General features: G+C 38.7%; 2 protein-coding genes and 1 long non-coding RNA gene across 5 annotated transcripts; 1 reads left to right on the top strand and 2 right to left on the bottom strand.

Annotated features, from left to right (window-relative positions):
• Window positions 1–20267: 20267 nt before the first annotated feature.
• Window positions 20268–37049, bottom strand: GGH (gamma-glutamyl hydrolase). 3 transcript variants are annotated; one of them, XM_062568207.1, is made up of 9 exons: window positions 36866–37049; window positions 35837–35951; window positions 33582–33632; window positions 30240–30324; window positions 26979–27117; window positions 26046–26152; window positions 25852–25942; window positions 24553–24690; window positions 20268–22360 (listed from the first exon to the last, which is right to left on the bottom strand). In XM_062568207.1, the coding sequence occupies exons 1-9, from the start codon at window positions 36999–37001 to the stop codon at window positions 22239–22241; spliced, it is 984 nt and encodes a 327-aa protein (XP_062424191.1). In that variant the 5' UTR covers window positions 37002–37049; the 3' UTR covers window positions 20268–22238. The 3 variants fall into 3 exon arrangements, with proteins under 3 accessions (XP_062424191.1, XP_062424192.1, XP_062424193.1); XM_062568209.1 differs by having other exon boundaries at window positions 22272–22360; window positions 24553–24704; XM_062568208.1 differs by lacking the exon at window positions 24553–24690.
• A 110-nt stretch (window positions 37050–37159) lies between these two features.
• LOC134136398 (uncharacterized) lies at window positions 37160–40103 on the top strand. Its single transcript, XR_009957495.1, has 2 exons — window positions 37160–37579; window positions 39799–40103. It is a non-coding gene; the product is annotated as an uncharacterized LOC134136398 (long non-coding RNA).
• Window positions 39596–56107, bottom strand: TTPA (alpha tocopherol transfer protein). The gene is made up of 5 exons (XM_062568206.1): window positions 55913–56107; window positions 47385–47538; window positions 45904–46097; window positions 43110–43220; window positions 39596–41049 (listed from the first exon to the last, which is right to left on the bottom strand). Exons 1-5 carry the CDS (start codon window positions 56105–56107, stop codon window positions 40873–40875), a joined length of 831 nt encoding a protein of 276 aa, XP_062424190.1. The 3' UTR covers window positions 39596–40872.
• Window positions 56108–62703: the final 6596 nt, after the last annotated feature.

Here is a 62703-nt window from a genome sequence, read left to right as displayed (position 1 = left end):
ATTTTGACGTCAAAATATGTGCCAGGAATCAAATACTAACCATGTAAAAGAGATCATTTTCAATGCTACATGTAAAATTTACAATGTCCACTCCTTGCATTGTTTAAGCTACTGTATGCAGTAGGAGTTGATCTATGACTCTTCTCAGCCAGATGTTCCAGCACTAAAATACTCATCTGATTATTCCAATTCATATATGGCTCCTTCTCCCTCTTTAATCTCTTTTGCCCTGAGCCCACCAATAGTAGTTTTCTATGATCTGAAGGGACGTAATATGGCAATTCTCTGTGGATGCCAATATCTAGGAACCCTAAAATCCAGAGCTCTTTAGATGTCTGTGATTTACACATTTTTAAACTCTTTTCCTCCCTTTTCCCAGGAAGAAGCCACACATGAATGTAAAGTATGGGCACCAACTGCAGCCTTAGAAGCCTCTGGGGATTTTTTTTTTAATTTTGCTCTTAATTTAAAAGTAAACAAGAAAACCTAGAAATGTGTATAAAACTTTGTAAAGTTGTTTGTAAATACTTCTAGACAAAAACATGTATGTAACTCTGTGGTATTTTCTGTCACCACTAGTATAAAGTGATACACAAAAGCTATTTTCTTTGGGGAACTAGTAGTCTTTTTAACATAACTCCTTCTTTCTCTCTTTTTAATTAGTATTTAAAATACTGTGCACAGCCATACACTGAGAAGGCCCACATGCCTCAGCATTCAGCAGGAATTTCATTACGGCTTTGGGCCTGTTTCCATCTTCATTTCTTCTCTGTGGGCTTGTTTGGTGGGACTGTCATGAAGGATATTTCTTCTGATATATATATCTCACCTCCCTACTGGAAGCTGAACAGAGAAGTCCCTTCATAAATCTTCATAAATATCCTAAGCAGTCTTCAGTTGGTAATGGTTCAGGTCCATCAACATTCAGAACATGAATTTGTTGTTTTCTATTGAAGCATGCCTCGCTTGTATTTTCAAATTTGTGCAGATTTGACCTAGATGAAGGCTTGTCATGATTCTTTCCCCTTTAAAGTTTATTGTATGAAATTGTTAACATAATGAAGGCAGAATCTGTCATTTTTAGGAAATAATGAAGAGCCTTGTGCTGCTTCCACCTGTTTCTTAGTTAGTTGAACCAAAGACCTCATTGTCTGGAGAAAAGACAGTCTGACCATAGATTAACCTTCCTTGAAGTCATAGATTAACCTCCCAGGAAGCAAGTGTTAAAACAAAGTCAACAGAACTGACAATTGAATGAAACTTGTTTTTGAAGGAAACTATTCCTAGGATTAGATATACCTCAGACAGTATGTATTTTTTGTGGGAAGGCAGACTGTGCAAGCAAGAGGGATGCTTTATGTGAAGATAATGTCCTTATGTATTCACTCATACACTATTTTCTGCCACATTCTAGAATACTACAAAATAACTACTTTCTCCCATCTTGAACTCCTCCCCTTAACACTAAAAAGTAGATAGTTTGCCACAAAACTAATATGAATAATACCATTTTTGAGGCATCGTGAAGATCACAGTGCTTTATATCTGTAATATTTGAACAAGGTGATAACATTCCTAGCTACTTTTACTTGCCCTTAGCACGAATGATTATTTTGTTTCTTTACATGATGCTTACACAACGATGATGTCTATCTAGCCATTGCCTGCAGCCTTCTGTGTGAACGATTGCTCCAGAATTTCAGAGTCCAGAATATCTGACTGCTGCTCAGAGTCTAACAGTTTGCAGAAGCTGACCTGTCTCAGCTCTCCCAATTACAGGCAGAATCCAGGATGTGAGCATTTAGCACAGATTCCTATGATCGATACAATTTTATTTTGACCTTTCCATATCAGTATTAATTTCCTGGCTTTAATTATTATAGCTGGCAGATTAAAAGCCGGGGGCCTTGAACCCTGGTACTGCACTCAGGATCAGAGATGAGGAAAAGGAAGGGGTGCTACATCCCTTTCAGTTGCACAGATTCTCCTCTGGAACGGAATATACTATGTTCTGGCAGAGCTTTGAAAGCATATATTTAATTTTCTGCAAAGACAGACACATCTGCTGAACCATGTTTTACAAATTTGTCTGAATGTATCTATTTCCTGCCTTTCTGAGGAACCTTCAGATTTTCAGCTTACTAACAGAGAACTGTGTATATACTGCAAAAATTCTGTAAAGACAGAATCTGACATCTCTTCCTTGTGAAATATTGATCAGTTTTTAGCTGGGAAACACAAACTACTACCCTAAATAAGCTTAAAATCCCGGAATCCTTACCAATACAGCAAGGCTGCCATCTGTCTCACTTAATGAACAGAACGCTCCTGATTGAGAGGAATTTGTCTTCATTAGAGCAAGCTAGAATGCACACTGCAGTACTGAGGAAAACTGTCATTCTTTTCTAAATTGAGACATAAAAAGTAGTACCAATCAATCTGTATATGCTGGAAAAGAAATCTTAAGAATAATAAATGGATTTGAATGTTAATTGCTGTGTCCTCCAATGCAGTAGAATATATTGGCTAACATTCTTATGAGAAGCCTTGAGCAATAATTTCTTTATTTTTGCAACACATCCTTTCAATAATGTGTTAGGTGAGTCACAGATCAGCCAGTAACACAGGAATTAACTGTGAGCTTTCTAAATAAACTCAGATAGTTTTGTTAAGATTAACTGTAACCTGCAGTTTCGGGAAATGACTAGGTTTATACTGCAAAACAGATTTTGCTGACGATCCTAAAATCTCAGAGCAGGTTATCAGTTGGTGTAAACTGTCCTCGACAGTATTAATAACTCATACTGTAACAATTTATAGGAGCTGAAGATCTCTCCTTCAGACTTTAAATCTTTTTCCCTTCCCCAAGTTTCTACTTTATTCAAGTTTTACAGAGAATCAGATTTGCAACAGTATTTTGACTGATAGCAAAACTGGAAATGTGGCAGTGGAAATATGTCAATACACATTCACTAAGGACTGTGCCATGTACCACTAGTTCCATAAAAGAGCAGGTGACATTTTCAGGACCAGAGAAAAAGAGATTGATAAGTGTTTATGAACATGTTTTCGTACAATGACATAGAATGATCATATATTAAAATTTCTGATGTTACGGGAGGTATTATTAGTTGGGCAAATGCCCCCTACTCTCTCTTATCCAGAGAGACTTTTGACACAAAAAATTGAAATAATTGAATGCTTTGAAATTCAACTATGAGCCTGAAGAACTCAAAAAAGTAGAACAGCTCATAGCCTGGATTTAGCAAAGGGTCTTTTTAATGCTAGGATACCACATTCACTACTATAAATAATTTTCAACAGAGCTATATAAGTTAAAACCATGGGAATTTTGCCTGCTAGTTTTTATCTAACACCTGCCTTCTTTCAGTGGTGCAGTAGACACTATTAAGAAGATGGCATTTACTATATATTAATAAGAGTATAAAAGTTTGAAGATAGGGAAATAGGAACTGATTAACATGTGGCATGTCTAACTTTTTCTGTCTAAAACCTGTGAGCGCAAAATTGGGTCACTCCAAAGGATATACTCCTGCCCCAAGAACGGGAGAATTTACCCAAAACAAATATTGGCTCTTGTCTCCTTCAAACACCTTTTTATGAACTGTTTCTTTTATGCAGCTCTCATGCAGTGATTTACTCCATGTTTCGATCCCGGGTTTCACCTCTCCATCCATTTGTCCACAGCTCAGACCTAGTGAAACCTTAGGCACCTGTGTTGGTGCCTAAGTGAAATCTTAGCTCTGCGCTGGCAGATGCTGCCTTTTTTTTTTTAATGGCAACTGCTATATGCTTCTCTGCACCAGGCTATCTGCCTGTCTTTCATGTAAGGATTATCTCATTAGAAAAGCCAGCTAGCAATCTATCAAGTTCCTTTAACAGACTTTGACAGTGGCAAACAAAAATTGACATCCCAAACTAATTGGCCTGTCTCCTTCTAGAATCGGCCTCATCTAGTCTAATTATAACAAATGACAACCTGGAAGCTGTTTCAAACACTGGAAAAGTTTTCTTTCAAGGTGGTAAAATGTTCCTTCCACATAGAGCTCCCATGTCTGCAGGCCATTTCTTACAAACAAATTCAGCTCCTTACCCACTATGCTAAATATTTTGTCAGAAATTTGTTTTTTATTCCAAATTGTCATTATTTAGCTATTTGAGACCCAATCTCTCAAACTCAGGTCAAGGGGGTGAAGATACAGCCCAGGTTCAGACCCTGACTCATCCTCTTCTTGATTCCCCTCATTCTTGTATATTGTATTTATGTCTCCCCTGCCAAAAGCCTCTGCCCCCGATCCAGCCACTCATCAGCCCTAGGCCAAGAAGCTCGTCCTGCTCAGAGCTCCTGGAGAGGGACCTGGCCACTTCAATGCTCACAGCAATGCTCAGTCCCTTATTCCTAAAGTACAGGCATTTCTTTTTGGTTGCATTTCAGTTTAAAGCACCTGCAGTAGTGGTTGGACCATGTCACTACCTGTCAAAATAGCGCTTTATGGCTAGGTTACACCCTCAGGTTGTATCAAGATTACTGCTGTAGGATTTGCTCCTTAGAGGTATGCTTGCACTGCATTCTGGGGGTGTGTTCACAGCGTGCCAGAGCATCCCTGATCACCTGGGGCTGCCAGTGCCCTTCACTGTAAGGGGACACAAGGCAACCTAGATACCTTTTTGGCAGCCAAGGACACAGATCTAGCCTGCACTGCTTGTTATTTGAGAACTGTGTGTAAGATGTGCTTTTTTTTTCCCTGAGTTGAGTGGCAACTGCTGATAAACAATATTTTTCATTTTTTGCCATATTTTCCATTTCCTTCATATAGGTCATAATTTGAGTGTTTGTCTTTGATTTTAAACAAATTAAACATCTGGATTTAATTTGTGCCTCCATTTGAGACCCTGCTGGTCAGTCCCACTACACAGTCCTTCTGTGCATGACAGCTCTGTGGAATAACTGCTATTGCATGGTCTGTTGCCTTTCAAAACCAGCAACAGACCTGGAAGATCATCTCACTAATCAACAGTCATGCATAAATACTACTGGGAAAGCAAAAAAGATTCTCCTTGTTTTGCTTATTCCCCTAGGATCTAATGCCACATCTTTAAGCCTTCTGTCCTAGTTCCCTATTTATCTCACACCAGCCATATGCAGTCGTGCTTTCAGAACACACTGATGTAAGTCGATGCCAAGCAGATTCACTGAAGCTGAATTATAAATTGGCTGAATGTGATTCCAAGAGTAATCTAATTTCTTTTTTTTTTCCACAAGATTGCATACCTGCCCAATTAGTAGAGTATCATGCACAAGGAAGGGTTACAGCATTTCCTAGTGTGTGACATATTTGGAATGAAAAGTGTGTTACACGTGAGCAAACAAATCAGCTCCCCAAGTTGGCCCATACTATTCAATAAAATGTCACTAGAGTGTGCTTACCTAGCTTTATCTATTTAGCCACAACCAGAATGGAAAGCAGGTATCCATGCACCAGGACAAATGAAAGTCAACAACTTGTTTAAACGGCCTTGCTCTGATATTAATAACTAACACTACAATATGTTGTTTTTCTCAAAAAGTAAGGCTGCCTGGCTTCTAGGTTGCAGCCAGATCTTCAGCTGTGTGATAACTGATATTTCCCAAAGTGGAGGCTTAAGGCCTGCAACACCACTCTGACACACATATATTCACATTTGTGTTTCAGTTTATAAGAGCCTCTAATATAAATAAGTCTGCAGTTTAGAGTAATGGCTGGATCTAGAGCGCTGTAGGAAGTGTTCCTTGGAGTGCTTTTGAGATCAAAGTGACTCCTCTGGAGACTATTGCCTGCTCCTCATAGAAGCACCCCCATGACCTGACCTGGTGTCAGCAACTGCTGCTGTCCTGCAGGAAGCCCCCAGGACCCCAGCGCTGAGAGCTCAGAGAGGAGCAGAGCGCTCCCCGCAGCCCTGGTAGGGCCCAGCTCGTCTGTACCTACCTGCGCTGGTAATGCCAGGCAGACCTGCGACATCAAGCAAGGCTTCCCAGGGTGCCGTCCTAGAACAACCGAAATCCTTGACCTTCAGAGCAGAGAGGATTTGCCAGCAGCCTAATCTCAGCCTGTTGGTGCACCTGCGCCTGGCCATGGACCTCGCTGCTGCAACGTTCCAGCCCGACCCTGGAGCTGGTCAAAAGTCCTTGAGTGCTAGATTTTATTTGGGATTAGAGAAGCTTCGGTCTTCTTTACTCAAGCAAATAGGAAAAGCTGCTTGAGAAATAAGTTTCTGATGCCTTTCTGAAGATTAAGTATTAAATTCATCTCTAATAAAGACGTACCTATCTGAATTAACACTCCAACTGGCTAGAATGAACTGTGTTTTGGGGAAAGTATTAGACTTACATATTAGATGTGTTAATTACATTCTAGTCTAGTCTAATAGATACAGTTACAAATCTGTCCAGTTAGTAAAAAAATTAAACTTGTAGCTGTTCATATCCCATGGAATAGTTGATTCTATTACAGATTACAAGAACCCAAAAGCAAAATCAAGCCTTAAGATGTTGGCCCTATAAAGGAAAAGGGATTCAGGGAAAGAGATAAATCAGACTCACAAAAAGCAGCATATTAAAAGCAAAACCAGATAGTGAAAGTCAAACTGCAAAAGAAAAAGGGGAAGTAATTGCAATCGTTTATAACATCAGGTAGCACAGTGCTCAGAATGATTGTTTGCTAGAATGAAAAGCACTAAAACATACATACACAAAGATACGTATCTTCATCTCTGCTTTTGTCACATGTTCAGTTTCTAAAACCTTGAACTGTAAAATCTAATAGCTGATCTTTCAGTGTTAATAAAATGTGCAAAAGAATAGTAAAAGGAAGGTTTGATTGCTGTTCTGCTAGGCACGTTATGCCACCTTATGGTTCGTGACAGAAATGCCACACTTGAGCGCTGTTTCAAAAATGTTGCAGAGGAGGAAAAAGAGTAGCATAGCTCGTTTATTTGCACACATTATTGAAATGTCACAAATCAGATTGGGATCAATCAATGTAGAGTGCTAAGATCAAATCTTTGAACTTGTGTTGCCAATTTAAGTAAGAAACACATCAAAGCATATCCCTTTTAAAAGATGAACTTGCTTAGTTTTACTGCAAATAAATAAATTATGCTAATGAAGCATATAATCCAAATCTGAAATGATACTGTCCCATAAACAGCTCCTTCTGTGGAGTGACATTCCCATGTTTACCTTGCTTTGGTAGGTTACCATTAACTGGGAGTACACAGTATTATCAGTTCCAAGAATTATTATTTCTTCGCTTCTTTCATTTCAGTAACAAGAAACACCTATAGTTGGATAACTAAGATGAAATTCATATGCTAGGAGTGTATAATGAGTATCTAATTATCAGTCTTGAATTTTAAGGTGACCTAAAGGTTAGTTAAGGTTAAAAGGTTAAAAAAAAATGCAAAAGCTCATGAGAATATGAATTGCACTGTGCATGCTGGATTACACTAATTAATCTTTTGGTACCACATTCTTCCATGAAATGAGGATAGTGCTAGCTGTGAAGCACTTGCCCACAGAAACAGGTTTTAACTCATATATTTGTCATCTTTTTTTTAGTGTAGTGGCTAATGCAAAATATCATGTTTGCACGGCATACTAGTAGTTTCCTGTACACCTTCTAAGGCTCAATTTCCGCTGACTCTAGATGAGAATAATCATGTGTGCAGTTGTACTGACAAATCTGTTGGTGAAGGAATGAGACTGTCCCTTCTTCAGGAGGCAACCTGTGCTCTCCACCTACCCACTACAGACCTGCTTCGCCCTTCTCTGCCATCCACCCAGGTCTAGTCTGGTAGGAAGGGGCAAGGAGTCTGCCCTCTGCTATGTTCATGCCTAAGGTTAGGGCACAGCAGCTGTTCAGGATGTATGGACTGGCAAACCAAGGCAGGATGGGACCTTGAGTTTGAACCCACAACCTCACAACGCCCTTTGGGCTCTGATTCCTACAGCCTGGATGGAGAGGACATGTGGAAATACTCTGTGCATGGAGGCATTTTTAGATCCTGGCTACAGCTGAAGTCAGTGTAGGTGGAAAGCCTATAAGCCATAAGGTCTACCATGCCTTCTCCTGAGCACTTTATTCTGTTATAAATGTGGACATCATGGGAAAGAGTAGAATAAAGCGGGAGATGGGATGTAAGGAAAGGAGCTCCTAGCATGGGTCCATTTACAAAGAAAAGAAGTAGGGGAAGCAAGGCTAAAACTATGTAGTAAATCATTCCATCTAACTGAAGAGTTATAAGAGCTCCATTTCTTTTAAATGAAGACCAAGGCAAAGACAAAAAAGGGGAATGATATAGAATTGGATACAAATAAAGGAAAATAATACAAAAGACATGGATTTTAAAAGATATGTCAAAAAGAGTATTTCAAACTTAAGAAGGAATAGTCTTCAGTGGGAAGAAGTAATTTGGAAAAATCAGAGATGAACATCATGGGCTATGTGAGGAGCAAAAGACAACAGAAGAGAAAGAGCTAGACAGAGAGCAGAGACAGTGGGATTCTTGCATGACACTTAGGTTTCTGATGCCTTTTTTCAAGGTATGTTATGAGAGTCTAGAGTTTAACAGGGAGGTTGCTCACTTTTCTTCTATAAAACAGAGAAAGATATTTTTCCTCTTAATAAATGTTAGAGTATAAAGGGATTGTTCCAGTTTCTTTTCATAAATTTAATGGGTGTTCTTTATAGATAAATCAAAGGACTTGACCTATCAGAAGCTATACCTTTGAGGAAGTTGTGTTAGGGTGAGTAATTTTTTTTAATTATTATTCAGATGTATAAACTGAATTATTATTCAGATAGATAAACTAATTAAACATGGTTAAGTTCTAGAACTAAAAATAAATAGTTGTCTTTTACAGTGCTGTTTTTTATTTTCCCCCTACGTCTCTTTCTCCCTCAGGTAAAAAACGAGAGAAGTTGTCTTTAAAAAAAAAAAAAAGAAAAAGAAAGAAAAAGAAAGCTCCATGGAATAGGTGGAGATGTGAATAGAAGTACATCATTTTTCACCTGTAGATGAAAGTGCTACTGAACACTGCAGGCGGTTTAGAAACACAGTCTGAAATCTCACATGGTCTCCAAATACTGTTTCCACTTTGGCCATCAGTTAGAAAGTAACTGAGCAATGTACTGAATGTGCCTGCTGGTGTGAGTGCTACATAAGCTCCCCTTGCCCTCTCCAATACTCTGTGCTATGTTAGTTTGCTATTGTTGTTTCTGCAAAATCGAACATATCCATACAGAGATTATTAAACAATTTGCTAAAGTAAAGCTCCATTAAAATAGAGAGTTATAGTAAAAATGTGTAGTATAAGGGCTATTATAGAATTAGACTGACGGAGATCCTTTGCGTAGGGTTAAAATACGGCTACTTTTCATGAATGCATTTGTTCTCCTCATGGAACTGCACATACAGCATGTGCCTACTTGGGCAACCCTGCAGACAACTATAGGAAGTTCTCTGTCCTTGAAACGTACCTCAGGAATGGTAATAAAGATCATTACTGGAGTGACAGGCAGCCTATCACTTCTGTATACTCAATAAGCTTGTCATGGGTTGCCCTGAATTAAATCTCTACCCAGTTCTGAAAGACACCATCGTAAACTGAAGTGCTTATTTGCTCATAGACCAGACACTATACATGCAGTCCTCTTGGTTTAATGTCTGCATTCTGCACATTAAGTGTATAAGGTAGGACCATAATGATTTGCCATTTTATCCATTTCTTCTTTCCATGCTCTACTGCATAGGAGATTAAAGGGTCATTAGTAGCAAAGAGACATAAAATAAAATAAGATATACTGAATCTAGTCTTTCTCCTGCTAACACTTCTTACTTAGCTTGTAGTGGGGCTGTAAGGCTCTGTGCAGTGCACATCAGTCTGTGTTGTGAAATACTGGAACTCAAAGGAAAGAGGCAGTTGTACTTCTTTTGTATGAAGAAAATATGAGTTCTTAAAACGTATCTGAACCTGCCAAGACACTTGTTTCCACAGCTGCTCTTCTGCATCCAGCAGCTTCTACAGCTGCTCACTCACCTCTTCAAATGTGTCTAGCTGAGTCCAAACTACACAACCGCACTGAGTTTTGACTACTCCTGTCAGGTGAATGGGAAATGTTGGTGAAGAGTAACCACGCCTGTAGAGATTGACCTGAAAATTGTTTGCACGCTTCACAACTGAAAAAATGCATGTTTCAATCTCACTTTTTCCCAGAGGGAGATTAAATCTTCGCTATGTGGCACCAATGACTTCTCCTTAGTGCTGGCTGTGTGACTGATGGCTGAACAGTACCATGCTCATGTGCTTGGGTGAGTAGAGCCAACTACCACCTTCAAACACATTTATGCTGTGTGATAAGGCCTGGTACAGCAAGACAGTGTCTCACTGGTCAGTGGTAACTTCCACCACAGTTTTCCCCCTCAGAGGACCTGAAGAGGCCCACAGAATTGCCAGTAGGTAGCAGGCTCCCTGTAGCATGGATGTGAGGGACTGCTCCTCCTGTGCCTGGCTTTCTCACAGCAGTTTGCTGGTAGAAGCTGATATCAGAATAGAAGGGCAAATGGCACATGCCTACTGAGTTTTCATCTCTGTCCTGATTTGTAAGGCTAAGAAATCATCAATAAGAATTTAAAGCTTTTAGATACCGCACCTGGCAAGAAGTCAAATGACTGAAACCCACAGGTATATATGTCCAAATTAACAAAAATAAGTCAGTCAGTAAAATCAAAAACCTGAAGTAACTCACTGTGTTAACTGACTGCAACTGTTAGGTCTTGCTTCGGCTTGCATCCAGTATCTAAGGGCTAGTTTCTTTTCTGGCACTGATATATTTCTTTTCATTTCCATATGTTTGCTGAATTAAAGCAGCTGTCCTAGCAAATCCCAGCATGCTTGTTACTGTACAAAAGTGTAACAGCTTCCAGGAGACAGAAGGCAAAGGAGGTAGAAAGGCAAATAGAGGCAGAGCAAGTAGAAGCAGTTCACTGGCAGCCATGTGGCAGATGAGCGGATCTGGCTGAAGCTGATCCAGGCTGGGATTCTCCTGAGTTAATCTTACAACTGCACTTTTGTGCAAGTTATTGTGAGTGCTCCTTACTGTGAAGAAATAAAAGGGAAGTGCTAAGACATGGTTCAGCTATTTGGTTTTAAACGTCTACTTCATCAGTGAGAGGATATAAAGAAAGGAGTGAAGATGACCAGCCCAGGTAGTTGCTCAAGTGAATCCCTCCCTGAGTTGCCTGATTTCCAAGTCAGCAGACACTGCTATTTCCTCTATCTGAAGCTCTCAGTGTGTCATCATGCTCTTCCACTTACCCTGGCAATGTTAGAAGGTGACATCCACCACACAGCCCTTCAGGCTCCAAACTGCCTTACAGTTTATCAGTTGAGTAAGGGTCCCATTTCTAGGTGGAGATTTCTGCAATGTATTGACAAATAAGTGTTAAGTGGCCCAAACACGCAGAGGAGAACCTCGTTGCTGTGACTAGACCCTTGTTATTTATCACACCATAGCAGTCTGGAATCTGAATGTAAAAAATAGCGCTGCTGCAGATAAAGGGGAGAAGAAGATTGGGCCATAATCAGAAATGTCTAGAAAGCATAAGCTTGTTCTACTAGAAAATTTCATGAACAAATTTCCATAGTTAATGGTATTAAATGAAAATGCTTTGCAGACGCATAATATAGCAAGGCTCAGTGAATCTGCAAACAGCAGATGGCTTATGTACATCTGAGGAGTTTTTTTAATATTAAACAAATAAATGAAGATTGGAGAGGAGTGTCACTCACGCATCTTGTTGGATGTTTAATCAGGCAGATGAGACGTCCCAAATTTTAATTATCTCAGTTTTTTAGTACTCCAATCTAATTTCAAATTGCCTAAATGAAACTCTTTAATTTTTCTTGTCAGGTTTGAAGTCTTGATATCTAGATTACAATTTATCAGTAAGTTCTACAGGACACAGAGAATAAGATGACTATCAAAAATCCTGATACTCATTAAACTATGAGATCATGTTTCATTTTAATTACTTCTCATATAATTAATCATCCATCTGTTTGGATTATATTCTTCAATATTACAGTAATGAATTAAAAAAAATGCAAAGAATTCATAGCAAAAAATGTTTGTTAGTGATTTAGAGACTGCAGGAAAGTCCATAAGAAAAATGTCGGTTTACCTCTTCATTTACCATACAGGGTCATCTTTCTTGTACCTATGCACTGAACAAAATCATCAAGGTGTGTTCTGAGAATTGCTTTTTTTCTTTCCCACCCCCCCCCCCCCCCCCATGCTAAGCCCTAGCCATAATGGCATTGTATAAACATGTTCTCACTCTTCAGTCTGAGGACAGCTGATCCCAGGAGGTATCAGCTGCCATTTAGTGCCATATACAGCACCAAATAGGCAGATATCTGGAAATTCAAAATGTACCAGGCTCTGTTAGCAATGCCACTTTATGGATGAACATTGACCTCCAATGAAATGCACAGAAGGTTTGTTATCACTGTTCTCTTTCTTTGGACATACAGTTGTAGCACAGCAGTAACACAACCCAGGCACCCTTGGTATGGAGCCACACGTGAAAGGATGAGTCTGATGTCACACTGCAAGACTTCTGTTTGCTTCTGTACAGATGACAAGAACATGAGCAGCAAACTGGAAACGGGAGTAGGAAGGGGTCAAGAGCTCTGGAGAAAGTTCAGCTTCCTTGTCAAAGTCTCAGGCTGCAGAAGAGGGTAAAAAATCCATTTGTCTGGACAAGGTATAATTCCTAATTACAAATCATTTAATTTTGCTACATATATGTTATCTTCTATGAAAATAGAAGGAAGATAGAACATCGTTTGGCATTTTATGACCTTTATGAATATCACTGCAGTCCTTTGTGAATGACATAGAGAAATAAATGGCATAGCCTGTGCATTCCTCTATACTGACATAGGACTGTAGGACACAAGTAAGCCAGCTGGGCTTCGGGTGTTCTATTTTTAGGAAAATGAAAGTCTCTTAAATTGTTTAAGTGTGAATGATATTTGACAGATTAGGTTTGGTTTGTGAAACCCTGTCTTGTCATTCACATTTCTCACCTATCTAACTCTGTGGTCTTATCATCACAAACAACCAAATGACAGAATTAAGCATCACTGGATTTATCACAAAAGCATTGTCCAACCACACAGAGCATTGTATTCGCTTTCTGGTCCCTGAAGCTATCAGAACGGTGTCACTAATCTGATCCATCAAAGGGAGCCAGGCCCACCTTTTTCCAGAAAACAGGCAGCTACAGACTCTGTTGTTTGCAAAGGAAGTTATAACCTTTCACTGCAGAACTGTCTCTCTAAGGAGGTAAATGCACACTATCATTCATAGTAGTTACTTAAGTCTTGCAAGGAAACCAAAATCCTTGCACATGGGTCATTCCAGGATTTTGACCATGCACTAGGTGGGAAGCAGAACTGATCCAAGAAAATACATGCATGAAGCATAGAAAGAGTTCAGAGTAGTTCGGGGGGGGGGGGGGGGGGGGGAGTTAACCTGGGTATTTGCTTTGTATTTCAAAAAGGAACAAGTTATAGAAAGTATGCAGAGTAGGAATGAAATTTCCAGCAGGTCTGAAAGAGATGAAGGTTGCTGAATGTTGCTTCAGCAATGACTTGCTGAAGGTTTCTTTTTTCTTGTTTCTTGCCCTTGACAGTTAATTCAAATGTACAAAGATGATGTTGAGATAAGAAAAAATTAGACTAAGCAGCTGACAACATTTCCTAGCTCCACAGCTGAGAAAATTGTGATATAATCTCACAAAGATGGTCAAAGAAGCCACATTGCTTCAGTAATTTAAAATAAGATTTGACTTCACGCTTTAATTCACTGTATTCTGGCACTGAATTTGCCTATATTTAGGAAAATGCTTACCAAATACAAAGCCAGCAGGTGGAATCCAGTCTCAATTTTCCAAACTCAAAAGAATAAATTGCTTTGTTGTCTGTGCTGCAAATCACTTCCTTTGCCATTTACAGCATCCTGCAGACCACAGTGAGACCTGCCTGGCAGTAACTCGGTGTGACCTACACTGCCTGGTAGGAATTTTGAACTCGGAGGCTGCCATTTTGCAGGCCACCTCCTTCAGCTAGGAGTGGCTGATACTCTAACTTTCTACAAAAAGGGTTTAGCTGCTAAATGTTCAAGTTTTGGCTTTCTTTCTCATATCGTGTTTTTGTGAGTGGTGGTCTGTTGGCATAATCTGGAGAGTAGAAGAGAAGAAATCTCTTCATAGCTAGCACAGCACTGCAAATATGTCTCTGAATCTGATGTCCCAAACAAGAAAAGGTATGGGAAAACAAGTCATTGGCAAAACTGCTTCTCTCCTTTGAACCTAGAGAATTAAAAGTGGAGCCATGGGAGGGTGCTCCCACCTCTCCTCCTGCACGCAGGGCAGAAGGCAGCCTTCGTCCCGTGCCCCAGCTGTGTGCAGACAGGGGAATCAGTAATTACAACTTTGTCCTGTCTTGCTTTTCAAAGACTGATGGGGATTCCTTCCTTCACCTCTTCCTGGTCAGATCCACTGAGCAAATTAGTTTTATAAACATAAAAGAAAGGAGTGAAGGCCAAAAACAGACCTTACCCTCAACTTCCATAAAAGGTCTGTCATGAACTAAAAAAATACCTCTGATCATCAGTGGCTGGACTTTGTATTTGAACTATACAGTATTTTGTGCAGGTGGCATTTGCTCAGTGTCACCCTCGCTGCCACTGACTGGGCCCTTGGCATGCCCTGGACCTGGGCATGGAGGTCTGGCAGGCGGCAAGGGCCAGCCCTCGTGGTTGCACCACAGCTGGGCGGCTGAGATGCCCCGAGCACTGCGTGGGGCGAGGAGGGGGCCCGTCGGGTGACTTGCAACATCCAGCCAAGCCTTTGCAGAAATGGTTTCTAACAAGATGAAGGCTTATAAACTAGCCTCAACTCCCTTATCAAAATTCTCAAGTGAAAAATTTGTAAAAACAAAAGATTCACAATAAATCCTGATGTTGGAACAGGTGTTATTTTCTGGATTGGTATCCTCCTGAGCTGATGTTATGAGATTCAGTTTCTTTCCAAAGTATCTTTATGAATAAAGATACACCTTCCTTCCCTGCACTCACTGCAGTGAGGCTGAAAGCCACAGTATACCCATAGTGCAAGTTTCAATTCTCTTTCAACTAAACACAGTAATTTCCAATGGAAAATTAGTCTGGATTCTGTCCTTTCATATGTCTCAGGCCCCATGAGTGTGGAAAATAAACAGAGCTCATCATAAAGAGCAATTAACTGACTGATTCTGAATGGGTTTCTTTAGGTACAAATGTACCTAAAAGAGGGAAAGATCATTGACAATTAGGAATAAAAGACTATCAATGAAATTTATGTTAAAGTATTGGTTGTCTAACTATACTATAGGTTATGACTGCTTGAGTTACAGCTTCAGCTGGTACAGGCTGTTGCTTCTGCTGCGTGCTCCTTCCTTTCCAGAACACTCACCCAGTACAGTGCTGCAGGCTGAGCTCCAGCTGACATATCGAGCAGTACTTCTAGCCAGAAGACGAAGGGGGCTACACAAGCGTTTAGTGCTTTCATGCACACAGTTCCCGGCTTGCAACCACTTGATGTGGAACGGTCCATCTTGCATTACTTTATAAGCTTTCTCTGCACAGAAGTAATTTGGGAAGATTGTGGTAGCTGAAAGGAGTGACTCTACTGACTAGAAGTTTATGGTGCAGTAACAAGACACTCTAAGTAGCTGCAAAGTAGCACGGGCAGCAGGAATCCAACTGGGAAAAACTACAAAGATGAATTTGAACATGAAAGAATGATGAGAAACCTGGAGTAAAGCTTTAGAGCCTAGGGATGAAAGCTGAACCAGCTTTTCTTCCTAGTAACAGGAAAACAGTGCTCTTTTCAATTTGGTTGCATTAGGTCCACGTCCATTTCATTTTTTTCTCTAGGATCTAACTCTAGAGACAAAAGGCTTACTTGCACTCTTGGTTGAATGGGTAGACTGACATGCTTCTTGCAAATGTTAATGAGAAATAATTAGCAAAAATTCTGAATATTCAAGCAAAGCAGATAATTAGGTGGTTCAAGTTTCTCTCTTTACAGCAGAAGTGCAGGATATTCTGGTAAAACTTGCTTTAGGAAGCTGCTAATAGCTCCAAAATCCATCAGTGGTCCATCTCACCCTAGAGATGAATTTGGGAGCTTAGAAGGATTGCAAGTATTAGCTCCATTCAAGATCAGAATGGGTCTGATCAAAGTCTTTGAAACACTTTTATTCTGCTGAGGACTCTTTGGAAAATCTCACAGATTGCCTGTAAACTATGCTTTTACTTTGTCTCTTCTGTAACACTTCTGCTCTGAGAAAGTCTCAGTATTTTTTGAAAAAGCAAGCCCTTAGAGTCATAGCTGCTGAGTTAATCCTAATGAACTATAGGTTAGTGAAATTTAAATTTCCCTGCCCGAAGTTGAATTCTAGGGCTGAAGAAGGTGACTGCAGAAGGTGGCCATAAGGAGGAACTAATTTCCTTAAGTGGTCATAACTAAAAAATTGTAATTTTAAATTTTATGTTGCTGTTGCTGATCTTATCTTTAGGAAAATGGTAAGCAATCGCACAGGTGCACACACATATGTACATACTTACATCATCAGCTCTATACTATAACTGCAAAAACACAATGATATATTGTACAGTCTAGATCATCAAAATAAGCTTTCTGTGATTCTTGGGAGTTGTATATTCCAGTATTCAATCCAATTGTTTTTAATGATCTAAAGCTACAGTTCCTAGAATTTACTCTGTTTACTCTGTTTTACTCTGTTGGTTTGCTTTCCACTTTTCATTTACAGAAAGCTTGGTTCTCAGGAGTGTTTGTTCACTATATTTCTGAGAATCTTAAATAAGGGAATTTGGGCTTTTTTGCTTAAGTTTGGATCCAACGTCTGTTTCAGAGAGCTCTTTGAAATAGTGACAGGTATTTTCATATAATTTGTGAAACTGCTTGGAGAAAAGGTTTTGGAAATTTTTTTGTCATGAAGACCTTACAAAGCAAACTAGCTCTTAAAACATACTGCCTATATTATAAAACAGTTACAAACAGCATATGAAAGTGGAGAAAGTTAGAATAGCATCCTGATCAACAGGTGGCAGGATACTCTTTGCTATTTGCCCGATAAATAAGCGCTGGCTGGCAAAGGGAAAAGACCTACCCTTGAGGAAGGACTAAGGCCAGCAAAGAATAAGCACTCCACATGGCATCTGCACATGTGGTGGATGTTAGTGTAATTTGCAAGTACAATCAGTTACGCAAACTGGAGGGATGCTAACCAATCTCCTCATAGTATTTATCCATCTGTCATCCGTGTAAGTACTCAAACCAAAATAATTTGGACCAAAATTAGAAACTTTACTGGGACTTGAATGCTACCCAGCTTGCATAGGTGCTTTTGATATAGCTATAAGTGAATTCCACAGAAAAAAGCACACATTAAATATATATGTTAAAAAAAAGTCTTTTGCCAATATAAAGATAACTAAAATCATCTTGTGTTTATTCTTTCTCCTCAAAGGGTATATGCACTCTTGAGTATAAACTAGTATATAGTTTTGAACTGTGAGATCACACACACGCTTTTTCTCTTCCCTCAGGTGTCCTCCTTCATGAAGGCAATTTGGGGATAACAAGCAATTAATTGAGAAGGGAACTCAAATTCTCAAATTACCCGAGAATTACTGTTCTTTCTGGTCGTTCAGAAAGTCTCTGTACTTGCCTCAGTGTTCCAAAAAAAAGAACAGTCACATCCCTACATGGCAACTAATATCTCTTTGCTGAGTGTCACCCAGAGCAATGAGAAAGGTGCAAGGACAAAGTGAGAAAGGTAGCCTAAAAGCTAGTCAGCATTAGAGGGGGAAGAGAGAGTCACAGCCTGCTCTTCTAAGGTCTTGGACACTAATCTCTGCTTTGAAATCACCACCGTGCTAGGAAACTTGGCATATCTGGTCAACCCGGAAGGGATTTTTTCACATAGCAACTTGCACGTTAGGCTGTTCTTTTTACTCCGTATCTCAACATTTAGGACACTTCTTCAGGATGTAATTCTTGTAATTTCTTTGCCTGAAAAAGATTCAAATTGTTTTTTTTCCTACATCTCAGGCAAAGGTTTTGTGAGCTCAGCTTCTCAGTCCTTCCTGGCCAAGCTTTCCTATTTTGCATGAACTAATTTTCCTATTTATAGAAAAAGGAACTAAGATGGATTTTATAGTTGCAGGGTATGAACAGTCGCCTGAAATTAGGGACCCTATTCCAGTCAGCAGCAGTTAATACTCAAATGTTTCAAATACTCAAGCTGGATTTATGAGTTGATCCCAGTTTGGTTAATTCTACTCTTGTTCCCACTCTCAACTCCTCTCCCGCTGTCCTATCAATATGACCAGTCATGCCAGTAAGACTACATACTCACATTCTGTGTCTTCCCTTCTTCTTGCCTCACAGTCCCAATATCTTAATACCACTTTATAATAAATATCATATTCAACCTGACACAACACTAAACTTTCAATACAATAATAAAGCACATTAAAAAAATCACAAATACAAAACTGGTTCTTGTAGGCCATCTGGTGGTAAAAACAGAGCAGTCAAAGAGAGAAACATTTTAAATTTTTTATTCTGAAAGGTGTCCTAATATAAGCTGCAGAACACACACGGTTACTTTACTGGTCAATGGATCTTTTTCCCCCAGAGTGTAGCGAGCTAGATGATTAGGCTTTTTAGCTATACTCTGAATAAGCTCAGAGTATGGCTATGGGCTCCTTTGCTTCTCCCTCCAGCATTAATTCTGAAAACTATCAGTTATACACATAAATTGTGAGTTCTATCTTACCCAAGTAACGAAAAACATGTAAATTGTAAATCACTCAGGGTTGACAGGCTTTTGTTAAAGCTTCTTAAAAATAATTTTTTAATCCATTTCTGGGTGAGCTTTCACCATTTTTTTTATCCTATGGATAATGTTTCTGACTGGAGCAGAATTTGATGGAAGACACCAAGTATTAAGAGGAATGGACAGAAGTTCTCGTTTTCCTGAACACCACAGACAGCAGATGTATTGCTTACAGCTCAAGAGTGCCAGGGCCCTGAGCGTGCCACCAGGCTCTGCAGTCCCCTCCCTCCTTCCTGAAGGTCTGGCTGCCTGTGTGCAAGGGCAGCTCTGGCACCGCACAGCTCCAAGACCTGGAGCCAAACTGCTGTGAGAAGAGCTGTGTGAGAAAGAGCTGTGAGCAGCCTTGTTGGGAGGGAACCTTTGCCCCTTGGCTTGGGAACTACATTAAGTTCAGGCCCTGGTCCTTGGCCCTTGCCTGAGCTGCACTGTCAGTATGCCTGTGCCTAACCATAGACCTCTCTGACCCTGACTCGCAGACTTGACTCTGACCTGTTTCAGCACTACAGACTTGTCTGGCAACCTCTGGACTGTGGCTGACTCTTGTTACTGTTACTGAACCTGTTCTGCTCTTCTTACTCAGGTACTGGGGGACTGCTCCCCTTGTAAGGCCATGGCTGTCCCCTCAGCTCCTGGCTCACCTCTCCTTGCAGAGCAGCCCCATTCCTGCTACTCCTCAGGCAATGGTCACCATCAAAAGCTCTTAGCTCTGTCTCAGACCACAAGAACAACTGCCTGCATCTTACCATACTTCTGACAGACACCAACCATCACAAACCTATTTCAAACACTTCTGTTTCCCCTCAAACCTCATCCTGCTGTATCACCTTTCTTTGCCTTTAAGCTGGCTACCATCTAGTTATCACTAAACAGAAGCGCAATCCATTGGGCTGAGAGTTAGCCATCATACCCATCAGCTTTGTGACCGTCTACAGATTAGTTTCAGTTTACAACAGATGAGCACTAGAACTAAAATGAGTAGGTAAGTAGGCAAGTGTTCTGATCCTGCGTTCTAGCTACAGTGCTGAGTGCCAAAACAGAACAGACTGGTAACTGCCTCCCTTCTTGGACTAAGTCAGCATAGACAACTCCCTCACTTTCCCCAGCAGAACAGAGCAAATGCTCCATAATACCAAGCAGATGCAGGTTACAGCAGCCTCCTGATTTCAGATTGTAAACAAAGAATGTTAATACTTTATCCATGGAATCTAAGAGAGAAGGAAAATACATATACGTTTGAATAAACTTTATTTCAAGTATCACAGAAAATCACCGATCCCATCAAATAAGGCTTTATAACAAAGGGTACCAAGGACAGATGCATACAAACTCATGATAAATGTACTAGCGCTGATAAGCACTGCCCACTCATCACATTACACACCTCATAGTTACACACTTGTGAACCGATTACTAGTACTGCAGTTAGTGGACATTCAGGTTAATTTCTGCACTCCTTACTCAGGCAAACTCTTCAGAGATATTCTGATGAACTTAACCCAAGTAACAAATGGAAGACTGGCCGTGGTTCATACGTATCTTAGCTGCTACATCTACATGCAACTGGAGACCATGATCCTCTTTTTACACTGATTCTAGTCAGGAACCAGCTAACACAGTGAATACAATAAAGTCACTTATATGAAAAACAAGAGTTCCATTTACTGAATTTGGCTGATCAGGCAAACACAGAAATTTGTAATATCGAATGTCAAAGTCTGTCATTACCCAGTAGTATCTTTTCAGTAGTCACAGCTATTTTTCCCTATGCTATTTGATACTTACACTATTTTAATTAATGCATTTCACATTCTCATTGTATTTGCAGTTGTTTGGTTATGCAGAGTAAGTAGCAGAATCCTTTACTTAAATGACCTGAGAAATGTACCAGCTTTATTCAGATGTGGTACTTCAGAGTGCAAGGTACTGCCAAACAGACAGCTGAGGTACAAACTGAATTCTTTGTAAACTCCAAATTTCCACTGATGTTAACAGTTTGGAAGCTGTGCAATATAGGAAAGTTATATTCGATTGTCTCATCTTAGTTCCCTTTTGGACTCCACACAAAGCCACTGAACAAAACTGTCACTAACCATGTAGCAGAGCAAAAACAAAAAAAAAAAACAACAAAAAAAAACAACAAAAAAAGGCACTACCGTGTACTGAATATAATTGCTATCATCACATTATGTCAACATTAACAGATTTTTCAGATACATTCATCCGCTGTTTGAACTCCAGCTGCATTAAAATGTATGATGAAAAGGAAACCATTGGCTCCCCTAAGTCAATGGCAAACTGTCATGACTCAACCAAAGTGAGAATTCTAACCAGTAACTACAGGACAAGTTAGAGTACAAATTCTGGCACAGTTAAAAGTTAGGTTGACATTCTTTTAATACAAATAAATAGAGGTCTTCATCTCACATCTGTTTGCTGACTTCAGCTACTCTCAAACAGATTGTTGGAGGATTCAGGAAATTGATTTCAGAAGAGTAGAAAGTGGAATTAGCACTTAATTATGCCTTCCTAAATTTATTTTATCTGGTATTCGCAATATGTAATTTACACTGCATTCTTATGCTCACATAGACCTCACAGGATATAAGCTCTCCAAAACTTATGGAATAAGTTGAATATAAGTAGAAAATTTCACAAATGGGATATAACATGTCCTTTTTATGTCTGTTTGCCATAATACTTCCTTGCCATTTTATTGTTTTTTTCAAATGACAAATTAGTCAAGACTTGGTTACATACAAACTTACAGGAAGCCCAGAGTAGAAGTCTCTTACATTAAATCATTTTAAGAGAACAGAATAGTACTAAGTAGTACATCTAAACCACTAGTGCTATCATAGTCCACAACACTTTACAGAGATAAACCTTGTATTTTGAAACACACAAACAGAATGTTTTTCCTTTTACTAAACCTGATTATTTTCCAATTTATATTGGAAAGTATATAGAAGCATAATCAAAATGGCTTCCCTGGAGAAAAAAAAAATGTAGCTTGTATCTAAGTCTGATTCAGGACAATTATTATCTTTCTGAATGTAAATTTTTAGATTAATGATCCAATAGTGCAAAAGAAACATAAGACAAATCATTGTAAGCTGCACTGTACTATATCAGCTTAATTATGAAACCCTGGCAAATAATTCCTTTTACAAATAGCAATGCTGCACCTTTGAACAGACATTCAATCAAAAAAGTAGACTTGTTGAAATGAAGAAAATGGTCCTGTGTAAGTCGGAGTGTAATTATAAATCAACTCTTTTGTTTCCTCATCTTTAGTGGGAAAGCTGTGCAGGTTCTTCCGGGCTGTAAAATATATTAAAAGTACAGATCACTTTTCTGTTACCATCCTTGATAATTTCTTTCTTGGCAAAATAGGTTATGCTGTATGGCATAAGAGCAAACAGAATTACAGTAATTATTATGAGGAGAACTGGGAAGAGGGACCTTCAGAAAACAGGTTAAAGTACTATTTTATTACTGGAGACAGAAAAATTTAAATATTAAGTCAAGACTATATACAAAAGGATTTATCTGTGAGATACTGACAGCTCTCACAGTACCATAAGAAATGCATCAGAACACTAGTCTCTTGAAAGCTGCACTGTTGGCACAGACTGATTTGTTGATGACACCAAAAACTGAAATCCTGGTTTGGTTTATCATGTGTACAACCCTACACAAGTCAAAATTAACAGTAGATGGATATGAGAGTGCTATTTAACAGAATGGTTTAGTTGGTAAATGATCATAGCTACTGAGTATACATCTGTCAGTTGAAACCAACTTGTGTTTCCTCACCCAGCCTTTTTTTCCCCAATCCTAAGGAAGGAAGTCTGCCTTACATTAACTGAAAGAAAAAAAAAAAAGGGGGGGGTGGGAATCCATCACCTATTGCAATATTATGATACTGAATAGTCAATAGGATTACCTGTCCACTGGTTGGGGAGGAGAACAGCTAACAAAGAATACCTTGTGAACTGGCATATGAGATGCGAGATGGGGGATACACACACATAAGCTGACTGACATAAGTTTGCTCTACTACAATTCAAGGATAACATATGCAAAAGCTGGTGACCACATCAGTGTGGTATTAAGTATAAGCTCGTTATGCACATCTGTGTGCAAGTATGTATTTTTTTTAACTATATATATACAGGCACAAATTCATACATACACCATGTCTCAACATGACTTACTAGCACAGAGTTGGTGCTTGTTTTGCCACATTTATTTACTTGGATAAAGGCCAGAATAAGCTTACATCTGCCTGTAGTGAACAGTGCGGGCAGATACTAGAGAACATAGCAAGCAGAACTACAGAACATACTGCAACTTAGTTTTACTCTCCAAAAGAAAACAGACTAACTTTACACATTCTCCAGTTTTCCCCTTTATTTTTGTCTCCTCTATGTACCCTATCAAAATTTTAAAAATACAAGAAGTTTACAAATACTGACAACAAGGAATTTTACCCAATTTTGCTAGTTTTTGGCAAAGCAGAGCAAGACTGCAGCACACAAAAAAGAGCCTTGAAATTGTATAAAACACAGCTTTTATTTCTACACTCTCTCTAATCAGGTCAGCAAAGGTTGCACTGCTTTAAATCACTCTCTGCTTTCCCTATGTTATTCTTCTGATTACAGATAAATCTATAGACCAAGCTGAATTAGGTTATTGATTATGGACTTTACAGTCTTATTCAATTAGTTAAGATAATTTCAAAAGATAGTCAATTTAAAATATTGCAGTGCCTAGAATAAAATAAGCTTGATCACTTCAGATATTTCTGTATTTATACTTATTTATAGTACTTATTTATATTTTTTGGCTTATTTATAGCAAATGGACAATGTTTTCACAAACTTTCACAAAATTTTACAGACTAGCTACTTCGAGCTTCTCAGGGTATAAGCAAATAACTTCGAAGCTCAGCAAAACTCAAAAACCTCTTGTGCTGCCCAGCAGCAATGTCTTGTGGATGCTATTTGGCACTCCTTTGACATATATCTGCACTCAGCCCAAGTAGCACCTGTGAGCTTTGCTTACAAAACTGTAACACCAAGATAATAGTACATTTAATGCCTGAAACTCAATTCAGAAACCTCTGGAAATTACAAATGGGGCATTTTTTTTCTCATTTCACTGTCTTTGTGCAAGGCAGACTAAGATGCTACAAAGATCCTTCAAAATGGTAGACAGTCATGGCACAGAAAAGGCTTTTACTCCTACTGAAACAAGTTTGCCTTTTTCCACTGGAATGCCTGGCCTTTCAATGTCACTTTTACTAATCCATTCTACTTTTAGGACTCTTTGTTTTTTATAAGCCTATAAGCTTGCAGAGTAAGTGTCTAACAAAGCAGTAAGATGTACTGAACTTTGATAGCAGAAAAGTCTTTTTTCTTCAAGGATTTTTACTAATGCTTCACTCAAGAAACTGACATTTATAGTTTTTATACAACTTTATATAAGTTATCCATATATAACGTTTTTACCTTCATTAATGAGGAAGTCAGCCATATAATATGCTGCTCTTATAGCCAATGGGGAATGTGGAATGCCTGATGAGTTCTTCCACTCATAGGCATTTTTCTCTGGATGCCACTGGACACCATAAATGGGGTATTTGTATGCTGCAATAAACACACTTTTCATGACAGCACATAAGCAAGATCTATGCCTTAATAATGATAAGCTTAATCTTACTGCAAAAAGAATTCAAAGGGTAAGTTATAGAAACACTGCATTTATGTATGCATCAATAACTTCAGAAGAAACCTTAAATAGCAAATGGAAACTCTTACAAAGTCACAGTAAAACTGAACCAAGAAATGGACATTTTAAAATGAGAGTCATTCCATGCAAAAAGTTTTTTTGTGAATCAGTTAGCTTGATTACTCCAGTTACATAATTAAAAAGAATTCCAGATCCAAGCCTTGAGATCTCCTTGAGGGTGGGTCAATCTAGTGGCAGCTCCCATCTTATGTGAGCCTGGCCTAATACTCACAGAAGGAAGTCAGTCCTTAATTCTCTTACAGAAGATAGCAGCAGAGCAGCCAATAACTGCTCTGTGAGAAACCACTTGCAGGAAAAGGAGGTTCCTATCTTTAGGCTAGTCAAGTTTTCTGACCAAACAGCTATTCTCTTCTTCTGGAGAACAGCCAATGTGCCATACAGAAGACTCCAATGGGCTGGCAGCTGAACCTTACTGTAGAGCTGCTAGTAATTAAAACCCACATTCCCTAACAAACAGACACATTTCCTGAGTTGAGCAAGACTAGTGTAGGTATATGTAATGCAGAACACTTTTGGAGGAGGGCAATTAGCAGTATTGGGGCCAAAGCGATGAGGGAAATTGCTATTATCTCAATACAATAAATTATTCACCTCATGCAATAAACAAGATATAGAGCATCACAGGAGAGCCAGCACCAGCAAACAGACAGCAAGATGCAATAGAGGCACATTGCACTGTGGAGGGATTAAACTACAAAGAATACTGTACATCTCTCTTTGTGGCACTGAACTACTCCAGTGCTAAAGTGCAACAGCATACCTGGGAGAGGAACAACAGGTAAGAGAAGTAAGCAGTTATGCTCACAGATATGTATTCTAAAGATAAGCTACCTCCACAAACAATACGTTCCTCACAGCCAGAGTGCAGACAGGGCTGGATTCACCCATGCTATGTTAGAAGTAACCTTTCATTACAAATTAGTATCACTGCCACCACATCTCTGCAGAAGAACTGTCCTGTTACAGTCATACTTTGCATAGGAAAATCATTTCCTTACCTTCCATGGTAGATATAAACTCCAGTTTGTCAGCTGTATTAGTGGTTAGAACTTTATAGAAATTACGTAGCTTCTCATTCTTTGTGAAATTCTGTGATAAGGAGGAAATAAAAAAGGATGTGTTATTTTCTCATTCATTTCTAGTTTTAACAAAGCAAATGTATCTGTGCTTATGAAATAAAATGATTGAATACCTGCATGGAGATGCTCCACATATGAAAGTTTGATGTCAATGGCTCAGTAGCAAACGCATGCAATATATCATCAGGGAAATTCTTGAATAACCTACTGTTTTTTGCAGCTTTTACAAAGAGAAAAGAAGAAAAGATATTCTCAATTACACCACCTGCTGACAGACTGCTACTGAACAGGAGACAAATTTACTAAAACATTGCATTGTTTCTGTAACATAAAATCATGATTTAACATGTTACAAGGAAGATCAGTGAAGTAACTCCAATGGGTTTCCAGTACACTGTTATCACTATCCTCCAGTCTTGACCTAAACAGAACCCAACTTTGTCACCTAGGTTCTCATCAAGCATTCTTTTTTGTCACTCGTTTCAGTGACTTGTCTATTCACAGACAAAAATAGCAGAATTTGTTAACACTACATAGTCTACTGACTGATTACTCATAGATTCACTCCTCTCTCTGCAAGCAATATCTCTGATTTCAATACTTGACGCTGTGCAACTAGAAGAGCAGTGCTAATATCTATTCTTCAGTAAGATATAAGTTGGAAAATCAAAATTCAGTCACTCTCTGAGTTTGACAGGTTTTGTATTTAGGTATTTTGTTCAGTTTGCTAAGGAAAAGGGACCTAAATCCACATTATTTATTTAAATTCAAATTATCATATAGCTTAAAGAGCCAAAGCTGTGGCTTGTGCTGACTGTTATTGGTTCCAAATAGCTTGTGCTCACACCTCTTCTTTAAAAGCCATGGAATTGCTTTTTATAAAAAATTGATTTTTATAAAAACAGTCATAGTAACTTAATAAAAAAAAGAAGTTGGTAAGATGACAAAGGAAAACCTTCCAAACACTCAGCTGTGCTTATTTATCAGGAACAAAACACAGTACCTCTCAGCAAAATTCAGACATGACATGCAGTGAAATTATTCACCTGAAGTAAAGTTCAGAGGGAATGAAAAACCATCTGTGTTGGTATTAACAAGCAAAATTTCGCCACTTGTGAGATACGTCAGCTCTTCGTGTCCAAGACATGTTCCCCATACTGGAAAATAATCTCCTTTATCATTAGCCTTCAAAATAAAAAGTAACAAATTAAAGATAGTATCAATGATTTACAAAAAGACAACTGAACAGAACATGCTACTGCTTCTTCCTTTCTCTGGTGTAGTTGAGAAGTAAAACTACTACAGATAAAGCAACTGTAACAGTTTAAGAACAATTACAATTGAAATAAACTTACTGACTCCCTTAGTTTTTCTTTCAATAAATACGCATGCTAGAGGATATATAGATGTTTCCCAAAACAGTAATCTGGGCCTAAATTAGTATTAATCCAACCGTTCTATTCTGTAAAGTGATGCTGAGCGCAGTCTAAACAGAAACCACAAAACAGCAACATTTCTGTAAAATAAGAGAAGGGACACAAAACAATGCCATCATTTTGAGGGAGAGCCTATTCATTACCATTCATAGTTTTATATGAAGCATTATGATATCTTAGCAAAAATTCTTTGCAATGTCTGTGCTCATTCACCTGTATTAATCGAATGTAAATGTTATTATCATGGCTGTGATCTTAGTGTCAGGCCATGACACTAAATGCTTGTTTAACTAGCAATTTTGGGCCTGTGTTTCAAGAAGATAAGCTGTGGGTTTAAAAAATATGAAATAAAAAGTAATAGTTGTTTTAAAAAGAATAAAAATTGAAAGGTAAGTGCAAAAACTGCTGAAGAAAGGAAAGAGAGAAGCAAGAAGAGAATACAACTAGCTTTCTATCATATAACTAAGCACACTTTAGAAGCTGGGATGTTTCTGATCTCATATGTTTCTGTGAAATTTGAGACCTTTTAACTTTTTTCCTTTAGTTATAACCCCTTTGAAGAGCTGCTGCTCAAAAAACATCTTAGAAAAGCTGAAATTACAGGCTTAGAATAAAAATGTCTTCTGACTGCATTACTGATAGGATGTGATAAAAGCCCACATAATTACTAATTCTTAGAGCAAAACATGAAAGTTTACAGAAGGACGATTAGTATTGTAGAATCTTTATGACCGTTTGTCACGTATGGCTTGAGATACAGAACTTGCTAATCTATGGAGTTTCTTCCATGCAAATGAGGAATAAAACCACTAAAGAAAAAAACAACAAAAACTGGACTACAGTTTAAGAACAATTACAACTGAACCACCAACATTTCGGGTCTCTTAGTTTCTCTTTGAATAAATACTAGCCTGGACAATAAACATATTTTAAAAGATGATTTAAAAGCTGGAAAAAAATAATTTAAATTAAGCTTTTTCCAAAAAGAAACAATAGCTAAATTCTATTGACTTGAATGAGATAAGAATTTCATATCATCTATTCATGTTAAAACAGAGCTGGATCAAATATTTTCTCACTGCGAACACTGGGAAACAAAGAGAAAAAGAATACTTGTACATTAAAAAAAAACATAAAATTCAGTTAACTGTGTACCTGCTAATATACTTGTGACTTTTGCAACTCACCTTACACTAGTAAATCTGACAATAATTTATAGTAGTAATTAAATGTCTCTTTTTTGATTAAAATCAAAACTAACAATTATTAAACAATATTAAGCAATTACTAGGAACAGAAAATAAATTTGTTAGTAAAGTTACCTATGATGAACTGAAAATTATTTTTTTACCTTTCAATCATCTTAAGTACACATACCATCTCTAAAGAGCCTGCCTCTCTGGTTATAAAATTATGACATATGCAATTTACGTAATCATTGTGAAATGTCAATAGAATTTCATAAGTACTGCAAACATTAACGGTAAAACCACAAGAAATCCTCACCCAAATGCTGAATACTAAAACACACGCTGCACTTCGCACAGCGAGTAGGTTCACAGAGACTTGAGGACTAACAATCACAAGGAGCAAAGATGGAGACAGCTGCATATATAAGAATAAGGACTTTGGTGCCATAGGGATTGAACATTAGAAAACTTAAGCTACAGAATGCAGCAGCTGCCCAGTCCTGTGAATGACACTGCCCAAGTTTTCCTTGCCTGCTATAGGAAAGTCTGCAGCAAGAGAAGGTAGAATTCTTCACTGCCAACCAATACCTCCTGTTGTGATAACAGTTTAAGAACTATGCACAACTAGCACTAGAGTTGGACAAAATTTCCAAACTATTATTTCTGTGGCACCGTTTTTAATAAACTTCAGCTGAAAACAAAGCAGGTAAGAGAGGAAAAAGGGAAGAAAATTCTCATTTTCATTCAACACAGACACAGAAAGTCCTTAACAAATCACAGACTGTGTAAAAAGCTCAGTGAAGATCCATTCCTTTCCACAAGACATCTTCCAGATAAAATTTTACTTCAAAATTGATTAATATCTGAAAAAAAAAATCTTATGCTTCGAGAAAGAGGGTTAAATCTTCAGTAAGGATTCAGAGCCTTCCTGATGTTCTTTGAAGAAAACAGCTTTTCTACAACTCAATCTTATCAATAATGCTAATAATTAAATCATAACAAATGATTGCCCACACTCCATCTGTGTTATGAATTAAGCTAATGTTTACTCTAAAAATCTGCTGTTTACAGTTACCAATTGAATGGAATTATGTAAAATGGTGTAACTCATGCAAATGTAGATCCTTCATTTGAACCCCCAGATATATTTAAATCTATTTACAGAAAAGTAAGAAAAAAGATGTTTCAGCATGTAACGTACATGTAAAGGAAGGCCATAACATTATATTATTTAAACTGAATTATGTGAGAATCTTTCTCTAGAATTCCTCCTGAGGGATTCAGATTTTACATTTAGACTGAGACGTTTACATTTATTATATGTGCGTATGTTTTCATTCAACATTTAATGTTAATAGATACCCAGTGCTTTTGGAAGGCATAATTGTTGCTTTATTGCAAGTTCCAAACAGTGATAAAGCCCCAAGTATAATGGACGAATGACACTGTTCCTACCCCGAGTATCTTGCATTCAGGCAAATGACAACATATTATGGGAGGTGTCTGGAGTTTTAATTTAAAGCTATGAATGACTTTTTTTTTTTTTTATGTAGAAGCTAGTAATGATTACTTATTGACAGGTTTTCACAACAGACTCCAGTAGGAAACTGGGAAAATATAAGACTCCTGGTATTTCATCTCTGACCAGTGACAATAACAAGAATTGTTCCTTAGTAATTACCTCTAATGCCTTCTGGTAGAAGATCTTAGCAACCTTGGCATATTTTGAAGTTCTAAGATCCACACCACCTCCTGGAAAAAGTACCCTGCAAGGCAACATCCAAGAATCTGATTAGCAACAGTGAATAACTGATCAATTAAACTAAAACATGGGCAACGTATACAGAAAGAGCTGATTGTGGTTTTCAGGGTATGATATGGTTCTAAACTGTATCACACATTTCAGAAGTCTACAGACAGACATCTAAGCTCCCATTATAGAGAGCAGGGATTTAGTCAGAAAAGTCAACAGAGCCTAGAACATACAGCCTACAGCAGCAGATAACTAACTGCTTGGTTGGCTGAACAGTCCTGCAGGTTTCACTGGCTGTACTGACTAGCTCTCCATTGATTATGGAAGTTTAGACTATGCTCGTGCAAACAGACAAATTTAGGCATCCTAACCTTGAATTGAATCACATCCTAACTCTTAATGTTCTTTTACTGAGGAAGGTTTAACACAAAGTAGTGATCTAGCTTAGTGCAGTGGAAGAAAGAGGTGAATAAATAGAAATATACATAACAAAGACTTCAGCCGGTAAACAAAAAGGTTGCTTGCTATGACTGTCAATCCCACTCTGACTTCTAGCTGGCTCTCCCTATCACTTTAAAGTCATTCTTTCCCAATCTTCATCCTCGCTGCTCAATTTCAATAAAAAATATTTGTGGCCCTGGTAGAACCACCTTCTTAGGACAAAACAGATGAAAAGTTCATATAACAAGCAGAAGTTTTTTTTTTTTTTTTTTTTTTTTTTTTTTTTTTTTAAGTACTCTTGACTGTAACTTTTGATTGCAGAGGATCTAATATTGTTTTGTTTCTTTTGGCTATCTCAGAGAGAGAATTGAAGAAATATTGCACAATGGTTTTCCCATCATCAAAATGATTTCAACAATGACAGTGCTCAGAGCGGCTACCCAAAAACAAACACCAAAAAACAAAACTCAAACAAACAAAACCACTCAGCAGTATAGTAGAGATTTCACATGTACAAATGATAATATGGAAAGTAATCAAGTGCTACTATGACAATCAACAACATAAAATAACAAAAATCTTTTCCAGCTGTAATGGGAACAGCACCTGTAGAACTCAATATGTGAGCTCTCCCTAATCCTTCAACAAGATTTACTCAAGTCACCTTTATTAGTTGCTGACATTTTACCAAAAAGACTGAAGAATTTCCACTACCTTTCTGTGCTCTGGAAAAGGTAACTTGTACCAGTGAGATGCTAACAAGGATAAGCAACATTCTCAAACCATTTTAAGCACCTGAAAAGTGAGTACGTGTTTAAACACTCAGGATTTGGTTTATTTTAATGTTTACAATGCACAGGGCTATGCAAAAGCCACTAAGAATTTGGTGGAAAAATAGAGCACAATTCACAAGCATACAAATCAGATTACTTTCCCGTGCTAATATAGAAAATGATTACAACTGAAGGTATTCCTAAAATAGGCCAAGTTATAGGTTTCTACAGAGAAATAGGCAAATAAAATAATCAGAATAAGAGAAATAAGAGAATTAGACAGATAAATAAGGTGATCATTATCTAGAAGTAGTAAAAATTTCAATTTATCTAGTTCTTGCATTCAAACTGTCATGAATTGGCCAACATTAATTAGGAGGAAAAAAAAAGTCTCACTTCTTCAGGTGCAAAAAGGAAGTAACTCATTAAGTAATGATGATAATGGCTTGATAGTATGATAGAAGATTGAAATTCAACTGTATGTATTCCAAAATCTCTGGCTGATTAGTGCTGATGAATGAGTTCATTGTGAATTTCAAAGGTGATTTCAGAAGTACATTGCTATATTCACAGAACTGCTGTATTCACAGTAGTACATTCAAGATTTAAGAAGCCATTTTACAACAAATGAAGATAATTTTGGACCATAAAGAACCCGGAGTCTTACAAAATGAAAGACTATTATATATCTTGTTTATCCTAAATTTCCATAGCATTGAAAGACCTTCCCCACAGAGTTTTTATTTACTATTTATATATATTGTGAAAGCCGTTAGCTGTCAGCAGAGGGCAACATGAAGAAATATACATCATCTTTATCCACCTATATAGCACAGACACAACTCTTAAGTCGCAGGAAAGACAGAGGGATAATGGAACTGGTTTCCTACCACCCTCCTCTGCATACAAGCTGGTGGGAAGGCAGAAAGAAAGGAAGATTCTGTTGGATACAGTCCTTGTAACCAAGGACAGAGTTACAGTCATGAAAAAGGGATGAAATAACTCATTCTGTCTCCAACATGAGACTTCTCACAGACAAGAAAACATTACTTTCTTAACACTGCAAAATTGTAGAGACTTATGTTGTAGTACACAGGGAATGCTTTGGAACACAAAAGATAATTCTTTCCCCAGGCAGCCACAGTTCTAAATCTGCAAGTTTATTCACAGTGTAAGATGCTTATTTCATGACTACAAGTAGCCCAATCACATGCTAAGAGCTCACATGCAATCAAGCCTCTGAAGGGTAGTACCAGCTGATTTAATTAATTTTTAGTTTTAGTACAAGGCAAGCATAAAAGGTTTTGACTTTGCTTAGTCCACAGTTAAAGAGTGTTAAACTAGATCATATCATCTCACATTTAAAAGAACATAAGAACAAAGAACTTAGGTGTGTACTAAAAACATATAGGTAAACTGTTGCCATAGGTCAGCTGACAAGTTAAGAGCATGTTTGTCTAATAAAGCCCTAAGCCACAAAATTCTGTAGGCAAGATGGACCATGCAAGAAGCAAGAGACAAAGAGCACAAAGCAAAAAGAGTAGAAACAAAGAGAGACTGGAAATCAGAAACCCTTGTAATAGAGGAAGTATGGAGAGGACTGGAGAAGAACGGAAGAAAAGCCTATGAAAGGTGGGTAGAAGCAGGGAAGCTTAAGAGTGACGATGCAACCAGCAAGTGCTATTAAACATCAAAATGAAGGCGATCACTCAAATCAGGAAGAGAAAACAAATTACCACAGAGAAAATGGGCTATTTCACTTGTAATCAATTGTTATCCACTACAATGCCACTTCTGTTTGCCTTCAGACAAGCGTAAGAGAATGCCAAGATGATCTTGGCAAGGGTGCAGATTATCTGACATACACTTAAAGAAAGGAAAGGGAATGGACTGACACAGAACGAAAGGGTGATCTCCCTGTCTTAGAACAGGTTTATATGTGTACTGTGCTCAGCACAGCCTTTCAAGAGACTAGGAGAGTGGCCCTGTGAACATGGCAGAGCTCAAATCCATTATTATAATACGTTTCACTAAAAAGCCAATGCTCAAAACTTACCCATTAATAGAGTGGAATAGTTTATCATACTCTTCATCTGCAAGATTTAATCTGAAACAAGAAAAGAGTTACAGGACAGGTCTGAAATATATATATATATAGTTATCATAAAAGTACCACAATTGTTCAAGAAAAACAAAGAATATAGAAAATATGTAGACAGCTTGTATTGAACACTTAGAAGACAATAGTCCCAAACCACAAAAACTGTTCTGAAGCTTTCACACTACTACTTTATTCTTCGGTGGTCTCATTGGACCAGTTTATTCACCCAAGAGTTGCACATGGCTAGGATCCTCTCAATGAAGATTTCACTCTTCTCATGGAAAGGGCTCAGTCACCTTTCTGACTAATTCCCTACCTGTGATGCATAAAGAACTGGAGAATGGTGGACAAGATCTCCAAACCACTGTGAGTCAAACCCACCATCAGCATACCTTTGCCAGTAAAACACTCACTGTACTGCTCCCCGACCAAAGTCGGAATCATCACATAGTACTGTTACTTAATGCCACGCTGGCCTACCAGGTTTCCTGCAGCTGGGCTGAGGACTTCTCTGTTTGACAACGTAAACACGTCAGCAAACCCACAGAGGCTTTTGGAGCAATCTGTCATCTTATGCTAGAAACATCCTATGAATCTACACTGCAATCTAATAAAGCAGCAACAGGAGTCATTTCGCCCAAGCTGGTAGAAAAACAAAGGTTGCCATGTAGATGTCCTTGCCTTCTCAAGTGTCTGCCAGATCTTGGTCTACCCGATTTTGAACAAGGGGCCTTCACAAATTCCCACAGACAAATGGAGGCAAACGCCTGAAAGAAAATCCTCAGCTGATATATTGTCCCTCACTTTCCAAAATGTGGGAAAGGTTTGGTTACTCATTTCAAGACAAAAAGCTTATGAAATATTCAGCAATATAAATAAGGACACAACTAAATGTCCAAATAAGTGACACCAATAAATATGCCTTCTTTGTAACTCCATCAAAGAGTGTATTTCTGGCAACACTTTAAACATAGAAAACATGAATACATTCTTGCAGTAATTTTACATGGGAAAATTTTGCTGACCTGAGTGAAAGTTGGTCAGGATTTCCTGATTTATACCTAAGTACAAAACTGAGGTTTCTTTCTAAAAAAATACTGTTTCACAAAACCTGAAATGTTTCACTTGAAACAGCTCTGCAGAGACTGAGAATACACAGGACTGAAAATAGGACCCTGGCACATATAGTTGAGGATTAGCTGTCCTGAGACCCCTCTGCAGCTAACCATTTAATATAACATTTAAATGAATTATTTCCTGCAGAGTAGTAACTCCAGTTTCTGGCTGACTCCAGAAAGGGCAGAGCTGCAAATAGTGGGTCACACCCATCCTTCAGCAAAGATCTAGCTGAGAGGTGGAAAGATGAGAAAGACCTCAGCATCAGCAAAACATCAGCAAAATACTGACTATGACAACTAAACTCACGCAAGACTGATGCACCGGGTGTATTCAAAGCATCCAGCTTTGCCGCATCTAATTTAGTTGTCAGAATCAGACACCTCCATTCCATCAGTGAAGCTTCTAGTCAGCAATCATCTGAAAGCCCCACCAGCTACATGAGGAACACTGGCTTCAAATTCAGGCACTTCACTGGTGCTTTTATTGGACCTATTACAATTTTCTGCTGCAATATTAGTATCATTTTAATTTCTTATAAAATGCTAAATGCACTATTGTAGCTATCTGTGGGCTATGAAATATCTTTAGTTCTGTTATTTACTCTGCTACGTTTCACTCAACAGCCAAAATATTATAAAATATGGAGTCAGTGGCCCACAGTATGGACAGAACTGGATTGTGGTTTCTTCAATGACTGCTGATAGTCTTCTTCCATTACTTGAATTATAGGACTACGGATTGTGACAAAAGATATTATCTATCTAGATATGCATGTTTGTGGGGCAATGTACATTAGACTCACTATAGATAACAGATTAAAATTATCTTATATAGTTTGTAAGTTAAAAAAGAAACATTGAATGTGTCGAAAATCATAATAAAGATTATTATAAAACGAAATATTAAATATGGCACCTTCCAGCCTGCTTTGATTCTGGTCTCTAAAAAGAGCTTGCAAACTACAGCATCTTCTAGTAGTGTGTGAGAGGTTAAAAACTCTTTGAAAATCAGCACAGTTTCTTTCCGTGCTTCTAAGATGACACCCTTCTGCTAAACAATTAATACCCTTTTGTAAGTATATAAAGATCTACCTTATTGGCACAACCCGGGCACCAGCAGATTCTAAAAACTTAACATACGAAGCAGCAATATACGAACTTCCAAACTGGTGGAACTTCTTAAAGTGGCATTCCTGTGACAAAATACCTAGAAGGTCCAAGAAATAAAATCAGTATTATACAAATAGCAGCTGTTACACTCTGAACGAAAAATTAAACTGCAATTTTCTATATGTCGTAATACTCTAATTAGTGCCTAGAGGTATTATGAACACTGAGAAAATTGAGATAAACCAGTTTTGATGCCTAACGATCATATACCAAATAAACATGTATCAGATTAAGATTTAACTTTCCTGCTTTATTTAACTACTATAGCTTATCTTGAATAAATGATCTCTCTCTGTATTTTTTTTATGTTATTTATAATAGCTTTACTGTGGACAGGTCTCAGTAGCAAAGACTTTTATCATTCAATGTTCTGATCATGTAACCTAATCCACGTTTTGGGAGATCTTTCACTCCGCATAGAAGTTACCTCAAGAGGATCAAAACACAGAAGTATTATATGTGTGCTTATCCAAAGTGATGGAAAGGCAACACCAAGCCAGTCTAAAGAGCTATTCGTGACAGCAATAAGCATTTTGCAATTCTTGCTTTTCCTATTTTTTTCCTGGCCGTGCATGTATTTCATATGGCAAAGTCTAAAATTTTAAAGTGTTCACTGCAGAAAAAAATATTACGCTGTAGAAAAAAAAGGGGGAAAGGAAAAGGAGGGGAAAAGGGAAAAAAATAAGGAAAAAATAAGGAAAAAGAATAAGGAAGAAGAGGAGGAAGCAGCCGTCAGTGTCTGGCCAAGACTGCAGCGGTCGCTGTTTCAGCTCCTTGCTCTGAACGCCTGCCGCTCGGCTCAGGTCCACCCGTCCTTTCAGCACGCGACCTTCGTGCGGGCACACGCGGCCCCGCCGCGCCGCGCCGCCCCCGCCTCACCGGCCGCGCTCCGCTCCGCTCCGCAGCGGCGCAGCCCCCCGCCCGCGCGCGCGCGCGCCCGCCGCTTCTCACCGATGATGGGTCTCTCGTTGCCGCCCTTCGGGCTGCCGCGCAGCGCGGCCGCGGCGACGGGGTCGCAGCGGAGGAGGAGGAGGAGGAGGGTGAGGGCGGCGCCGAGGGCGGCAGAGACCCCCGCGCGGCACCGCATGGCCCCGCTGCCCCGCGGCGCGAGCCGAGCCGAGCCGAGCCGAGCCGAGCCGAGCCGAGCCGAGCCGAGCCCCAGCGCACCGCCCCCCCCCCCCCGCCCCGGCCCGCCGCGGGGCACGCTGGGAAGTGTAGTTCCGGCGCGGAGACGGCGGGCGGGGCTGCCCCGAGGAGCCGGGAGGGCGCCAGGCGCCGCGGACGGTCAGCGAGAGCCCCGTCCGCCCACGGAGCGCGCCTGCAGGCAGCCCGACCCCCCCCCCTTCCCCTTTTAACTCTAAAAATAAAGTATGAATGTGTGCCTGAGGCCGAGGAAGAAAGTTGCCGTGGCTGCAGGCGCTGTACCTGCACCCCCCCCCCCCCCCCCGCGGCCTGCTGCGGCTCAGCCCCGCGGCGCCGAGGCCTGCCGCCCCCCCCCAGCCGTCCGCCCCTCCTCGCCCAGCTCACCTACCTCCGCTTTCCTCCTGCTTCTCTGTCCGCTTTGGCTCTGATGGCTTCACGCTTGCCCCTGTTATCCTACCTTTGATAATGTTCTCTGTTTAATGTTACGCTCTGTAACCTGTTAGGAAAAGATTAGGGAAAAAGGTAAGGGAATTAAGTATCTGTTCTTTAATTAATTGGTCTTGTTTTGTTTTTAAACATGCAGATGTTGAAGCTGTTGTAGAAGGTCGAGAGAGGGTCACTAGAGAGGCAGGCCACCTCGGCATCCCCAAGCGGGACATCGCGGAGGCTGGGAAGCGGCCTGGCGAGACGAGCCGGGGCGCCTCGGCGGCCGCCACTGGTGCTGTTCCCCGAGCACACAGGCTGCTGGTTGCCCTGGGTGCTTGGGGGATGGCCTCTGAAACAGGACAGCCATTCTAGGAACTATGGCTTGCTTGCAAAGTACAACAATTAGTGATCTTTATTATTAATCATTAAATTACGAGCCTGGGCCTTAGCAGTTCTTATGCTCATCATGTTTTTCCTAAGCCAGAGAGTGAAAGATTGCCATAGGTCTCTGGTCCAGTCTGCTGTCTCTGTGAATGCAAACATTGTCTTCTTTCATTATGCCTTTTGAGGATGCGAGAGGCAAACAGCCTGCAAGTCAACCATGAAAATACCTTCCAATACTAAGTAGCTTTCCAGCTACCTTCTTCCTAAGAGCTGTACAAAGTAACACACTTTTATGGCTAACATTGCAAGCAAGGGTTACAAGGAGGTAACACTTAAAAAAAAGTAATGCTTATATTATTACAAAATAATGCTGAGCTCTTAAGGACAGACAAGACTTGCTGGTTCATCCAGAAAAGGTTTATTATTATAGTGATGTTAATATATACAAAATTATAAACAGTGCATTACAGTGTGCTAGTCACACAGTAATTAGTAGTAAATTATATCTGCATCAGCATTTAACAGCAAGTTTCTTTTTTAAAGGCACTCCTGGTCTTACTACAGAAGAATAGTGCACTTGCAGATATTTGTTTTGTTTGTTTACCCTACAGTTCAAAGCTAACATATCTCCACCCATCATACTCATACCTCTTCTACTCACTATGCAATACATCCTTATTATCTTGTGTCCTAGGCAGCAACTAATGTTAGTCCTTATATACAGAACTTTGTGTTTCTATATTAACACGTAAACATTAAAAGCTAATTAAGAGTCCTTGGGGAAAAAAAATGCACTAAGTGCTCTAACTGAAGTAGTCTAACTGAAGTAGTTTGTATTTTGTGTCTTCTAGGTAAAACAATTAAGAGTCTTGTTTAATAAGAAAAGTTTGAATTTTCCTGTTGATTGAAACATGATTCATTCCTCTTATGTGGTACCTAAAATTCAGACAGTATCTTCCAGTTCTCCAGTTTAAAATAATTTGGAACTTGAGTTATATACTTGCAGAATTGACAGATGCCTGACTATTTAGTCTATTTTCCTATAAAGAAATCAAGTTCAATCCTGAACCTGTCTACTTAATGAGTTTTTAATCATATCACCAACTGGTTCACTCAGAGAAAAGATGATGATATGAAATGTAAGACTATATGAAAATATATCTGAAAATTTTCTTTAAATTTAAGCTTTGTATAACAGATATCCTGAAAGATAAGACACAGATATCCTGAAAGATAAGAAGGAAAATGTACTAAAGGTGAGGGAATTGAAAATTATATATATATATCTTTGTCAAATTTGAAATTTTTGAAAGAATTTTGTGTTTGGTGTTGACATTATCACTGCAGAGGAAACTGCACCAAACACTGTATGTGCCTTTCACAGGTGTTCCTCCTGCTAATAAAGAATAGCTTCAAATGGATATTACAATAATGCAATATCAATGATAATCTAAAATATGTCTAATTTAATATATTTTCACTTCTCTCCCCTAAGCATAAATTATTATATTCAGATTTACTAAAGATACTAAAATAATTAATATAAGCATTTCTATCTATCTGAAAAACATTTCTTGAAGATTGATATGTAATACTTGAATTTATAATAGTAAAATTAATAATGATTAATTAATACTTAAATTTATAACAAATTTATAAATTCAAGACCCCTGATTTGTTACCAAATTGAGATAAATAATAGGATAAATGAACTCTAGAACTTGGTGTACTAACAAATTTTAAAAGAAAGCTGAGTGGAAAGTAAATTCACCTTTTAGATTATTAAATCTTGAGGAATGTAAGATGATATTGCTATGTAATGTGAATGACAGTTTTCCCACATACTGTGTTTGTATCTCAGTTGTGCCCTTTGGGAAAAAATCTGTTTTCAGTAAGTATAGACAGATTTTTTTTCTCTATTGCCCTTGCAGAAAGAGAGGAGATGGCTCTGCAAAAAAAGAAAAACCAATTCTTCCAGTGCCCAACAGAAGATGCCCAACAGGTTGGCAAGCTGCCAATTACCTTTCTGAAAATAAAATGAAGATATTCACCATCTCCTAGGCTGAGCTCTGAAGTGACCTACAAAGCATCATTAAACTACACAACCCATTTCTAAAGTTCAGGTCCACAAATGATAATCTACTTCAGCCTCTGAAACACACAATCTGATACTGCAAACAGCTCTCTTGACCTCTATAGAGCTCCACAATAGCAATTAAAGATGTTCATAATCTAAGTTGCTTATAGCTTTTCCATATAGAGCAACTCTTTAAAGAAACAAAGTCAGAATTTATGTTCCTCTTGATTCATACTGTCTTTTAAAGAATGTGTACATTGCATTTTCTCTATCTTCCTCTATAAAATTGGCAAATTGTGTCAATTAATAAAGCTTCCCGTTTTGTACTTAGCAGCACAAAGAAACAGAAATGTCTCACTATTGCTGACTAATCTTCAATTTGACAGTGCAATCTCAGCAGTGTAAACTAACAGAACAGCCATTTCCCTGAGAATTAGTCCAAAAAGCAGCTGCTTTTCACTCCTTGTGCAATTATGCCTGTAATAATACTTCCCCAACAAACTGATCTACCCCATTCACATTCTGCATTTCTCTTAAATCCAAAAAAGGCTTTGACTCCTATCATCTTCACAAGCCAAGATACAAGAGATAAGCATAAGATTCTGTATTGTATTATTACAGGTTCGTAGTGTCCAAAGACTTAACAGGAGCAATATCAATTTCTGATATCCAGCACATAGGCCTATTTTTGGCACACAAGTTAATCAATCACAAACAGTACTGCAAACATACAGAATTCATTAATCCCTTCCGATGTACATACTTATATACGCTAGTTAGTATAAAAGTGCAGTTAATATGATACTCTGGACCCTGCAAAGACTTACTGGTTTTATTTACAATAATTTCAAGTTTATGTGTATTATTTCAGATTAAACTTTTTCCACTTCCAGTCACCAGGAATTTATATAATATTGTAGTAGGGTTACTACTGGGCAACCAGAGAAATATTCTGAAGATAATCTGCGGATGCCATTATGAAGTTAGTCCATTCCTCAGCAAGCACGTCAATGGAGACTTCCTCTCCGCCATATTCTTGTGGAAGAATGCTAACAGGGAAGTGTTCAGTCAGACTCTGCATATAGTTATTTCCATGCATATACACCTACAATAAAATATGGAAAGCATTTACTTCAGTATGAATGCTAGACTCTTGGGTGAAAATAGACAGCAAAGAAACCCAATGCAAGGGCTGAAGCCTCAGCTTGGTTCCACTAATCAAATATTATCATGTACTTGTTCATAATGAGCTCCATAAATGAGGGGGAAAGTACTATGTAAGTAAGTTTCTTGTAGATACTCAAACTCTGTCCTGCTCCGTATTCGCAATTTGAGTGAGCATGGATTACAATCTGAGTGCTGCATTTTACATAGCTATGGGCACAGAAACCAAGGCTAACTCTGTACACTTGTTTTGGATTGATTTAGCTCTGCTGGTTAGTGTACACACTGTGTTCACATGGCTAAAATGATCTAAACCATGGGAAAAACCTTGACCTTGTCATGCAAGATACATACTTGCTTTCAGTCATTTCAATTAAATGAGAACTTTGGCATCTGGCCATTGCTATCTGATCCTGCTATATATTTAAGAACAGTAGGTACTATGTATGCAGCTTCAGATAGTGCCAAGGATGATATTCAGAAGAACTTGTATCTAAGTCCTCCATTTCAGTCCTTATTTTTCAGCTTTAACTGAAATTAGATCCAGGACTGCTCCCACACTTTACCCTTCTAACAGGGTAGTTTTGGTTGTTCTCATATTGCATTATTACTGGTGTTTTGTAGCCTTGTTCATTACTTCCAAACAAAACCTTTTCTAGGCTACTTATTAACACTTTTATAAAAAATTTCTGCAATTAATTAATATATGTCACAAAGACTTCAAAAATATATACTGAAAACGCAGTTAGCTGCCTTTTGTCCGACAAATCCTCTTGAGAACCTCAGATAATTAGAGAATAGCAATTATTCCTAGGAAGATAAGGGGAACCTGTCCTGCTTGTTTTTCTTGAGCTCATACCTGGACCTCTAAGCCCAGGGCACAAGCCAGTCTACTTCTGTTCCATTTCATGAACTGTGATATTTGGTCTGTCTCTTCCAATGGGCTTTTACTGCCCATCTGCCCTCTCTCTTGCTTTTTGAGTTCTGTCTAGTCCATGGGATTCTCTGAGCTAGGTCAAGCAGTAAGAGTTGTAGGGGCTTCTTACACAGGCTTTACTACGACAGAGCAAAGGCCACGGCATTAAGCTGTTGCAGCCATTTTTTTTTCTTTAATTATCTTTTGAGAGTTAGGAATGGCACAAGGCTGGCAGGAACAATCTAAACTCTCTTCTACGCTGAATCAGACATGTAAGGAAAAGCAGACTGGCAAATAACAGATCACTGTGACCAGCAAAATCAGGATACACTGTCCTGGAGCAGAGTGATACGAGGCAAGTACATGAGGTCTATGGTCTCAGACAAGGAAGCTTCCAAGGGGGAATAAGAACAGAGAGGGCTGCTTCTTTTGCACCTTAGTTTTGATGTTAACGTTTCAGAGTATCCACTCTTCTGCCAGCTGACACCTCCAAAATTCCTCCTATACTACAATGAACGCTTTCAGAATTCTTGGTGTGCTTTTGTATCCAAATACAATACAGGGTTTTCAGGTCTAGAACTCTAAATTAATACAGAACAACTAAGAAGCTATTTGGAAAGCAAGTTGGAACTTCAGCCTAGCCTATTTAACTACACATAAATGCCTCTGCACGTTCTTTGGAGCTAGAAAATTGTCTTCTACTGTCTTTGTATATTTTGGGGCATAACAACACTGTTCAGTAACAATTTCTCACTATCATTTATAGGCAGTGTGTAGGGAGATCTGGAACCTATTTCTTTCTAGTTCTGTGGAAGATTTTCTGTGTGACCTTAAACAAATTATTTAACCTCTCTGTGTAACAGTATTTTTTATCTTTAGAGCAGTGGTAATAGCAACCACTTGCAACTCTCACGTTATTGGTGCCTACAGATGTTTTGCAATTAGATTCCTGCTGCCTGTACAGTAATAAAACATAAAAATTATTTATTCTTTTCAGTGCTCGGAAGTATCAGATCCTAAGGGAAGTGCTAGAGATTGTCATGTAGGGGTACTGTGACAGAAAGAAATATTTTGTGTGCACTCACCCGTTCTTTTATTTTTTCAGTGAGAAAAGGCTTAATTAGAGCGAAGACTGGGTGGAAGAATAAAGGCTCATTAATCAAGTGGATACCTCGAACTTTCAGTGGAAAGGAATCCTGACAACATATATGAGAAGCAGCATTAGAAAATTAAATTATTAAAATGATTCTGTTGTTAAGGACAAGTCTTGGAAAACTAGCTAGTCCCTAGATTACAGCACTCCCCTTGATTTTGCTAATTCATGCACTTTGAAGTTTACCTAGTTTATACTGTCCCTCACAAAGCGTAGAAAAACATGTCTTATTCCTCCCATCAGAAGGAAGGCATTTCAGTACAAGTAATGTACACAAAGCTTGTGTTCAGCCTTTTCTCAGAAGTCCAGTTCTTCACAGCAGAGATCTTGCTACTAACTTACCAAAAAAGCCAGCTAGCCATGTGCTTTCATTGGCAACTGGACAGCATGAAAGAGGGTATGCACAAAGAGAGTTTGTTGGTATTGAACCAAAGATTTGCCAAGAAATAATGAAGCCTGATAGCTGTTTATTTTAAATAAGTAATATACTATGTTACAAATTATATTTTTAAGGTTATTTGGGGAAAATATTGATATAGGAAAATATTTTATAGTAAAAAAAATTAAATCTACTAACACTAAATGAATGATATATATAGTTTAGAGGCAAGATTTGAAATTAGTGGGAATTTTGCCTAAACCATAAGTTGTGTTTTACAGCAAGATGACTTTTCTTTACTGTTGCAATGAAAATAAAATATATGCCATATAGCCTTTATAACATGAAATATTACTAGTTTGATTTAGAATTAATTTAAAAGTGCCACAACTTCAAAAAAAAATATGGCAATATTTAAAGACAGAATTCAGTACGGGGAAAGAATATCTTCCATTCATATTCCACCTAACTGATTCCACCTCTGTAGCAAGAGTTTTACTACTCATAGAAACCATACTTCTCACAAACAGTTCTCCCCAATGGTACACTAGCCTTCTTCACATTATTTCATGCATTATTCTATGTGTTAGGAAAAAAAAACCACATACTATCTTAAGTGCAAACTCCTTTTAGTGTTTGAGGTAGGATAAAGAATTTAGATCTATCAGATTATATGTTTACTGTATGTTATTACATATTAATACATGTTCAAATTCTACTACCATGGTTTTTGGAATATAATTTGGTTTTGCCTGGAGTAAAAAATTTTTCAAGATGATATAACTTATTGATATTACTTTTTGATGTTACTTTGCTTTTTATTTCTTATTGTACATTTTTTTCTATTAGTTCTATTTTTCCACATAAGATAATGATTTGCAAGAAAGATAACATTCTTAAGAGAAAAAATAATAGAGCTGAAACTAAGGTTCCTAAATTTTTACATACAAGCGTTTTGAGCAACACTAAAACAATTTCTGAGTGAAATATATGAACCCAATTTAAATGATGGAAGGAATCTGAAAAAAAAAAAAAAAAAAAGAATCAAGCTTATTTCACTTTTAACAAAACAGCACTAGAAACACAATCTTTTTTCTCTCATTTTCAATAGCAATAACAAACATTTAGAAGCTTGCAAAGCATGGAAAAAATTGGAAATAGGTCCTGAAATACTGCATTCAAAGAATTTCCTGATTGCAGGTACAGATTGAAACCTTCAGATTTATTTGTGAATTCTCTTCTTATTCCCTTCCTCTCACTCTTGGAGGGTTATAAATTTACTAGCAACTTGTCCACTGTCTCAGAAAGCTGCTAAAACTCTTTCACATCAACTCATGAGATCTGGCTCAAGATCATCAAGATTTCTCTTATTCTAGATGGAAAAGTTGGGAATGTCTGCTGCTTTCATTAAACTTTCACAGCAGATATCAAAAAAAAAAAAAAAAAAAAAAAAAAAAAAAAAAAGGAAGAACAGCCAAGATTCCTGTGCAATTATTCCAGTAATTTATCCTCAGATACAAACCTTACCAAATTAGAGCTAGAGATTACCTCATTGCTACATCACAAGTTAACAGTTTTTTTACCATGGATTTTCAGCCTAACTTCTAAAGGAAAAAAAAGGCTTATAGAACTACACCATAGCTTACTTGTCAATTCTCTGTCTTTCTCCCTTTTTGTTTTTTCCAAGTAACTTTTGAATCTATTGGTAAAGTTCAACCAAATTTGACAGAGAGAAAAATATCCTAAAAACAGTCAGTCCCTATAAGTTTTGTGAAAATGAGGCGAGGTAGCAGTGAGCTGCACAAAACAATGCCCATGTGAGGGGGAAAAACAAGAAGAACATGAGCATTATACATTGTGTTAGCAGCAGATGGATGGTCCTTTAACATCATCCGTACTGGCCAACAAGTCAGTACTGTCTTGCTCTTGACTGCTTTTAGCATGCTATCTTCTCTGGGTATCAGGGGAAAAAATGTCTTTGAATGTAGAGTTAATGCCCAGAAGAATGGAGCAGAGGAAATGAAACGGTGTAACTAACACAGATCCTTACAAAACTAGGCTTCATCTATTCTTACCCTCACGGAATTCTTGTGCTGTAACAGATGAGTGGCATTCAAACAAAACATCAGGGGTTTGAGGGCCTTTGCTGCTATACGAGAACATAGTTTAAGTCACATCAAGCACAACTTATACCTAAGTTATCTGACTTTGAACAGATTAAAGATTTTGTTCTTTCAAGCTGCATGACCTCTATAGAGCCCTAAGGAAGGAAAGCTTGCCATAAGTTTGAACAGAAAAATGTGGAGGGATAGCGGTGAAGTAGCTCAGAGCAATATGTCACACTTACTGTGAGCACGGCAGCAATTTTCTTGGCCACTGCTGGACTGATTTGAAATGCATGAGCAAATCGCCATCCTTGCAGATCAAAAATGGCCTTGACTCCGTTTCGCTGAGTCTCGATCTCCTTTACAATGAGTTCAGATGTGATAAGACTTACTCGAAACACATCGTATGCTGTAAACAACTTGGGATCCCATCGTCCTGAAGAATAAGATTGCATCATATTACCACAGGGATACCGTATACATCTCCTTTTCCATTTGCTACTGCTTCTAATATGCTTCTCAGGAACAAGAAGTAACCAGCAGTATTCAAAGGTTTTGAAATAACTTTTCTACTGACAAAGCTGTTTATTTTCTGTGCCTGCTCTGTCACTCATTTTTCACACTGTATTTTGTGGCTGATACCTACAGCTGTGGCCTGCAACACCAAGGTTTGACCGGAAGAGCTTACGCCAGGCTATCAGAAACCAAACAGAAGCATGGCATGGCTCAAAGGGGATGATCACTGGCCAAAGCTTCAGGAACCCCTGAAGGAAGCCACGGATCATGAATTCATAGCCTATGCATTTTTCCTCAGTACAGTAATTCTGCAGAGATTCAGTGAATCCTTTTTTTTTTTTTTTTTTTTTTTTTCCCTGAGGTATGATCAGAGAATTGCATGAGAGGAGTCTTAACCCTAGCTGTGATCTTCAGAGAGCACACCTTTGTAGGAGATGTAATACCTTCTATTAGACCAGCTTGTATTAAAAAAAGTTCTCTGAGTGCTGGCAAAATCATTTCTCTGTTCAAAACAAAGAAACACGCTAATGTGTAATCATTTCATCACAATATTTTTTAAAAGACTGTTTAGATTGCATCAAACAAACCAAGGATCTTCAGACTTGCTTATACAGGGCACATTGGATACATCTAAACAGTGGAAATCAAGTGAACTTCTCACCTCAGGCCTAGACTGAAAATTGGTACATAACCCCGTGTGCACCCCTTTTGCTATTCTCTTTTTCCCCTCTATGCCATATCTGCATCTGTACCGCAGTCTTAGCACATGGCTTTAAAAATCCTAATGGAAACTAATTACTGTATGGACCCTCAGGCCCAAATAATTACATATACTTAAAAGTTTTAAGCATTTAGCCTTATACTTTTTTTGATTCAGACATAAATACCACTGAAAGGAAATTAATTCTTCATAAAAGACTGCAGAGCTTTAGCCATATTAGTATATCAGTCAAATGATGTAACTCCTTTTCACCCCAGTAAACCCTTTATATTGATGTTAAGGTGTTTCTAAAAATATATAGGTATTACAAAAGGGAACAGAAATATGTTACCTGTCTAGTTAAGACATTCTAACATTATTTTCAATTTTACCAACCCCTGTAGTTGTACTCATAAAAGAATTTTTCCACTGAAATTGTAATAGTTAAAAAAAAGTATCAGCACAAGAGCCAAGTGTGAAACAGGTCCAGGAAGTTTTGCCACTCACCAATTCTGTATATTAGAACTTTGCTTCCATATGGGTCCCTTGATCTCAAGACTCCATGGTAGCCAGCTCGCAAAAGACCAAGAATGGAAGATGGTCGTAAATCTGCACTTATTTCTGGGCATTCAATTCTCCACTTCTGGTAATTCTTCAATAACTGGAGGGGGCAAGGGGTGGAAGTGTGGAGGTCAGATGGACATCAGGTAAGTGAGATGAAAAGCTCAGTTACAAAAATGCGTTTTCAACATGTGGGCACAGTCACAGGTTTAATTTGTTAAATTGGCTATTGTTTCAATGTGTATTTTAAGCAAATCACTCCTAGAAGCAGAAATTTGATATACTGGATCAAATAAGTGAGCAGTCTCACATTCTGTCCATTTTACTATTATTCAGCAGAAAGTATATTTTTTGCTTTGGTTTCCACTGAACACTGAGCAGAAACTTTTATTTGGCAAACTATAACATTTAGATACTTTACCACTTCGAGCAGTTATGATGAACTCAGAACCCTGTCAATTTACTAACAGACTGCAATCATCCTGTTGTACCAGAAAGGAAGCCAGGAGTATGTAGAAAACAACAGTAGTTTCTACATAAAAGAGGGGAGAAAAAAAAATGACAGGCTTCTTACTCAGGGCATATTTAGTATTATTCAAGTAGAAGAGAGATGCAAAATCTTATGGAAGGAACATCTCCCATCCCCCAAAATATGGTCCCATTTAGTCACACAAAGACACATTACAAAGTCATTAATACTTCTAGTTTACTATGTGAAACAGCTACAGTCATCAGCATATCTAAAGCACATTTTCAAAGATAAGTCCCTCTACCCCTCCAAAACAGCATAAAGTAATGCAGTTGACCCATCTCTTTCATTATCCACTGGAGAATTTTTCATAGCCCAGAGTGGAAATAATGAAAACCTGCTTGCTAAAACAGAGATCTTGCCTATTACCAGCAACATGATGACCCTTGTTGATAAGATAGCATCATGCACGAGTACTTCTGAAGGATAGGATGGGCTGTGTGTTGAAGGGTAATGGTTGCTTCTAAAGAAGAATTGGCTAAAGGCATTCCTTTCTGAGGTAACATCTATAGAGAGGAATTACAGATAATACTATGGAAAGTTATCTTAGGGACTGATCTTGAAAAACTGAGTTGGCAATTCTAATTTGCAGTCTAACTACAGTTTCCCCTTTAAAATAAATGAATGAGGGGGTTGTGGTGGTACAGAAAAGGGATCTTTAGTAAACTAACTTTTAGTTCTGAATTTTGAATAAGTAAGTAGGAATGCAAGACTGTCTTCTACAAAGTTTACTTTTAGTTCATCAACTAAAATCTGCCTCTGCTGCATCTCCTGCACTAAGTTCCCTGGCACTGATTTTGGAGAGTTGAGGTAACTCAGGTAAATAATTTAAACTTTGTATTAAGTTTTCTAAACAGCTACAGCTTAGCCTCCTACCCTAAGATTTTCAAGGGAGCTAAAGAAACCAGGAATTTTCAGTACCTTGTTTCACAAACTGAAGTACAGGTTTAAATCTTAAAGGTAGCATGCATAGGCTAGCCTTTCAAATTGTTATTTATTTTGCTGGTTTGATGAAATAAAACACAATCTGATCCTCAGCAGAGTTTAACACATTTAATATGTTCACTACAATGAAATTATCAACCAACATTCTCTGAAGTCTCTTAAACAGTATTTATTAGTTTCTAAATTACCACATATTTCAAAACAAAAGCAATAGAGTTAAAAGAATTGTCAGCTCCAACTAGTAAAACACAACCTTAAGTAAATTACAGATTTCTCTTGTCTATGCAATGATCCACTGAGACAATCTTTTTCTTTGCCTTCTTCCTAGAAAGAATGGTCAGAAGGAACCTCAAAGGAAACTGAATTCATCCCTTGAAATATCACAGCATCAACTATACCCAACCTAATCCTCACCATCTTGTACCTCATAGCCTGCTTAGGGTAGATAATTAGTCCTAACAGTGATTTCTTACTATTCCCTCTATTTTCAAGTTTATTGTATCATATTATATACACAATTATTTTTCATCATCTTAAAGCTTTTTAGATGAAGATCCTAAATTATCTTAAAGGTTTCTCAAACGGATTGTCATGAGGAAGCTCTTTTAATGGACATTAGTGTTTGTCATCAAACTTTACTTACAGATAGACGATACACAGAACAGCAATTATAAATATGCTTCATGGAAATATTACTTATAAATATGTATTGAGCACTGAAGAAGCTCTTCAGCCACACTAGAATCCCATTTGATTTGATATTGAGGAAGTTGATGAAAGCTAGATCCTAAACCATACACTGTAAACAGAAGAGTTGAACTGTAGGAAGAATTTTACTACAGAAGTTTGAGCAATTTTTGCATTCAATCAGTTCTAGTCTATGCTAACCAGAGGAGAAAAAAAGGGGGTGGGGTAAGGAGATGTTCATTAATAGAGTGAAGTAAATAGAAGTCCACTGGAATTGCAAAAACAGGCCAGATGAGATACGATGATTATTTTACTCTGTTAGTGCTTGACTCCCTACAAAGGGCACTGTTTGAGCAATCCTGACCACTTTGTGCCAGCCAGACAGCACTGCAGACACACTATTCTCTTTTCCTTTATCCTTCCAATTCAGACACTTAAATAGCAGCAAAAATATCCTCCAAATACTATCCGAACATCTGTAGCTTCAATATTCCTTTCTTTTCTACTAAAATCACTTGCATCCACAATTTAATGAACGTAATTAACCATTACATAATTATTTTAAACAGCTCTTTGAAAGAGCTGCCTGCCAAAACCAAGATGAAAACAAAAGTGATTCATTCGTTCAATCCTCTAAGTAACCCTATCCCATCGGTACAGTTAGTTTCTTTCTTTCATTAATACTAACACTTTCTGAGAAGTTCTGGGGATGGGCAGAAGCAGAATGAAGCAGAATGGAATCACAATTTATGATACACTGAAGATCCTTACAAAAGGCATGAGTTACCTACTGGAAAGCACCTTAGCAGTTTCTATTAAATTAATTTACTCTTAGCAGCTGGACATAATAAATTCACATAGAGCTATGCACGAGTAATCCTTGAACATATAACTGTGAATTCAGAAACTAGCAGTGGGCACCTACAATTTTCTTTCACTTTATTTTGAAAACTTCTAGTTTCATATTGTTTAAATATTCACACAGATTTTTTTTTAATTAGCAAAACATTTCTTTCCGAAAAGAGAGACAGGAAATAAATAAATATTAGATATAATAATCTGTCTGGATGTAGAAGATCAAGCAACCTAAACTTATCAGGGAAAATAGCAGTGCTTATTGTATTTTATAAAAAAAAGGTTCATGCACTTACAATGGAAGGAAAATAGCTCAATGTACAATCATCTCTGTTTACAACTGAATAAACTACTTAGCATCTGAAAATATATGCAAGAGAACTTGATAAATGAGGCAAGCTAGATGAAAAACTTCAGTTTCTGTAGTTAGATATTTAATTAAGAGAGTTTCCTGCAGCCTCTTGGGTGTACTTCCAGATTTCTGAACATCAGAGACGATAACGTTACTGATTAATCCAAGATTAATGTGCTACAAAGCAAAAAAAGGTGAATTTAATACTTTACCTAGAATTAAAAGAATTAGAAAACAATATGTTTGTTACATAAATCAGTATGTTTGTATATAAAAATGGATTATTGCTTCTTGTTTGATAACTACCTGTTTATATTAACAAAGGCGTTATATAGAATTTGGTCTCTACTGCGCCAGCTGTTGTACCAGTATATACAATTTTTTGGAAAAAATGTTTTTTGTTGACATTATTTGGAGGAGGAATTAACACTTCAAACTAGAATGTGTGTGTGTGTGTGTGCGCATTGTGTGCGCATCTACCTATATACGGAATGTAAACACACAATATCTATAGAGATATAGACTATAAGAATATTTTTATATAGACACAGAATTTCCCTAACTGCACATATTACTTCTTTGCCAGTTGGGAGAAGACTGGTGTACACATAAGTTTAGGCATTTAGCTTAGCATAAAAAGAAGACCAGCTGACTGATTTTTGTTGCCTTAATAGCCCGTTTGGAGAGGCTAACAGGGGCTCCTCCATCTTTCTGAGGAATCTCTCTGTATCGATCATTGAGGGAGGGTGAAAAAAGCAGCCAACTATCAGATTAAGCTTGGTATTTGAATCTGGTGGTGTGAAGAGCCTCAGAGATAATGCCTGGACATCAGCAGTACCCTAGGCACTGTGCAAAACAAGTTTTCTTTGTATAATAGTTATTCTAAGCAATTATTTGTAGTACAACATGCTAGAAAATTTTGACTCCTCCACAAGTCAAATGCTGCGCACAGAGAGTCTAGTTATACCTTCGTATCCACCAGAACTTCTAAAAGGGTCCTAGATATTTAGATGGTTTTGAGCCCCACACAAACAATGCTTACAAAAGTTTAAGTAACATATTATGAAAATATCTCTTGATGTACATTTTTACTAATGTAAATGCTTTTCAATGTTGCATTTTTATTGAATGTAAAGACTTTCATTCTTTTCCCCACAGAATAATTTATTTGAGGGACACAAAGACAGTATCCTCAAGCCACTGAGAATTAGCCTGATACTCTCTCCTGTCATAGGATGCAATGCAAAGGACAGAATAAAATGCATGAGGGAAAAAAGTTATGGAGAGAAGGAGATGCCAGTTCTCCAAATTTTACTGAAGCTTTTTGACATATTATTACCAATAGTATAGTGTCTTTGGTCACGATACAGTCAAACATATGCAATGTAGCTGTGTACAGCTTAAAAAAAAAAAAAAAAAAAAAAAGATGAGAATCTGTTGCTTTAGCACAATTAATGGAGACCCATGGGCCTTGCTTTTCAAGCATTTAGAAACACTCAACGAAAATATCTGACACAGTTTCATATATATATATATATATATATATATACACACACATATATAAACCAGTTTCTTCAAATGTTTTTTTTTTTTGTTGTTGTTGTTGGTAAGTACTGCCTAGAACTTTCATAGGACAAACAAATTTCTTATTTTCATATTTGAGATTTGTTGTGTTGTTTGTCAGGTATAGTTACTCTGTGTCAAAGGACTTCTCTGTCTTCTCTGTTTATTCCAGGAGACAAATCTCTGCCAGTATTCCATTTAGATGGACTTAACATGGACATCGACAGTAAGATGGACTTTCTTACTGACAACATTCATATATTTAAAATTCTTTACAGGAAGCTATGTGCTTCTTCTAGAGTCTATATTCAAGTGGTCAGGGTTCATACCTACTTCTCCTATCACTTTCTAAGATGAGGCATTTGGCCAAATTTAATTATTCCTGTGATTCCTGTGATGCAGGAAAATAATTCTCCCTTTTAATTTGAGAATAAACTATTACTGAATTTAATAAAATATATCATTGGCTTTAAAAAGACATCCCAGTTCTTCTTAGAGTTCTTCAGCTTCTGCTACCCATTTCAGTGGTGGATTTTCTTCTAGCATGAAATATATCAACAGATCAGTACTTGAAAGCAAGTCTGGAATTGCCAGTGGAAAAATGTAAAAGTAATACCTGATTTAGGATTTCTGTTCCAACGGGTTATCACAAGTGATTTAGACACAGAATCTCTTGCCACAATCTACCTGATTATTCTTTTCTGAAAGATTTCCAAATGTTGATAAACTGAAGTTTCGGATAGGTCAAGAATCAAATACATCTGTGCCAGATATCAGCCAGGATGCATCAGTAAACAGTCCTGGCAGTGGCCTAACTTTTATTTCACATTTAAGATTAAGTATAAGTCAATACTAAGAAAGATGTTTGACAACAGCTTGAAGATCATTAGCACTGACACAGCCACAGACTTTGACCACCCCTCAGCTGCTCTCCAAGTACTGTGGAGCTTACTACACAGAAGCCCAGTGGGTGAAAGGGGCTGGGCTGGATCCATCTGACCGGCAATCTGAGAGTGGACATCTAACCAGGAGAGGAGGGTGCACCCACTGTCTAGACCAATGACAGCAGGGCTTTGTCTGGAGTGAAGTACAAACATAACCTCTGCATGAGGTCAGACTTGGGCTAGTGAAAGATACATCTTATGACCACCACAGATCTTTGCACAATAATTCTCTTGGGCTTTTTAAGAATATAGTGGTTGCAGATAAACACATTCCATTTTATTTATTTCTATGTGCTTTTTGCCTTCTTCCTGTGCTGTTTCCAAAGAGAAGTAATCTAGAAATCAGTGTTGGCTGGTAGATTAAGTAAAAGTAGCTATAGCATCTGGAGACCTGGAGTGCTAGATGGAAACCTACAAGTTAAATTCTGGAATCACAGAATCACAGAATGGCTGAGGTTAGAAGGCACCTCTGGAGATCATCTAGCCCAATCGCCCTGCTCGAGCAGAGTCCCCTACAGCAGGTTGCACAGGATCTCGTCCAGGCAGGTTTTGAACATCTCCAGAGAAGGAGACTCCACAACCTCTCTGGGCAACCTGTTCCAGTGCTCTGTCACCCTCACAGTGAAGAAGTTTTTCCTTATAGTCAGGTGAAATTTCCCGTATTTCAGTTTATGTCCATTCTCTCTTGCCCTGTCTCTTGGCACCACTGAAGAGAATCCAACCCCATCCTCTTGACACCCTCCCTTAAGGCATTTATAGACATTGATAAGAGCCCCCCTCAGTCTTCTCTTCTCCAGACTAGACAAACCCACCTCTTGCAGCCTTCCTTAATAAAGGAGATGCCCCAGTCCCCTAATCATCTTTGTAGCCCTATGCTGGACTCTCTCCAGTAGTTCCATGTCTCTCTTGTAGTGGGGAGCCCAGAACTGGATGCAGTATTCCAGATGTGGCCTCACCAGGGCTGAGTAGAGGGACAGAATCACCTCCCTCAACCTGCTGCCAGGATACAGGCTCATTGCTTGCTCATGGTTAACTTTTTGTCCACCAGCACTCTCAGGTCCTTTTCTGCTGAGCTGCTTTCCAGCAGGTCAGCCCTGTACTGGTACATGGTGTTATTTCTCCCTAGGCGCAGGACTCTGCACTTGCCCTTCTTGAACCTCAGGAGGTTCCTCCCCACCCAACTCCCCAACCTGTTCAGGTCTCTCTGAATAGCAGCACAGCCCTCAGGTGTGTCAGCCACTCCTCCCAGCTTGGTATCATCAGCAAACTTGGTGAAGCTCTGTCCCTTCACCCAGGTCATTGATGAAGAAGCTGAACAGGCTGGGACCCAGTACTGAGCCCTGGAGGGCATCACTAGCTACAGGCTTTCAACTAGACTCTGCACCCCTGATCACAACCCTCTGAGCTCTGCCATTCAGCTAGTTCTCAATCCAGCTCATGCCACCGCCCTGTCTACAGAATAATCAACTTCCAATATTACAGTATATGTGGAAGTGCATATTTAGGAGTGCATGTTATCTTCAATAAGCACTACTTTTTGGACCAAGTAATATATGAAGAATATTTGCCTTTGTTGTGAACTGTTCTCACAGTTCCTAGTGCACATGTCTGATAAAAAGCAATCTCAAGGCTTTCAAGCAAAGGTAAGATGTGTAAAATAACCAAAGGAATGTGATTTGACTTGCAAGTTCTTCTGCAAAGGAGGAAGATTTGGACCCCAAATATGGATCAAATGAATAGACTCATCAGATGAATAGAATACAAAATGCAATCTCTAAAGTTACAGAGACTTGATTCAATTTCTGAAATGTTTGTTTAGCCACTCTGATCTTGGAATATACCCAGATTTGAACAATGTTCTACTATGATGACACTAACCTTGGAAAATCTACAGCATACAGAACTCAGAAAATAAAGGTGAGGTTTTTTGGACAATTCTGTGCAACCCACATCAAATTCTATTAAAATACATTCTCTGTTTGACACAAGTGAATTAATGCTTTGGCCTTGAGAAAATTCAGAAATACTTTCTATTCAAAATAGTGGTTATCAATCTACCCCCCCCAAAAAAATATTCACAATTCCTACCTTAGGATATTTAAAACACACGCTCACTGCCCATATGGCAAAGAGCCACACAAACAGTCAAGAAAGTAACAAATCTTAACAAAATCTGACAAAAGTGCTATGAATGATTGAACTCCACCTAAAGCAAAATGTTTACTGATATCCTTGAGTCAGAGTAGCTCTAACAAGTAACAAATAAAGGACAAAGCATGACAAGGATGTTCTTTAAAGTGCATTGCTTCCTGATCGGAGTTGTTACCTTTGTTTACTGGAACCTTTAGCCGCGCGGGTGAGATTACAGGAAGCTACTTAAAAGTAGCACACGCTGCCATGGCACCTCTCCAGGGAGGCGCATCCCCAGCAATCAGTTCCACCTCGAAACTCCCCGCTCGGCCGGTTTACCCACCCAGACACCTACTCCAGCCCGTGCCCTCCCGGGCCGGGGCCAGCCGCACGGTCCGCGCTGCCCGCCTCGCCCGCGCCCCCCGGGGCTCCGAGGCCGCGGGGGCGCAGCGCTCCGCGCCCTCCTTACCCGCCAGGCGGGCTCCAGGTCGAAATCTCGGGCTCGCAGGAACCGCAGCAGGAAGGAGTCGGCGAGGGGCTGCGGCCAGCGCTGCCCGGGCTCGGCCTGCGCCCGGCGCCGCAGCTCGGCCAGGGCGCCGCGGCCCCGCGGCGACTGCTCGGGCGGCTCGCCGGGGCGCCCGCCGCCCGCCGCCCCCTGCCACATGCCGCCGCCGCGCCGCGCCGCGCCGCCCGGCCGCCGCTCGCCGCCCCTGCCCGCGGCGCGCCGGCGGCGGCGGAGCCCGAGCCCGGCCGCGGCCGCCCAGCCTCCGCCCCCGGCGGCGCTTAACCCCCTCAGCGCCTCCGGCCGCCGCGCCGCCCCGGCGCTGCCCGAAGCAGGCGCCTGCCGCAGCCTCCCTGCCTCACCCCGCTTCCTCACCTTCACACCGTGCGCCCTTTTTTCCTCCTCGTATTGAAGGAATTCGCCAGGTTTTATGAGTTCTGGGCTTTAAGCCGGTCGGTCTGCGGGGTTTTGCTTGTCGCTCTGGCCTCGAGGGAATCTGTGCTTATTCCGCCCTGAAAGGAGAGCGGCTGTGTGGGGTTTGCCCGCCCCAGGGGGCTGTACGGGCTGGCCCCAGCGCAGGGAGGCTTTCTCCCTGCCTGCTCTCACGGTGCTGACGGGGACCGGGAGGTGCCTGCACCAGCCGCCTGAAGCTGATACATCCTAGAACCTCGAAAAACGCTAAGAAAAGTGGCCTTTTAGGGGGGGGAATAATCTTCAGATATTAAACGGCAAAAAGCAATGATCGCATTGCACTTGCAGCTGGGAACCTCTGCATGAATGGGAGCCCAGTGCCGGTGGGACACTGTCTTGGAGCACCTAATGCAGTAGTAGAAATATATCTAGGCTGCCTGGGGGGAGATAGGACGATGAAATTAAAATCAACTTTAGCCCAACTTTGTTGCCTGGTAAGTTCTAGTTATCTAAGGTGAAGAGTTCACTGCTTCTATTAGTCCTTTTATTATAACCATTTCCTTTTATTAGGCTTCCTCTGATATCTCTCTTTGGGCTACTTAGGCTAAAAGCCCTACCTCATTTAAAGTACAATTTATAACGCATACTAGGCCTTCTAAAAGGTTTACAAAAGTTTGTTCCAGATAATCTTCCCCCTTTCTGGCTTTCTTTGTATAACACTGTATATCTTTCTAGTTGCTTTTAGAGTTAGTAGCAGTCTTACTATTCTGCATTTGTAGACAGCCTCACCATGTCCATGTGGTTCCTAGGTACTTCTCACAAACCCACAGCTATACCATCAGTTTTATACATTTAAAAGAAGCTATTTAAGTGAATGCAGGTAGGTAAAGAATGGGAGAAATGTGAATACCAGACTCGAGCAGAAACTCGAGAAACTCCCGCAGGGAGCATTATTAAGGCAGTAATGGATAAAAATTACAAAAAGGTGTAGGATCAAGACATGCAGAATAGCAGGGAAAGTGGAAGGTAGAAGGGAATATTGAGCTTCCACAGATCAAAAAGAAAAAAAAATCTGGAAAGAGAAGAAGAACCAAGTAGAGCAGAGTGAGGAGAGGACAATATCAGAGGGTTGTAATAAACTCTGAAAAATTCACCTCTACCTGACCTTAAGCTGTTTTTCTTTAACTGTCTTCGCAAGTGAAGACTTTTGTTATGGCCTCCAAACATCTGTCTACTTGCCAATTTCACAAAAGATCCCTCATATCCATTTGCAAAATGAGCAGCTTTGGATGTAAAGCATAAGTGAGCACGTGGCCCAGAAATGAAGTCATAGACATGCAGCAGGCTGATTTCAGGTGGTTCCAGTGGTTCTATGAATATTACTTGAAAAGTATTCTTTTAGTCAAAAACATGGAAAAAGCGTTTACATATACTGTATCTTTAATAAGTAACCAGCTACCTCAAAAACTTTTAAAGATTGTGAGAAGATGAGACTTAACAGATACTTTACAACATATGTATTGTCAAATGTCAATTACTTTTTTGAATTACACTATCTGATTTTGGGTTCTCCCTTCTAACTCAGTAATCCCCCTCCCCTTGCACTGTATATAACAAGAATATACGTAGTATTACAATGTTCATACTATTATATTATGTGATGTTTCTAAGACCGTAAAATGTATCTATAAGTTAAAAACAAGTCCTTTCATTGAGCAAACTGAGAACAGGGAACAGGTTCCCAGGAGTCCGCTTCCACAGTATGCTGTCTGTAGGTGAAATCCTGATAGTATTGAAAGGAATTCACTGTGCATTTCCACAGTACTTAGTGCAAAGGAATCCTAATAATTATACTGGCTAAAGTTCAGAGAGGTCGGGGAGCAGGAGCTGTGAAAGTTAGTGGTACATCCAAAGCAAAGCTTCTGAAGCCACCAAGAAAGGAAAGATCAATATTGAGATCTTTTCCATAAGAAGCATGAGTCCATGCTCCTTTTTCCTTTTACAGAATGCTACAAAAATCTTAACACAGTTTTTGAGTTTTAAACATACAGTAGTTTTATGTTCTTTCTTTTAATCATATGATTAAATAGAAGAATAGGAAAATGTGAGGCCTTGTCTTTCACATACTTGTATTTAAGCTGCATACACATAGCGCACACATTTCATTTGGATGAGATTAAGTGTTTAACTTTCATAGATGTGGAACACACAACCTTGAATTTTTAGTTCTAGTTAACTTACTTAAACTCACGTAGATAAGACCATCATGGAATGTTTAATTTTCAGATCTCTGATTTCTCACTGAGAATTCACACATTTCAAAGTATGAATCCAGAGTTTTGAGTCAAGAAATCAGGACAAAAACTTGGAGAGCTGGAGAGTGCCAGATGGCTTGCTTTCCCCCTTGTCTTTCTTCTTAAAGAAATATACACTGCTAAAACAAAATAACCTTTCTCCTCCCCAAAAATCAAAGTTTCAATTTTCTGTACTTCAAGTACATCTTCACATCTTCCAGGATGGAGAGACATTTGGTAAAAATTATATCACCATTTATGAACTAGAGACAAATGAAACCATATATTACATGGAAAAATATTATTTATCATCCTGAACTTATTACAGTTAAACCACCAGTCCTGTATAAGTAAAATCCTATACAAATGCAAGCAGCCTGTAAAAATCCTGAGCAGTTAGTCAAATCAGTGGGATACCCAGTTTATCACATGAGTCTATGCACAAAAAGCACTTTGGAATATTGCTGTTCAAATAAGGAAGGAAGAAATAAGTCATTCAAGCTAAGCAAAACTGAATTAAGAGCTCATTACTATGTTTGAAGGCTGACCATTTCATATAGTAAAAAATATACAATAGATGTCATCCTTCTCTGAGTCAATACTGTAGTATGCTTCATTAAGGGACCTGGTGCTGAAGATGTCAGCACTTCAATGCAACTTAAATACCAGGGTTTAACAGCTCTAGTTTTTGCAGTAAATATTTTCTGATATTTGTCTGAATATCTATGATCCATCCTTCTTGTTGTCTGTCTACTCATCAGAGCTAGTAGCATTATTCAAATCTCTAGCAAACCTTTTCCTATTGTACTAGAGTAGGAGCTGATAGGTGACTCAGCAACTTGGCAATAGCCTTTAAAAATCTCATTCTGTGATATAATTGGGCTATCTCAGCTGATAGTGGATGGTACATGGCAGAGAATTTGCCTTGATTTTTCAACATAAAAGATTATTTGCAAAACCATCTTGATACAAAAATTAAAAAAAAAGTGCTAAAGACAGCCTCTAGTTATATTAAATCTAATTTAATGGTCCTGCCTTTTAGGACACTGCAATCCTTGAGTGTGAATAGATCATGAAGAGCATTCATGGCACAGTAGCTCAAGAATAGTGATGAAGGGGAAGACTTTGATCCTGCTGTATTCCGAGAGTATAAATCATCAATAGCAAACCATTTGCAGAACTGATGTTCTTCATCAGTTTATTTTTCCCATAGATCTGCTGGCAATTCCATCCTCCTCAAGGTTTGGGCATGCTAATGAGGCAATAAGGGCCAAACCACATGGCTGGGAGAATATACACTACACTGCAGTGATTAAAGAGAGAGGAAAGGCCCCTGCAGGTTCTCTTGATCCTCTTGGCTGTTCCCTCCTTTCAATAGGTAGATTACCTATACATGTGGGAAAGGATTTACCCATCAGCTACGTACATAATTGAAGACTTCAGGCTCTAATTTCACCTTTCACATTTTTCCATTTATCACTCATTTTGGTTGAGCTTTATCTAACTAGTTTCATTGTGTTTTCATTGGAGAGCTTCTGTAACGGGTGGTGAGGAAGAACTCTCCCACAAAAAGGCAAAACACAGCAGCTCTTCAGCAAATATCTCATTATTCCCTGCATCTGTGTGTTTCACAACTTCTGCTTATGGCCGTGTGTTTGGTCTGGCTGTCCTTAGGACCTATGCTCAGAATTTTCTCTTGCTTTTGCAAATTGTCAGGATATCCACTGTATAAGCACATGAGTGATAAAAAATGCTAACTCAGGTTTACTGGGGCTGGCAACCATTAAAAAGCAAGAGCAAAATAAGCAACAAAAAAACCCAGAATTAATAGGGGGAATATTTGTGTATTCACAGGCCTTGTCTTTCTTTCTGCATGCATTTTAGGCATATAGTCATTGCCTTCAGCATAGCTGCAGCAACAGCCATCTATGAGTTATGATTTGTTGCTGTAGCTAATTCCACTTTAATTTAGTTTTAATGCCAAATACTCAATAAATCATGCTGCTTTAAGGTGTGGTTCTTTGCTGCCTTATTTTCTACATTTTTTGCACTTGATTGCACTCTGCGTTTACTTGTCCTGTAGACTTTTCAGTCATAGAATCATAGAATCAGTAAGGTTGGAAGGGACCTCTGGAGATCATCTAGTCCAACCTCCCTGGTCAGCACGGTCACCTAGATCGTGTTAGACAGGGTTGCATCCAGGCGGGCCTTGAAGAGCTCCAGAGAAGGAGACTCCACAACCTCTCTGGGCAACCTGTGCCAGGGCTCCGTCACTCTCACAGGGAAGAAATTCCCCCTCACGGTCAGGCAGAACTGCCTGTGCTTCAATTTCTGCCCATTGCCTCTTGTCCTGTCACACGAGACAACTGAAAAGAGTTTGTCCCCATCCCCTTGACACCCTCCCTTCAGGTACTTATACACATTGATCAGATCCCCCCCTTCTCTTCCCCAGGCTGAAGAGGCCCAGCTCTCGCAGCCGTTCCTCATAGGGCAGGTGCTCCAGCCCTCTGATCATCTTCTAGCCCTACGCTGGACTCTCTCCAGTAGCTCCATGTCTCTCTTGTACTGGGCACAGTACTCGAGAGGAGGCCTCACCAGTCTTGTATGGAGCATGATACACAGGGTAATAAATATGCATCCCAGCACAGAAGTAATATCCAGTCTCTTAAATTAACAAATTAGTGCTGGAAAGAGTTAGGTTCTTCCAAACAGAATCTTACTAGCCAGGGAGTTATTGAAGACTGTGGATAGAGCATACTGAAGAAAAAGATGAGGCAGCTGTAAAATCTAGAAATGCTAGATTTCCGTGCGAAACTCAGACCCCAGAGTCCTATGTAGGAATTTTGCAATAAAATATGTCAAAAAAAAAAAAAAAAAAAAAAAAAAAAGAAAAGAAAAGAAGAAGAAGAAGAAGAGAGAGAGAGAGTCATTAAAACATAGTCACCATAGGAGATGGTGAAGGTGTTGTTACATATTAGTGCACATGTAATCATTAGAACAATTCCCAGGACTGTGAAAATCCCAGGTTAGATTTTCCCTTCTCCCTGTAAATTCTCATCTGCACAAAACATGTTTTAAATGCTAATAAAAATACTGCAAGAACACTCAGCATCTTAGCTACAACATTTATCTCTCATTAGGACCCTTTGGATCCTACCGCATGAGAAAATGAATCTGACAAGGTAGCACAGCAATCAAATAGTATATAAAAGTAGGAATTTTGGTTCAGGATAGTGCTCCAAGAATTGTTTATATATTTTACAAGAAATACATGGGCACATCCAGAAGAGGGGATTGCAGAGTAGTTTCCTTGTTATCAAATAAATTTGCTGCTGACTTGTAAGTTATTACAGTAGCCAAGTAAGCCTGAAGTAGGCATAGAAATTTCAAAGGCATAGAAAAATGTCATTATTTAAGTCTTTTGAAAATGGGAATATTTGGAGAAAAATAAAACATTTACAGGAATTATTTGAAGCAATTGTTGGAAAAATATTACTTTAGGAACAAGAAAACTATGAAATGTAATTTAACACAGAAAGTAGTATGAGACATATGTAGTAAATAGGTATAAAATATTTACTTTTGAATAATGATACTGAATCCTATCTAGAGACAGAGTTGTACTTCCCACAAAGGTATGCGTCTATTTTTGTCTCTGAATGGATCTCTAAAATAGGAAGAAAATAAAAATAAGAGAACATCAAGGCTGTTGACAGTAAACAGATGGAGATTACAAGCAATGAAGCTCAGCAGTGATTTATAACTAGAGATTCAGTGTAATACTACAGATACTAAATAAACTTAAGTTATTCTAGTTCTAAGTAAGCTTTTTCTAGAGTAAAAGCTTAGAAAATGAGCACAATCTCTATATATTAGAAGCAGCCTCAATGAGTTATATAAACACAGAGGATATAAAAGAGGATATGCAAGAACTCAAACTGCCTAAATTCAAAAGATTCTAAATGTTGTAACTTCAGCTAAAATACTCATTAGTTATAGAAAGCATTTTGAGAATTGAAATTAAACCATAATTTTAATATATTAAACTATAAG

Source organism: Rhea pennata, chromosome 2 (assembly GCF_028389875.1).
Source record: "Rhea pennata isolate bPtePen1 chromosome 2, bPtePen1.pri, whole genome shotgun sequence".
NCBI classification, from domain to species: Eukaryota; Metazoa; Chordata; class Aves; order Rheiformes; family Rheidae; genus Rhea; species Rhea pennata.
The sequence above is the reverse complement of the archived record's forward strand: the minus strand, read 5'-3'. Positions and strand labels throughout refer to the sequence as shown.

Bases quoted from the DNA above. Each gene is read 5' to 3' on its own strand.
- GGH (XM_062568207.1), bottom strand. From the start codon at position 37,001: ATGCGGTGCCGCGCGGGGGTCTCTGCCGCCCTCGGCGCCGCCCTCACC. The intron at 24,691-25,851 runs GTAAGGAAATGA...TGTTTATTGCAG, and splicing joins GTTTATATCTACCATGGAAG to CATACAAATACCCCATTTAT. The intron at 22,361-24,552 runs GTAAAAACGTTA...TATATTTTACAG, and splicing joins TGACTTCCTCATTAATGAAG to CCCGGAAGAACCTGCACAGC.
- TTPA (XM_062568206.1), bottom strand. From the start codon at position 56,107: ATGTGGCAGGGGGCGGCGGGCGGCGGGCGCCCCGGCGAGCCGCCCGAG. The intron at 43,221-45,903 runs GTAAGTGTGACA...ATATGTTGTCAG, and splicing joins AAATTGCTGCCGTGCTCACA to GATTCCTTTCCACTGAAAGT. The intron at 41,050-43,109 runs GTGAGTGCACAC...ATTTTATTGTAG, and splicing joins CTGAAAAAATAAAAGAACGG to GTGTATATGCATGGAAATAA.